Source organism: Phyllopteryx taeniolatus, chromosome 9 (assembly GCF_024500385.1).
Source record: "Phyllopteryx taeniolatus isolate TA_2022b chromosome 9, UOR_Ptae_1.2, whole genome shotgun sequence".
Taxonomy (NCBI): domain Eukaryota; kingdom Metazoa; phylum Chordata; class Actinopteri; order Syngnathiformes; family Syngnathidae; genus Phyllopteryx; species Phyllopteryx taeniolatus.
The window spans coordinates 12,511,121-12,572,068 of record NC_084510.1 but is presented as its reverse complement, the minus strand read 5'-3'; the positions used below and the strand labels follow the sequence as shown (position 1 = coordinate 12,572,068).

The 60,948-nt window shown below is 40.7% G+C and overlaps 3 protein-coding genes across 16 annotated transcripts; all 3 read left to right on the top strand.

The window, feature by feature from the left end:
* The first annotated feature begins 1,192 nt into the window (after nt 1-1,192).
* fam219aa (family with sequence similarity 219 member Aa) lies at nt 1,193-12,994 on the top strand. Of its 3 annotated transcripts, none has more exons than XM_061784351.1 (6): nt 1,193-1,479; nt 4,658-4,754; nt 4,991-5,084; nt 8,399-8,479; nt 9,987-10,185; nt 10,452-12,994. In XM_061784351.1, exons 1-6 carry the CDS (start codon nt 1,420-1,422, stop codon nt 10,608-10,610), a joined length of 690 nt encoding a protein of 229 aa, XP_061640335.1. In that variant the 5' UTR covers nt 1,193-1,419; the 3' UTR covers nt 10,611-12,994. The 3 variants fall into 3 exon arrangements, with proteins under 3 accessions (XP_061640335.1, XP_061640336.1, XP_061640337.1); XM_061784352.1 differs by having other exon boundaries at nt 1,196-1,479; nt 9,987-10,062; XM_061784353.1 differs by having other exon boundaries at nt 1,198-1,479; nt 9,987-10,041.
* Nucleotides 12,995-13,128: 134 nt separating this feature from the next.
* On the top strand, nt 13,129-25,694 carry zgc:109965 (Nicalin-1-like). 12 transcript variants are annotated; one of them, XM_061784341.1, is made up of 16 exons: nt 13,129-13,725; nt 13,983-14,145; nt 14,747-14,826; nt 15,660-15,804; nt 15,886-15,983; nt 16,121-16,198; nt 17,927-18,030; nt 18,105-18,193; nt 18,304-18,443; nt 21,255-21,433; nt 22,201-22,300; nt 23,012-23,050; nt 23,197-23,369; nt 23,436-23,489; nt 23,562-23,640; nt 23,978-25,694. In XM_061784341.1, exons 1-16 carry the CDS (start codon nt 13,627-13,629, stop codon nt 24,032-24,034), a joined length of 1,677 nt encoding a protein of 558 aa, XP_061640325.1. In that variant the 5' UTR covers nt 13,129-13,626; the 3' UTR covers nt 24,035-25,694. The 12 variants fall into 12 exon arrangements, with proteins under 12 accessions (XP_061640325.1, XP_061640324.1, XP_061640321.1 ...); XM_061784340.1 differs by having other exon boundaries at nt 14,747-14,937; nt 22,204-22,288; XM_061784337.1 differs by having other exon boundaries at nt 14,747-14,937; nt 22,204-22,300.
* Nucleotides 24,457-37,931, top strand: myorg (myogenesis regulating glycosidase (putative)). Its single transcript, XM_061784335.1, has 3 exons — nt 24,457-24,596; nt 27,479-27,840; nt 31,395-37,931. The coding sequence occupies exons 2-3, from the start codon at nt 27,578-27,580 to the stop codon at nt 33,184-33,186; spliced, it is 2,055 nt and encodes a 684-aa protein (XP_061640319.1). The 5' UTR covers nt 24,457-24,596; nt 27,479-27,577; the 3' UTR covers nt 33,187-37,931.
* Nucleotides 37,932-60,948: the final 23,017 nt, after the last annotated feature.

Sequence of the window (60,948 nt, the reverse complement as noted above, 5' to 3'; positions counted from 1 at the left end):
ATTTATCTGCTGTTAGGAGTTCTGGAGCTATCTGATTCAGGAGCGTGGGGGTTGTGAGCTTGTCAACCACAGAAAAACAGAGTGCGAGTATTGTTGAAGTTCTTACTGATGAATTCAGAAAAGTGTGGCTGTCTAGGCCTGACTAACTCTTGGTTAAAATTACAAAGACTTTGTCTGTAGAGGTCATAGTCAATTTGGAGTTTAGTTTTTCTCCACTTCCGTTCTGCTTTCCTACACTTTGATTTAGAGGTCTTTACCATCATTGTGCTCCTCCACGGTGTTCTAGGTCGCCTCAAGATTGTCTTAGTTTTAATAGGAGCGACAGCATTCATGACATTTGAAATTTTCCAGGTGAAATTATCCAAAAGTTCATCAACTGTCTCAGCATTCACAGTTTGTGGCACAGCTATGGTCTCCATAAACTTAGTGGCAGTACTCTCATTTATGTAAGTTTTCTTAATAGACATAGAGGTTGTCTGATTTTTTTGAAGAATCTCTAATGCAAATAATACACAAAAATGGTCAGCAGTAGCCATATCCTTAATGTCAAATGATATAATTTCAACATCCTTAGAGATGACCAGTTCTAAGATGTGACCTTGAGTGTGGGTTGGACTCTTAATATGTTGAGAGAGATCAAATGTTTCTTTAGATTTCTTTTCCATGTTATTGTCAACATGAATGTTAAAGTCTTCCCTTATGACAAAATAGTCGTAGTCAGTACAAATAACTGACAGCGGTTCTGAAAAATACTCCATAAATTTTCTGTTGTATCTTGGAGGTCTATAAATTATTAAAACAATATCCTTTGGGTCACCTTTAACTAAAAAAACTGAGATATTCAAAAGAGCTAAAGTCACCCCGTATAATTTCTTTACACTGAAATAATGACTTAAAAATAACAGCAGCAGCATAAAGCAGTATTTCATCTGAGAGTCATACGCAAAGCATTTGTATTAAAAAGTTTTGAGGTCCATCAAAAATGTGTTCCTAATTGTTTTCATCTGTCAAAGCAATTTCCCAAGCTCTATTTCCAAGTTTGCAAATAATAGATGTGAATGCAGTATATCAATATTACAGAATACATATTGGATTGATGTCCCTTACGGTGCACGTAAGAGTGGCTTTGTGTCAATTGCATATGTAAATGTGAATAAACAGTGAGCCAAGCCATGCACTTGCTTCACTGCGCACTTGCCGGTGATGTTCTCTGTGATAGGGTGGGCTCCTCATGAATATTGATTTGCTTTTCCCGGAAGTGAGGCGGTGCTGCTGTTTTGCTGTCGAGTCACCTCTGTCGGGATGGAGGAAAACGAGCCGCTATAATGCCGCAACGGAGCATCTCAAATCGGGACACTTAGACGCAAACCGTAGTTTATCGTCAATACTGCCCCGTTACCATAACGTTTGGTCAAAAAAATGATGGAAGAAATCGACAGGTTCCAAGTCCCTCCAGTCAACGGAGAGACGCAACCTTTGGTAAGCGAGCAAGCACACATCTTTATGCTAATCGACCCATTGACTGCGATTGGAAACGTAGTTGTCCGGTGTGTGCCTTTTGCGTCATATCTCAGCTAACCTGTGATTCCCCCGTGACCATTGCATCTTATCTCTGGTTGTATTCGGGATGGGAGAAACGATAACGTCAGCTCGATACACGAATAAGAGCATCGCTGCCAAGCCTCGCCCCACCTTGGATGAAAACGAGCTAGTGAACAACGCATTAGCCTAGCGAATGGTTAAACGTGGCATAAATGACGTCTTTGCAAACTGCGCTAGTATTATCAGTGTTGACATTCAACGCAGCTTGCGCCCACCACGATCACATTTGGTGACGCGCTACTTGCGTGCGAGCCCACAGGATGAAGAGGAGCTCTGTTCGAGACTGATGGCTGCTCCGCTCTTCACGTTTCCATTTTGCCAAAATGTCATATGACAACTCACACTTTGTAACATCAAGTCACAAGAATCTGCGCCTTATTCTGTAGGGCAGTGTTCTCAACCTTTACTGAGGCAAGGCACTTTACACATTACTACATTAATATAATCTTAAAGTACACTACCGAAATATGGTACCTACACAGGTCAATTATGTACCTTCTCAGATCTAGTGGAAGATAATTTTATTGTTCTGTCTGTCACTATATATCTCTGCCATAGATAGATGCATAAAGATAAATTATTTGTGGTAAACAAATACTCATTTTGGACCAATGATGTGAAGTTGATGATGAGTTCTCATGGCATACTAACAGGTTGGGACTCGCTGGTGTTAGCGCACTGCATTTAACAAAACTCATATCATGTATAAATACAAGCCACAGTGTAATGAACGATCTCGATCACGGCAAACAAATTGTGCTCCTCCCTATATTAGTTGTAGTACAGTGAAACCCCGCATAGTCGCGGTTTGGGATTTGCCAAATTCTGGATATTTTGTTTTTGGGGGGGGGGATTTATCCTTTGGTATTTGCTGAAAAACTGACCTATACACTTTTTTTGGTGGCGTGTCTGTACCAAGGAAACAATTTGAAGTGAGTTAAGGAGTTTCATTTAGACAACAGTAGTCCTTTGTCACCACCTTGTGGCATCCATAGGCAATTACAAACCCTTTTAGGGAGGCGTCAATGCTCACATCTTCACTATTCACAGCAGGGCAGTAATATAGACTGCGACAATCCTACCTAAATTATAATTAAACACTAGCAGTAGTTTTTTACTCTTCAAACTAAGCATCAGTGTTTTTGGTCATCTTATTAGTGTAGTCACTCACTTTACATTTCTACACTATCTTATTGCTTTCGTGGCACATATGGCAGGGCCTTTGTAATGCTAACCACTTACCTCATTGTCATTCCGAATGAATTAACTTGGCACCTGCTAACACCCACAAACAGGCGCACGCGCGCACACACACACACACACACACACACACACACACACACACACACACTGAGTGTATTTTCTGCGTATGTCGATGTTAAGACAATCCATTATGGATTTTATTAAATTCCTGCCAGTGGAGAAACCAGATTTATATTTTGGGCCTTGAGTTTAAAAATTGTGGTGAAACCTTGCTCTAACACATAAATGGGGAAAAAACATGTTGCTGGAGTTCAGATCCAATTATGATAGATTGCTGTGTTTGTTGTTGCGGTGTAATGCAGAACAGTCGCTATTGTCATTCATGGTCACCAGATTAGTCAGGCCTCACAGCTATTGGCCGCTAGGAGAAGCCATGATGTGTAATCCTCCTTCAATCTCTGTGGACTCCGTGATGTGTCAGCAGCCTAGTGGTGCTGGTGTCGTCAGAGAAGGCAGTAAAGGAGGATCAGGGTAATGAAAAATGAAATACATACATAGAGTGATTGTTTCATTTCTGTGTCAAAGTAGGTGCGTCAATATAATGATACAATATGCAGTATGTGAAAGGCAAGGGCAGCAGGCCATGTTTTATTTTTGATACCATCTAAAAATAGCATTGGCTGATCCTGAATGTCATAGGTCTTAAATACTATATTTCTAGTGGTGGCATGCACATGATCTTTCAAAGCAGTATGGTTTGATTATTGTATTGTGCAGGTCTATGATGCCAGTATAAACTACTTTTAATAAACCACAGAGCTGTCAGTTTCCCAAAAAGATCTCTTTTACCATTTAGGACAAATAGCAATTGATCCTGTATTCCTAAATTTTCAGAGGCTAAAGAGTATTTGGCTGAAGTGCCATACAAGTAACTGTATAATATATGGTTTTGTTTGATCATCCTATTTTTGTAACTTTACCAGTTTTGCACCTTGTTGCAAACTTTCAGTATTTACTCTGATGAAGGTCTCTCATGATTGTAATTTTTGACAGTGATATTCCTATATAATATGTATACCTATTTAATTTTCTTGACTTTGTGCTTGTTAGTTTTTTTATTTATTTATTTTTTTTTTTTTTTCTTCACCAAGGCAATGATTCTGCTTCCATCCGATGTAGTTGCCTTCTGTGGTCTTCCAGGCCTTTTTTTAATGAGTTCACCAGTCTTTTTTCCCCCTTTTTTTCTTAGGTTTTGGGATTTTTTTTGTTTTTCCACTCCTTTGCTTTTGTATTTGATCTTATTGGATTATGCAGGTCAATTTACTGTTGATTTAGCACAGATTAAACTCTCATTATTTCATTCATTGGAGCATCCATCAATCACCATGGTAAATGTTGGGTATTTGCTTGCCAACTGCCTGACGGACTCCACCCATGTGCCCCGTGGAGTCCCTCCTGTTGCAACAGTGGAGGGCTTTAGAATAAACATAATGTGCAACTTAGCGGGGGTTAGCAGGGAAAGCCAAGCATGACCCTACTCCTCTCTCTCAATCTGTTGACGCCCCAGCTAAAACAGGAGCCCCCCTGTTCTCCCACAGCGTCCTCTCCATGCCATCAGCGCTCACACAGAAAAAACTAGAGCCAGGAGTGTATAGGCAGAACACTCGGGCCTATTGATGCTGCACACCACACAGCCATAGTTGTCCTCGGGCAATTAGTGCTGGGGTGTTGGACACGAATCCCATCTAAAGAGATTGTGGCAATGTTTGTGTTAAGGGTGCATCAGAATGTGATAAAATGTGTCTGCTGGTACAATAAAGAGGAAAGCTTTACTCTCCCGTCATTTTTCTAGGATCCAGCAGCCTCCTCCAACTCAGAAGGTGACCCTGATGCCAAAGGAGAGACAGTGGCTATAAATTACAAGCCCTCACCACTCCAAGTCCAAATAGGTATCACCACCTTCACAGTGCAAATCACCACATGAAATCATTACGGCACTGAGATCTGATAAGTAAGCAGTTTTCAAGAAGAATTAAAAGAAAATTGTATCCAGTTAAAAAGGTGCCAAAAGTTGTCGAAAAGTGTTTTATTATTATTATGATAGATTTAACCCGTTCATTACAATCAATCATGTTGTCGTTAATTGTCATGTTTACTGATGACCTCACATCCTGTGGTTGCCCAGAGAAACAGAGGGATCTTGCCAGGAAGGGATCAGTGAAGAATGGCACTGTGGGTAGTCCTGTCAATCAACAACCTAAGAAGAATGCTAGGACAAGGTAATGAGTTCCTTTCCGTAGTGGTGCTGGTCTCCATTCAGTACAGAATGCAACGTCTGCATTGCAATTTGATGCACAAACACATAATAGATTTTCATCAGCATTTTGAGGGATGTCATTTGACTTTGTAATGGTACAAAGAAATTAAAATAACAAAGATGTGGGTTTGTTTGTGTTCTGTGTGAGTAAATGGCAAGCACAAGTCAGCGCATAAAGCTGGTGTAACCCACAGTATTGGCAACTGGCTCTGTCTAATTCCACTCCCTGGTGGATTAGTGGAAATATATGAAAGCCAAGGCTACCGAATGGCTTGATGCCAAATACTCTGAAGCAGATTGATAATCTTGAAGTCTTGCAGTCTGAGAGTTCCAGATTTACCCCGTTTTTCCTAACTTTTGTGGACTTATGGAATAGCCAGATATATAAAATGAACATTCTCTCACACCTTCTATGAGTAGCTGTTTAGAAATACAATATAATGCCTTTACATTCAATCTATACTCAGCATGTTCTCGTTTGTGTTCTGCTTCTCCTGTATGGCATGCAAGTTGTATTCATAATAGCAAACGATTTACAGGAAATTATAGCGTTCATTCATTGAATGTTCCTCTGGCTTTCTTTGACTTTCTTAGCATGTTTTCCATCCATCCATCCATCCATTTTCTACCGCTTATCCAAGGTCGGGTCGCGAGGGCAGTAGCTTTAGCAGGGACGCCCGGACTTCCCTCTCCCCAGCCACTTTATCCAGCTCTTGCGGGGGGATCCCGAGGCGTTCTCAGGCCATCGAAGGATGTAGTCTCTCCAGCGTGTCCTGGGTTGTCCCCGGGGTCTCCTCCCGGTGGGACGTGCCCGGAACACCTCCCCAGGGAGGCGTCCGAGAGGTATCCAAATCATATGCCGCAGCCACCTCATCTGGCTCCTCTCGATGTGGAGGAGCAGCGGCTCTACTCTGAGATCCTCCCGGATGACCGAGCTTCTCACCCTATCTCTAAGGGAGAGCCCGGACACCCTGCGGAGGAAACTCATTTCGGCCGATTGTATCCGGGATCTTGTTCTTTCGGTCACGACCCACAGCTCGTGACCATAGGTGAGGGTAGGAACGTAGATCGACCGGTAAATCGAGAGCTTCGCCTTTCGGTTTAGCTCCTTCTTTACCACAACTGATCGATACAAAGTCCGCATCACTGCAGACGCTGCACCGATCCGCCTGTCAATCTCCCGTTCCATTCTTCCCTCACTCGTGAACAAGATCCCAAGATACTTGAACTCCTCCACTTCTCATCTTAGGATCTCATCCCCAACCTGGAGAGGGCACGCCACCCTTTTCCGACTGAGGACCATGGTCTCAGATTTGGAGGTTCTGATTCTCATCCCAGCCGCTTCACACTCAGCTGCGAACTGCTCCAGTGAGAGTTGGATTCTGCTTGATGAAGCCAACAGAATCACATCATCTGCAAAAAGCGGAGATGCAATACTGAGGCCACCAAACCGGACCCCCTCTACGCCTCGGCTGCGCCTTGAAATTCTGTCCATAAATGTTATGAACAGAATCGGTGACAAAGGTCAGCCATGGCGGAGTCTAACCCTCACCAGAAACTAGTCTGACTTATTGCCGGATATGCGGACCAAACTCTGACTCCGGTTGTACAGGGACCGAGCAGCCCGTATCAGGGGGTTCGGTACCCCATACTACCGAAGCACCCCCCACAGGACCCCCCGAGGGACACGGTCGAACGCCTTCTCCAAGTCCACTAAACACAGGTAGACTGGTTGGGCGAACTCCCATGCACCCTCGAGGACCCTGCCAAGGGTGTAGAGCTGGTCCACTGTTCCACGGCCAGGACGAAAACCACACTGCTCCTCCTGAATCTGAGATTCAACTTCCCGACGGACCCTCCTCTCCAGCACCCCTGAATATACCCTACCAGGGAGGCTGAGGAGTGTGATCCCCCTGTAGTTGGGGGACAAATAAAATGACAAATAAAGCCGCACTGAGGTCCAAAAAGACCCTCACAATACGTGTTGGCCTGCTACGTCGGACCGGCATTTTCCCCCACCATCGGAGCCAACTCACCACAGTTGATCAGTTGACAGCTCCGCCCCTCTCTTCACCCGAGTGTCCAAGACATGTAACCACAAGTCCGATGACACGACCACAAAATCGATCATCGAACTGCAACCTAGGGTGTCCTGGTGCCAAGTGCACGTGTGGACACCCTTATGCTTGAACATGGTGTTTTTATGGACAAGCCGTGATGAGCACAGAAGTCCAATAACAGAACACCGCTCGGGTTCTGATCGGGGGTGCTGTTCTTCCCAATCACGCCCTTGCCCACGTGCGCATTGAAGTCCCCCAGCAGAACGATTGAGTCCCCAGCGCGAGCGCTCTCCAGCACCCCCTCCAAGGACTAGAAAAAGGGTGGGTACTCTGAACTGCTGTTTGGTGCATAGGCACAAACAACAGTCAGGACCCATACCCCCACCCGAAGGCGGAGGGAGGCTACCTTCTCGTCCACCGGGGTGAACCCCAACGTACAGGTGCTGAGCCGGGGAGCAATAAGTATACCCACACCTGCTCGGCGCCTCTCACCGTGGGCAACTCCAGAGTGGAAGAGAGTCCAACCCCTCTCGAGAGGACTGGTACCAAAGCCCAAGCTGTGTGCATGGAGGCGAGTCCGACTATATCTAGTCGGAACTTCTCGACCTCACACACCAGCTCGGATCAAGATCAGATCGCCAAGGTCCCCGCCTTCGGCCACCGCCTTCGGCGTCCGCCCAGCTCGCACTGCACCCGACCCCTATGGCCCCTCCCACAGGTGGTGAGCCCATGGGAAGGGGGACCCACGTTACCCTTTCGGCCTGTGCCCGGCCGGGTCCCATTGGTGCAGGCCCGGCCACCAGGCGCTCGCCTTCGAGACCCACCTCCAGGCCTGGCTCCTGGCTCCAGAGGGGGATCCTGCTGACCCGTGTCCGGGCAAGGGAAACCTGAGTCCATTTTATGTCATCATCATAAAGGGTCTTTGAGCCGTGCTTTGTCTGGTCCCTCACCTAGGACCCGTTTGCCATGGGTGACCCTTCCAGGGGGATAAAGCCCCAGACAACATATTTCCTAGGATCATTGGGACACACAAACCCCTCCACCACAATAAGGTGACGGCTGAAGGAGGGGTGTTTTCCATATATTCTTAAGCCTCTTGTGACATTGAAAACAAAACTATGAAAACAGTCAGTTGAATACTTAATATGGGATTATCAGCTATCAACAAACTTAAAATGGGGTTCTAATTAGGAAACATGATGCTGTCTTTCTTTAGGTTGGTTGTGCCAAATAAAGGCTACTCCTCTTTAGACCAGAGCCCAGATGAGAAGCCCCTTGTAGCACTGGACACAGACAGGTATGCACAGATTACTCACTTCACCTTCTAACACACAGTTTCACACTTCAAAATACGAAACTTGTCAGTAACAAAATGCCTGACCTAAAACGGGAGTGATGGATTTGTTGTGTTGTTGGTCTCACCATTTTAAATTAATCCATGAAGCCACTTGAGAGAGTTGGAACAGTAAGGATCCAAAAATGGGGCAAAGCCTCTCCCAGGTTGCAGGATTAGAGGATAGTGGGGTGAGGATTTGGAGAGGGAAAAGCAGCTCAGAGGGAGCGTCTGCTTCCACCCTGTGCTGGACTGGTTTGTGTTGGATAAAGATGAGTCCTACCCTTTGTCCTCTCGCTTTGGTCTAATCTGAGGGAAAAATTACTGTATATTAAGGCATGTCAGAAAAGCTCCATGACTGGTGTCACAAAAGATATATTTCTAACAATGAACATTATACAGCACCAGGATATGTGTTAAATGTTGCCCACTGAGCATCCATTGCAGCCTGGTCCTCCTAGAAGGGGGACCAATGAGCTGATTGTCCATATTCTAGATCCACATGCACACATAAACCCCTTTTCCACTGTACCGGTTCGACCCCCAACCATCGTGGTTCCGCCCTGTGTGGTCGCTTTTACATTACCCTTTTTCAAGGTTGGGCAGTGACAATGGAACCATTCCTCAGAACCTCCTCCGACCTGGATCTAAAGCTCAGGCTGAAGAGGGCTGTGACGTCACTGTCATCTGATTGGCCGGCAGATGTAGGCGTTTCTTTAAGCGTGGTGACTTGTCACTTTCACAATCTTGGCGTCTAAAGGCTGTTTCACACTGAGCGATGCCGCCAAACCCGACTGAACTGTCGCACAGTGTGCATGGTTTGGCGACTGTTTTCATGAGCGGCCGACTGTTTTCACGAGTGGCCGAAAAAAAACAACATGATTTGAAATACTACAAATTGCAAATATTTTGGTTTTAAATGTCTTAATATCACAGTATCACAAGAAAATGTCTGGTCAGTGCATAAAAATTAACATGGTCTCACAAAAATTGCATGAAAATTAAAAAAAAAAAGAAAAAAAAACTTTTCACTTTATCATCAGAATCTTAAAATATATGTAATCTAAATAATTATTTAATAATGAACAATGATTTCTAAATACAGTATACTGTATGCTTTGCTGGGACCAATGCATTTATAAAATGCTTATCAGCCCAGATGTACTGGGCTTTACCAAACAGGTTTTATGTTAGCTGAAAATACCTTCCAGCTACCTAAAGTTTAAATGTAATGTATAGCATTAAGTACCTCTTACAACATGGAATATAGAACTTCATTGAAAGGGTTTGCATTATTTTTATTTGTCCACTTCACAATGCAATAGCAGATAACATGAAGCCTACAGTAGTATGCTTTCGGATCCACATGTGAATCATTCATTCAGTCATGAGCAACCAAACAGCTGACTATCCCTGTGGATGAACAGTGGAAAAGAGCATCCTCTAACTTTTGTCGGTCTATGTTTTGTAGTGATGATGACTTCGACATGTCCAGGTACTCGTCATCAGGATACTCCTCAGCCGAGGTGAGATGTCTGAGGGACCAGGTATCTATACACACATTATATCTAAGTTCATGTAGTGTCACTCTGTTAGCCATATCATTTGGCGAAAGCACAAACATCACCATCTGGTCATCGAACTCCATCGTTACTTCAATCCTTTACCAGGTACACTCTCAACACTGACCCTACTAGTTGTTTGCCAAATGGCTGGGGTTGGGGCAGGGGTGGGATACATTGTGTTTGTCTACCAATGTTTTTTTCTAGTTATCAGTTCCTCTAACCTCACTTCATTACCTTAAAATTTATCATTCTACTGTTCATTTTTTTTTGTAAATAAACCAAATTACTTTGCCCCTTTGATAAACGTACACCCATTTTTCAGTAATTTCTTCCTAAGGTCATGGTTAAAGTCCTACTTCTCTGTACTGCAGCAAATCAATCAGGACCTCAACATCCAGCTCCTGAAGGATGGCTACCGACTGGATGAGATCCCAGATGATGAGGACCTAGATCTGATCCCCCCTAAAGCGGTCAACCCCACCTGCATGTGCTGCCAAGCTGCTCCCTCCACAGCGTGTCAGATCCAGTAGCACCACCCTCCTCTTTACAAAATAAAAAATACAGGGGCCACAAAAAGAGTGGATTAAACAGTTTGCACACCTTTAGAAGAAGAAGGAAAAAAAGGGTCTGTAAATGTCTGAGTCAGCGACTGAGGTAGGCTACACCAATGGATCTTGTGCACGTTCCTCCTATGGTTGGATGTGTGCACCTTCTGCATTGTATGGTGAACTAGGACTGCAATGAAGGCACAAACATCAGCTTGAAGGAAAACCTATTACTTCTTCCCTGACCTTTCTTCATTACAGTAGATTTCATTTCGCTCACATGGACCATTCAGGACTGTTGATTAGAAACAACATTGGACGAAAGACCAGACACCTCTGATGGAGATAAGGAATCATTTGAATTATTTCATCTGCTTCTGGTAAAATATCGGAATTTGAGTGGATCCTCACTGCCAGTCTGCTTTGTCTTCATGTGTGTGTCCAACATAAAGATAATGTGAATGTGTGAGTAGTACCCAGAGAATTAGCCCTCAACCATCAAGCTTCTCACCATAAACACTTAAGGTAGTTAAAATCTTAGTTTTCTAATTCATGTAATGTCTGTTTCATTATTGCGGTAAAAATAAATAAATAAATAAAAGTGAAAACAAATAGCTTTGCATGTTGCCTGTTAAAACTGTCAAATGGCCGACTTGTGCAGATGATTGCTCACTCTTATTGACCCCTTAATCATACTGTCAGACATCATTCACGATACTATTTTTTTGAGAAGCTATTTTTTGGAAATGGTGGCAGAGCACTTTCTCAGCTAATGTCTACCCATGCATCAATATGAAGGGAACATCTTGTCTTGCGAATTTAGCAGGAGTGGTACAAAATATATTATAACCTTAGAAACATAAGCATTACTGCATGTGAGCTCTGTGTGCATGCAACAACGGCCACAAAACTCAGAAAACTTGTATATCACACATTGAAAATTGGCAATATTTTCATAAATGAATATGATTTCAAAGCTGTTATGACATTTTATTTTAATACATTTTTAAAAAAGCTAGTCGAGAGAAACCGATCATATGCAAGGTTTCTACTAGTTGCAATGCATTACTTTTTGTACCAAATCCTACTAATTTCTTGTGAGAACCTGCTGTTTTGTGCCATTTTTTTTGTACCTGCTGTGAATTTTGACATAATTTAACGTAACTTCAGTGGCCACATTTTTATTTCTTTTTTTTAATTTGAGCTTTCCTGTTTAAGAAAGGTGTAAAATACTTTTAAGTTCTTCAGTTTTATTTAAATTGTGATTTTGTTGTTGTTATGTACATATCCAACCTGATATATATGTTTTGGACAAATATCCATAATACCTGCAACAGCTTTGAGTTTTCACTGCCAATGGCCTTTTCTCACACAGTCGCTTTTTGTTTACTACACTGGTATGTGCTAGCACTATTGTGTGAATTTGTTCTGATAAAGGTGACCCTAAAAGACAAAGGCTGTACCCCACCCCGCCCCCAAACATGTCATTTTGTTATACTTCCTGTGTGCCAACTTTGACCAGTTGGCTGATATAACTAAACCATCACAAGCTGAGCTGTGCTTTATAACTTGGATACAACTTAGGCGTGTGTGTGGTTAACACTAATGGAAGTTACGCAACATTCAGAATATTTTCACGACTTGCACAATGGAAATTATTTAATTTTATTTTCATATATTACAATATTTGGGGAAACCTTGTGTTCATGCTTCATAACTCACCTTGGGTCTCATACTGTATGTTTATAGTTTTTTAAAATGGAGAAATACTACATTGAGATGTAGTATATCTAAATATTTTTTGTTAGGTTATTTTTGCAGTTCAAGTACTGTATATGAGGTCATGTTTTGGTCCCCTCAATGGAACAAATTGTAGTAAATGTAATGAATGGACAAACAAATCCCATATTAATCACAATATAAGCCAATTATGGATAAGTTTTCCCCTTTGACTAAAACCACACAAGGTGCCAACATTGATGGTTAAATTGGTGGCATTATGTTAAAACGAAGTCTGTTTTGTTACTTAGCTTCTGTTTATAGTAAACATTTACACCGACCCGGTAAAAGATACTAAGGTGTGTCAGTCCTCTTATAACTAACACTGTTTCTGAATAGTATCATTTGATTTAGCTGTAGCTTCACTTACCATATTTTGTCCATAATGACGCATTAAACAATACATTTATTTGCAGTTGTAACATTTTAAATTATTTTCCAGTTTTATGTAAAAAATTATTTCAACCAATGTTTTGTTTTGTCAGACACTTATGATGACTAAAATGGTTCCATTTACACTAGACAGTGTTCAAGTTTTGTGTATAGTGCAAAATGTCCCACAAAAATAAAATAGCTATCTGAAACCCAAATTGTTTTGTCAGTTATTAATTGCATAATAAAAATATATTAAGATGCACACCTACACATTTTTTTGGCCACTACACTAGATATGTTTTTCCCTCCAAATAACATCTCTGAGTCTGTATGCTGCCGTGCAGTTCTACGACAAGAAACAGCAACTACAATAAACATACAATATTTGCAAATTATTACCTTTTTGATCTCTGTGAAGGCTGAATCTACACCCTATGTACTTTATCGGAATATTAGATTAGATGTGGTGGTGTACCTGCTAATTTGGGTAGTGAGCCAACAAGATGCGCCACCTTTGGAGGTCCTTAGCCCAGTGCGTTTCAATAAAAGAACATAAAAACAAACTCGTCCAATTTCATCAAACTTAGGTGTCGGATAATTTTTTTTTCACTTTTCAATCAATATATAAACAAATGTTCTCATTTTTTGTTTTCCTTATGAGTGAAGAAATGAAGTAATATGCATCCTTTCTGCATCCATCAAATAATCTGATTGGGATAGGCCATCCTATGGTGAAGTGGGAGAGATGGATGAGTAACAGTATACTGTAGTGCGTGTCCATGTTAGGCGGGGGGGTTGGGTTTTTTTGTGATTAGCTTGGAGCTGATCCCTTGGGAGCAGATGGTGAATGGTGGCTTACCTTAGACGCCTGGAGTCTGAGGAGATAGTTTGTACTGAGCAGGACTATGTTGCTGTCTTGGAAGACCTTAACAATTTCATGAGACAGGTGAGGAGGGACTGAGTGTTATGTTGCATCTTTAAAGCGATCAATGTGCTCTGTAGTGTCTTACTATTATCCAAAGATATGCTGTGATGCTGTCTCGTATGTATAATTGCTGTATTTTTGAACATTATATTTTATATAATATTATATATTACATCCTACCAGGTCATGAAAATGTATTTTTAGTATGTTTGTATGAATGCACATTTCAGTATTGGCCTTGTTTAAAGCCCATGTCTGCTGTCTTTTATAAAGAACAGCAGGCCGCCCATGGCATCATGCTCCTGCAAGACTTATGGTTTGCTGTCATAGTGCTGCTGCTCTGTGTCCACTCTCTGCATGGCTCCCTTCTCTCTGCTGCATCATCTTATGAGTTCACTGCCTACAGGATGCAACAATACAATCTGGCAAAGCAGAATCACGGTAAATTTACAGCTTCACATGCCTATTCCCTGTCTCCTACTCTCTGTGCTGTCACAGGTTATTGCAATGCATTCAAATTGAGTGCAAAAGCATGTAAGCATCCATACCATTCTTCTATGCTCTGTACCGCTTACCCTCACTACTGTCGCAGGTGTACTGGAGCCTAATCCCAGGTGAGGGCAGATACAGTATATACAAACAACCATTTACATTCACACCTACGGACAATTTAGAGTACTCAATTAACCTACCATGCATGTTTTTGGTACATGGGAGGAAACTAGAGTACCTGGAGAGAAACCCACACAGGCACAGAGAGTTTATGTTCTCCCTGTGCTTGCGTGAGTTTTCTCCGGGTACTGCAGCTTCCTCCCACATTCCAAATACTTTTGCATGTTAGGTTCAGTGAAGACTATAAATTGTCCTTAGGTGTGAATGTGATTGACTTGTTCTTTGTCTATATGTGCCCTGCCATTGCCTGGCGATCAGCCCAGCGTTCACCTCGCCTCTTGCCCCCAAGTCATCTGGACCTAATGAGGATAAGTGGTATAGAGAATGGATGGATGGATATATTGTCACGGTACCTTTCCTGGATGTTTAGGTTGCCGTGGCGCCATCGTGGTGGCAGAGGCCCGGTCCCCTGACGAACCAGTGCTGACCCGCCGCTGTGTCATCATGAAGGTTGCGGACTTCACCACCAAAACATACACTGAGGCTCAGAGACAAAATGCTGCTGCCATTCTGATTCTGCTCCCCAAAAATATGTCAAGTATTTTACCCGAAGCAATACAGGTAGAAGTTTTACCTAGATTAACTACTCACAAAAGATTATGGGAATTTGACTTTCGAATGAAATTTCTGAGTGAACCTAAATGCACTATAACCTTTACAGGTGAATTTAATTTGACCTTCTCTAAACTTTTGAATTTGTCCAACTGTGCAGTGTTGCAGTCCTTCTGCACAACTTACTATTGTCTAACAAAGAAGCTGAGTGGCAAAATTCACAACAGATGTTTGTTCCATCAATTAACTGATACATTTCATGTTCAATCATTTTTTTGTTTTTACTTAAACAGTCCCCTTGCTGTTCACATTGTGACATCATAAGACCAAGATGATGCCGAACAATTGATCAACAGCACCTCGCCGTTGCGAGACTTCAAACAGGATTTTCTCACTTAAGAGTATCACAGAGTGTCATCGACAGGTTGTGGCAGAAAAATGGGAAGAGTCTCAGAAAGGCATATAAGTAGACATCCTTTGAAAAATACCACTTATTTTGAATTTTGCTGTTCAGATCATTGTTTTTAAATTATGCAAACATTATTGAATGTGCATTCAAAAGTTTAGAGAAGGTCAAATAAAGTTCAGCTGTTGAGGTTATAGGTTTTATACTGAAATATCACCCCAAATCTGTATACCCCTAATTTTTTTGTAAGTATAGTATTTTACATTTGTTGTCCTTCTTCTCTTAAGATATGTACAGCAAACTGTAATTATTTTGTGTCTTCTAGTCCTTCATGATGAGCGAGAGTCAAGCCTTGATGAAAGAGACTCTCATGCCAGTATATGTGGCCCCTGAGGATGAACAGATGCTGTACATGTATGAAGAGGTGAAGAAGGCTGCATCCGCACGGACTTCATATATATTCATTCGAGGTGAAAGGGTGACATAGTGAAAACAAACCCAACACCCTAGTATAGGGCACTTTTAAACCGCTATGTTTTGATCTGTGACAGTCTTTCGAAGTATGGTAACAGCAACAGCCTTTCAGATCTTAGTGAGCAACAATGTCCCCATCAAGGCCATTACAGACACCACACTGGTCACACTCGAAGTAAGTATATATATATATATATATATATATATATATTTTATCCCCAATTATTCAAATCTGATTATTTTGAGATTTACCCTTTAACCTGTGTTGTACTGTTTCTAATACATTAAAAAAAATTTAACTGTGCATTTGAGGGAGTGCTTCCTGGAGCCGGTGAGGACATACCGACTATTGTGATCACTGCCCACTATGATTCATATGGACTGGCACCGGTGAGTTAACTACAGTTACTACTGCTACTGCTACTGCTACTGCTACTGCTACTGCTACTGCTACTACTACTACTACTACTAATAATAATAATAATAGGTGGATGACTGGTTAGCACATCTGCGTCACATTTATAAGGACCCTGGTTCAAATCCCAGCCCCGCCTGTGTGGAGTTTGTATGTTCCCCGAACTGTATTTACTGACATTGGTTTTCTGAAGTGTTCCTGAGCCCATGTGGTGATATCCTTTACACATTGATGTCGATTTTTGATGCAGTGGCGCCTGAGGGATCGACAGTCACGGGCATTCAATGTTGGTTTTCGGCCTTGCCGCTTACATTCAGTGATTTCTCCAGATTCTCTGAACCTTTTGATGAAATTATGGACCGCAGATGATGAAATCCCTAAATTCCTTGCAATTGTACGTTCAGGAACATTGTACTTAAACTATTTTCTCACGCACTTGTTCACAAAGAGGTGAACCTCGCCCCATCTTTGCTTGTGAATGACTGAGCAATTCAGGGAAGCTCCTTTTCTACCCAATTATGGCACCCACCTGTTCCCAATTACCCTGTTCACCTGTGGGATATTCCAAACAGGTGTTTGATGATCATTCCTCAACTTTCTCAGTCTTTTTTGCCACCTGTCCCAGCTTTTTTGGAACATATTACAACCATAAAATTCTAAGTTAATGATTATTTGCTAAAAACAATAACGTTTATCAGTTCGAACATTAAATATCTTCTCTTTGTATTGTATTCAATTAAATATAGGTTGAACATGATTTGCAAATCACACAACGTCCCAAATTCATTGGAATTGGGGTTGTACATTATTGCATTACAGCAAAAAAAGCCCAATATACAAAACACTCCTGAAAAATACTTAAATATGGTGGCACAAATATAAGTACTTTGCTTTTAATAATTGCAACATTTAACTACAGAGGCTTTGTGGTACCGTATGCTAACATGTAGGTACATAACACTGCAGCCTAGGGTTTAAGATAATGGCATGCAAAAAATAAATATTTCTACTGTATGTACATGTTTACTAAATAAGACTAAAGAATGAAAATCAGCAGTAAATGTGGGAACATACAGTAAATGTAATAAGAATTATATACCGTCACTTCCTATGTTCAACTTTGGTCAATTTCAGATTTCTTTTTTTACTAATTAAATCAGTACTATTAGTCAGTCCCCTCGTTGTTGTTGTTATTTTTACAAATGACTGACCGACTGACTGAAAGTATTGAAAATGACTTTCTTTCTTTGTCAATGCAATGTTAATGGCACGGCAAACATGATCTTTTTTTGGTTTTCCTGAAAAGTCATGGTTTTGGAAATGTGACCGAAAAACAGATGAATCATTATACACATGCTGTAGGGAAGTAAACATGAAAAGCAGCAGGAATAGTCACTAGCATTTTAGGTTGCGAAAACTATACATGCATCAAAAAATGTCAATACATAAGCAGTAGATAAATATCAGCAATGTTAACGTGGCTTAAACATTAACTTGGTATTATCCGCATTTGAATGAGACCTATACATGACTAAGCAATTTGTAAGCAGAATACTATACTATACCAAATAGGCAAAGTAAATGTGAACAAAAAGCAGCAAGAATAGGCAGCGGCATTGTACATTATGTGACGAGCCAAGATACATGGACCAACAATAGTGTGCAAGGTCACTGTCTTCATCCACTCTGTTTGTATCACACAGTGGTTGTCCTATGGAGCCGACTCTAATGGAAGCGGCGTCACCATCTTGCTCGAATTGGCACGTCTTTTCCAGCTGCTTTATAGTAGCCCGAGCACCAGACCACGGTTAGTCACAGTTCAAAACACTATAGTTGCAACGTTTTTGAATGCAACAACTTTTTTAATGTCTGGTCATTTAGGTATCATTTAATGTTCTCTCTCACTGGAGGAGGAAAACACAATTTCATAGGTACAAAGAAATGGATTGAAGAAAACCTGGACCATGCTGGTGAGTTCTGGTGAACTTTGAACCCTCTACTGTGCCCACAAGGACTGTCGTCTTCACTAAAAGAACACAGTCTAGTGTTGATTTTATTTTAAACCTATTTTATTCACCAGAATCAAGCCTCCTTCATGACAATGTGGCATTTGTGTTGTGTTTGGATACACTGGCCAATGGTGATGAGCTGTACATGCATGTGTCCCGCCCACCGAAATCAGATACTCCCATGTACACATTCATTCAACATTTGGACGAGGTAAGTAACAGTAACGTCCCCCTGGTTGGGTCCCCTGTTGGACGGGCTCGCTACTCCCCCCACCTCTCCACTCCCCCCCTTGTGGGTGGGTGGGGCGGGCTCACCCTTCCTCGATGTGCCGGCTCTGCAACTCCGTACACCAGTTGACTAACATGCATATGTGATATGGTGTTCATTCACTAATAAGTTCGATAGAAACACTGTAGACTTTACTTACTTGTGCTGGGATCACTAATAACAACAAAAATAAGTTATACTACCATATCAACTCACAGGTTCTTACATGTGTTTAAACACACACATAAAAAAGAATCCCACCGCACCACTCGACAGTAGCACTACCTTGCTCATTTTGGTTTAAAAAAATAAGTAACAACCTAATACCAACTTTAGCTTACCATATATTTTATACCATTTATCATACCATATATATGTGTGTCTCTGCTCGCAAGACGTTCGGAACGGGCACGTTGTGCCCCCCAGGGTGAGCTCAGGCCCCCAAAAAGGGTAGCTCGGAGCGCTTGCAGGATGCTCAGCAGTCGGGGATGGTGCGATGTGTCCTCGCCACCTTGTGGTGAGGTGGGCGTCCTGCCTGGGCCAGTCATCGGCAAGTTGATCGGGTGAGACAAGAGCTGACACAGAGAGCATAGGGGTGGTCCAAATGCTTCTCTCCCACCACCTTCGGGGCCACCATGGAAGCTGGACCCCCATGAGTGTTACTTTTCATTTTAGGATTACTTTGTGGTTTAAAACCAGTGGAATAAAATATTAATGATTGGATTTTAAGATTTTTGCATTGCTTTGCACACGTTTCAAGTGATATGTGATTTGGTGAGAACACTGTAGTAGTTGCAAGGTGGCATTTGTGTGGTGTGGAGTGAAACATCTCATCTGGTTCAGTTGACAACAGATTCGACATCAGACATTCAAGTTTGCAGAAATACAGTCACTAGTGGCGTTCATGTAAAGTTCTTAAAATATTAAATCCCAGCCAAGTCCGGTAAAGACTGTGGTTAATGAACCCACGTCTGCAGTGATGTTCCGTCGCCTGCGGGTGTCGCGAGCAACTTGACTAGCTAAGTGTCACCTGCGCAGCAGTGAGGCGATGCCTTCGTTGGTGAGGGTCTGTGGGCTGGCTGGTGGTGGAGGTTAATTAGTTTAGCGTCCTGTTGCAAACTAGGTATCCTTTGTCTCCGCTTTGATGCTCCGGGTGCTGGTAATTCACTTAGCATCGGCGTGCAACAGCAGATGTCTGTGGCTTGCTTTTGATGATCCCGGCTTGTGATTCATTTAGCGTCTGTATGTGAAGTTGAGTCTCGCCACTCCGTGGTTGTCTATCTCGACGGGAAGAGCGGTGGTCGCCGGAGACTGGGGCGCTGAGTGTCATCTTTTCATGGCGTGTCCACTACATTGGCAAGAGCGCTCACAAGGGTTTGATTTGAAGATAAAGAAAGAAAAGAAGAGAAAAAGATGCACTTCAGGTGCAGGATGGCCGGAGTGCTTGCAGTGGCGTTGTTCACCACGCGGTCATGGAAAACTAACGGAGCTTTGTCCATAAACTGCCCCACACCCAAAAGGGTAGCTTAGGGGAGTTGGCAGGTGCTTCCTGCGGTCCATGCTTGGCGGCGCGGCGGGGAAGTTCGGTGCACCTCAGCCACCTCGTGGTGAGAGGTGGGGCTCCCGGGCTGAGCCAGATCCTCGGCAGCTTGAACAACGAGAGAGTGCAAGAGGGCGTGAGAGCCAGAGCAAAAGACAAAGGAGCTTCAGCCTTTTATGCGCCTCAGAGAGCGACGGAAAGTTAGCTTAGCTGGTTTAAAACGGAAGGCAGACTGCGCCTCTAGAATCAAATTTCATTTTAAGATGATTTGTGGTTTAAAACCAGCAGAATAAAGTAACATTAATTCCCAGCTAATGCACTGTTTACACGCACTGTTTAATCTATGCAATGAGTGTTTTAACCTTATCTTATGCTAATAACACTCACTCTTTGTTTGTATAACATTTCTGTGTTTTGAGATAAACACAAGCATATTCGGTTGGCAAACAAATTTAACCAGCAGACATCCAAATTCGGGGAAATACTATCACTCGTGACATTGCTGTGGTGGTAGACACTTTGGGCATTCATGCATGGTTCTTAAAATACTAACGCAGAAACATTCATGTTGCAGTATCTCTCAACAGTCAGTGGGTGTCGCTTGTGCTCCATCAACTGTCCCAGAACAGACGGGCCAAATGGCCCCTCAGAGAAAAGACTTTGTGGGTGAGCCCTGTTGGACCTGCCGGACCTGCTGTGGGTGAAAGTTAATTCGTCTCAGTGAGAAACCAGTTGTCCTGTGTCCCTCTGATGATGAAAGTCTTCAGTTCAGACTTGTTCGACAAGGCGGCAGAGGCCCGTATGCAGGACAGTCAGCAAAAAAAGCAACGTTTAGCAAAACATCCTGGGAGTAGCAAGGCTTTCGTCTTCGTTACAGCATATATTGTTTTCATATTGCTGCAGTTCACAGCATCAATTCATAATTATTTTGAGTAAGTTTGAACTTAATTCACCATGTGAAAACACAGAAGTAGGAAAATGGTGCTGACTCGTCTCTCTCAAACTGAAGTGTAGGTGCAAAGGTGGCGCTTAATTAAATACATCTCTGAAGAATTAATCTAACACCATGTGATCAACTTGGTGAAATAACCCCTTCTCTGGACACCATTTAAATCTGAACAATTGTTAAATGTTAAAATTACACTATGGGAGTTAAAATCACCTCCCAAAAAATGTAACCCTGAAATTGTAACACCCCAACTTTTGCTATGCAGGTGGTTTCCTCCAGATTCCCATGGATGAAGACAGAACTGGTCCATAAAAAGATCAACCTCGTGGAATCCACAGTCGCCTGGGAGCACGAGCGCTACAGCCTGCGCAGGATACCAGCATTCACTCTGTCTCACCTGGAAGACCCCAAATCCGAGCTACGGGGCTCCTTGCTCGACACTGTGTAGGTTCTTACTTCTGTCTATGTTAATTTTGAACAGATGTATCATATTTGTGCAAAGTGAGACAATGCACCATCAAGAATTGGGGGACATGAGTCAATTTGTGTCCCTCAGACTCTTATCGGGTGGGTCCAGCAGAGGACTTCTGGGGAGGCACAGCAGCTTGAGAAAAATAAAGAAAAATCCTTCTTTTAAACCAGCTAAGCTAACTTTCAGCTGTATTGACGGGAAAATTACAAGATTTTTGGTTGTGACTAGGGGCGGCGAACAGGAGGGAAAAGGGGAACAGCTGCCCCAAAGCCCTGAGGAACTGTACATGGTGCACAGTGATGCAGTATTGTGCATTGTGTCGTACCCAGTCCCCACTGTGAGAAAATTCTCTTACTTGAGATTAACACATGATTTGTTTATTAATATGAAGTCATTTTAGTAGGGCTATTTTTTTCCCTTTAATTTGCAACAGGATGGTGACCAAATTGTTAGCATCATAGTTCTGAGGTTCTGGGTTCTAATATTGGCTATGGCCTTACTGTGTGAAATTTGAATGTTCTCCCCGTAGGTTTTACTGAAAATTCTGTTTTGTCCATTGGTGTTTAATGTCTATGTGAACGCTTTATGCAGTATGTGCCCTGTAATTGGCTGGCAACCAGTCCAGGTTGACCTCCCGCCCAAGGTCAGCTGGGATACGCTCCAGCTCACCCATGAAAGATTATAAGAATAGCATCGAGTGTCTTTTCATATTACTGATTATTCAAATGTGTCCCAACAGTAGCCAAGTGGACTTAAAGAAAATTAAGCGGAATGGTATTATCATTGCAGAGGCGCTGGCACGGTACATGTACCATTTATCAGACAAGGTGAGGAAAAAGGTAGGCCATAATTATGGATCACCGTTTGAGTATTTAGTCGATATTCTTGGTATCCAGCTTAAGGTCCATGTTATGTACTATGACATTTTCTGTCCTCACTTGTAAAACAATTCAGCACACTAGTAGAATGACTAGGCCCCACTTGTAGCACAAATAACTTTTTTTTCCACTGTTGCCTTCCACTACTGTATGACATTTCTGCACACTAGTAGGACAACTTGGGCCTACTCCGAAAACAACTACAGGTTACTAGTGAAGCAAAAATACTTTTGGTGTTACTAGTAGGGTCCAGGAGGCTAATAGTATGTGACACATGCCTACTAGTTGGGCCTTGTAGTGTTCCCGGTGCAGTAAATTAGTTTTACTAGTAAGGTTTAATTGTACACTGTTAGGCCAGAAATGGCAGTATCGGGGGTGGGGTGGAGGGGGGGGGGATGTTACTAGTAAAACAAAGGCGTTCTACTAGTGCACCCTGGTCATTCGACTAGTGTGCTGAATTGTCTTACTGGTGTGTACTAGTACATGGACCCTAAGTTGGATATCAAAGATATACTGTAACGTATAAACACTCAAACGGCTTTTCCTACGAAAGTATTTTTTTCAATCATTGTCTCTTGGTTAAAGACTGGCCATCAAAATATAATTAAAACAAATTATCATATAATATCGTCCATAACAAATATTAATATGTTATTCTTGTCTTATTTTAAGAGTTCACCAAAAGATGTTCAGCTCTTCAAAGGCCGGTTGGTAAGCGTCTCATTGACAATATGAATAAAATGGCGGCCTCTGGTGTTCATGTGCCGACATTACATTCATTTTGTGTTCACAGGGACAACTTTTAGTGCTTGATTAGTGCACAGTATTTTTACAACGTTTTAATTTTGCGACTGCAGGACTTCCATGACAGTCGAATATCCAGTCTCATGTCCTTCCTGACTTCAGTCCCTCGGGCCACGCAGCTGATGGATAAAGAGCCTGCTCACATCCTGCTTGTCAACTCGCTGGAGCATGAATTGAAACATTACTTACAGCAAGTCCACAGGCACACTTTTAGACAGGACAAAAGGTAACATTTTCTTAAGTGCTCACTTCTGCTCAAACTTACATTTGACTCACAAACCTTTCCATGCAGGGACCCTGATATTACATTTTTTGATCAAATGAGCCAGCCAGTAGTGATGTACAGGTACATACCTTTTTTTCTACCAAAAAAACAAAACAAAAAAACATAAAAAAACCTAGTACTTGTATATTACAGGGTGAAACCAGCTGCTTTTGATCTCTTCCTGGGGGGCTGCATCACAGCATATTTGGGCATTGTTTACTACGCAGTCGAGGTATGTTCACATTTTTGTTGTAATAATAATATAATGTGTATGTAAACATAACACTTAATACACTCACCAGCCACAACATAAAGTAGTGCTCAATCTAATAAGATTTGATACAAGAACTGCATTAAATGTTCTGCCTTGACAAATATCTACAGTTCTGATTATTGCTTAAAACTTGCTATTTGAGAATTTCAATAAAATGTGAGCATTAATATCTTTATACAGACTGAATTTTTTATGTAGCTCTATTGTTTTGTGCAGGGGCACCTAATTGATGTGGGTATTGAATGTACAGTATGTGTATGTAGCCTTGTAATCTTCTTTCTCTTCTCTCTTGCAGAACTTTGACAATGTCTACACAAAACTAAAGGCAGCAGTAAAACCCAAGCACCACTAAAAAGACCCAGACTATTTCAGAATCCGTTTTGACTTTACTGGCCATGCACTGAAACGATTCAACACAACACAAGGCAATTGAGGAAAAAAGTGTATTTATTTTTTTTTTTACCTTGGACTTGTGTGAAATGTTTCAATCATCATTATGAAAAAAAAGCAACATTTTTTGTTTATCCTTTTAACAGCTACATAATTTGCTGTATTCATACATTACACAAACAAATAAAGGGTCTGTTAGAGTCTTATTTCAATGCATTCAATATAATTTTTTGTTTTATTATTATTCAATGAGGCATTATTATCATCAAAAGAAATATACAAATACCACTTCTCATTGGATTCTTATTCATATTTAATAAATGCCAAAATATGATAAAGTACTAAGTACTTACTTGTATGTAGTGGACTACGTCTCCCATGATTCAGTGCGTGCGGACAAGGCGGATTCGCAACATGTCTTGAAACTTTTCTGTTTTTTTTTGTTTTTGTTTTTTTCTTTTCTTAATGTGACTTCGAGTTGTGTGGCAAAGCAAGTCGATCCTGGTTCGCTTCTTCATGGTTCGGTAGGGAAAAAATATGATTATTTTGAAGCATATTAATACGCTGGAATTGTCGGTGTCTACTTGCAGGGGATTTAATGTTATTTTGCTACCGTTAAGTTTGGCACAGTGCCCTCAAAACATGCACACTCAAATAACGACTGCGTGACTTACTGCGCTGAGAAGTCGTACATGTGCTGTATGTATCGCTTTGTTCGCCATCTGTGTCCTATTTTAATCATGATAAAAAAAGGGGTTTAATTATCTCGATGACGTACGCGTAATTGTCCACGTCCAGTGATTTCTCTCAAGCTCGCGTTGTGACTCTATCAGCATGTTTTCATGTGTTTATTGTCACTGTCACAATCGATGGGAATGCAGATCTTGATCTTTCTCACACAACATGACTAATAAAGAAGAGGACAAATGTCCTTTGCCAATGTCAGTGACTGACCAGAGGGAATAATAATGACACCAATGGCTATGGAAATAATATTCAGCAGCAAAATGGATCATTTGAGTGCAAAATAATACCAGCATGCAAAGATATGGCGAAGCACGTTAGTTTCAAGAGCTTCGTAAACCGAAGTTTGACATATGACTACTTTTGAGTAATTGAATCATTGATTGACAGATTTTTGTTTGTTTGTTTGCTGATTGAACATTGATTATTGACAATGTTGAGAAATTGTGATAGTGAACAATGAATAATCAATGAACCCCCGAAAATGATAACCCGATGTGCATTTATTTACGCATCAAATGAGATGTTTTCAAAACCGTACAGATTCCTGCAAAATATACTCCAAATGCCATCGTAGGCATGCCATGTCAATAATTGGCAATGTAATCATGCACAGTACAACACGACACTCGTGTACTAACTGCTTTTTCAAAAGGACATTTAGGATACCCTTTGTCAGCATATACACATGGACAAAATTGTTGGTGCGCTTCTGTTACAGAAAGAAAAAAAACTCACAATGGTCACTGAAATAACTCGAAACTGACAAAAGTACCAATAAATGGAACATGAGTGAAAAATAATAATGAAATTATTATTATTATTATTATTTTTGTGATCCAAGCAAATACTTTGAAATAAACTAGTCTGATAACTGATTTTCTTTGTTTTTGTTTTTTGCACAACCTATTGAGACGTACTGCAATCAAACAATTTCTGCGTCTTACAGTGAAAGCGGCACTCCTTTCGTCCGGTCTTTTGGCCGACTCATCGAGCAATCTGGTCCACCTACTGTATCTCTAGACTGCATCTATTAGATATTCAATAATATTTAGATCAGGGCTCTTCAGAATAGTCCAATGTTTTGTTCTTAGCAATTCTTGGTGGTTATTAGTTGTGTGTTTGAGGTCTTTATCCTGTAATATATGACCCATGACCTTCACTGAGACCAAGCTTTCTGACACTAGGTGGTACATTTCTCTCCAGAATGACTTAATAGTCTTTAAATTTAAGTGTACCCTGCACAGATTCAAGACACCCTGTGCCAGATTTTTCAATGCAGCCCCAGAACATACAGTAACCGAGCCTCCTCCATTTTTCACAGTAAATGTTTTGTTTTTCATTGTATGTTTCATTTTTTTCTGTAAACATAAAGCTGATGTGACTTGCTCCAGTTTATTTTCGTCTATCCAAAGGACACGTAATTCCACTAACGTCAGTCAAGTTATTTCAATGACCATCGTTTGTTTTTCTTTTGCCCATGTGTGTGTAAAGTGGGACATACGTTGGACATATTTAAAAGTAACCTGATTTGACTTGGATATCTGCATAATATGCCTAAGTCTGTCCAGGCCACTTCAATGTAAGGTTAATATTTTTATGATTTAATTATTATTGTACTTCTGTGTTGTTGCAGCCCAATGTTAACACTTGGGTGGTTGTTTACCTGCATGTTGTGCATGTTCACATGTGGGTTGTGCAGGTGTTCAGTACATGTAAACACTGATATCAGATATGGGTTGGAAAGCTGATATAAGTGCTAATCGTATTTGGGCACTGACACCTACACAAAATGGCCAAAACCACACAGTTCGTCCCCTCCAGCCTTCCTCTTTTTCCTGTTTGTCTTCTGAGAGGAACCGGCTTTCAGCACTAGGTTAATTAATGATGGCTTTATCTTATTACTTCTGTTGCTTGGGGAAAATCCATACTGAGGGTGGTTGAACACAGAACCAGTGATTCCGATTGGTAATTAATAGTAAGGGGAATTATAGAGCACTGGCTTACCTTTTATCTGATGTGAATTGTAATCCGCAGTTAATACAATCTGCAGCTACAACGTTAGGAAGTACTGTACACATTCAAAATGCAGATGTGTCTCTGTGTGTTTATTGTTCTGTATTCTTCTAAGTATTTAAATTGGCCAAAAGCAGTCAGTATACTTTCACCTTATTTGGTTTTGTTTTGCATGATGAAGCACAAGGTTTAGTATGCGTTCTTCTGCCCCTTTCGACTGGCACAGCTCTAAAGGCCAAACCCCCCTCTCTGCCTCTACTTCCTCACATACAAATGACTTAAGTTGAACTTGTATGTTTAAAATTCAGCAGGGAAAGTCCAATTCATCATCTTGTGGGCAATTGGGAGTAGATTTGTTGTTTAATTCTGAAACATTCTTTTTAATTTTACATCTTTTGCTGTGAAATCACTTGATGTATCAATGCAGATTATGCTGTTGAGAATATACTGCAACAGAGGCTTTGAACTTACAAAAGTACTCCAAAGAAATAGGTTGCAAGAATGTATGTGTACCCTCTTGCTTTAATGTACTGTATTTATTAAGAAGGTGATGTTGTGTACAAAGGCAAATGCATTGTTATCATAAAACACATCAGTGTTAAAATAATGTAGCCCTGACGTCAAATCTCTCTCTTATCACAAACAGACAACTGTACCGGAGAGCAACAAAGAGGACTCGCTTGAGAAGAATTCCATGATCTATTGAGTGTCAAGTCAAGGATTTGTCCATTGTACAGCACAAGTCATGTACCAGGTTGTACCCGGGGGAGTGGGTGGCACAATAACAGATGTTATCCCCAAGCAGAAACACAGCAAGGACACCAGACCCTTAGTTGGAGCAGGAGTTCTTGGCCTGGTGTTGGTGATTGCAGCAGTGTCTGCATGGTCTTATTACATTGCTTCGCTCCGAAAAGCTGAGCTGCTAAAGACTCAGCTGCTGGATTTAAATAAAGATGGCTACATTATCCGCAATCAGGGAGGAGCTATTGTTTTCAGAATGGATTTTAGGTGAGTAGCTTTTGGTCGATTTCTGAGCCATACAATCAAGACCAAAATGATTCATACTCTGGCCTCTATTTGAGTTTAAGTGAAATGTCTGTTGTTGCAGTAACTGAATTTTGACACTTTTCTTAACTCAGTAAAAGAACCAGTTACCGTAATTTCTCGTGTATAATGCACACTCCCACCCCCCCCCCCCCCCAAATTTTTTTTTGTCAAAAGTCAATCGTGTGCATTATACATAGGTATAGGGGCAAATGGAATAAACTTTCACATTTTATAAATGTATGCCGCCTTCCAGTGGTTATAAAAATGCTCTACACTTTCATTCCAAAACGCCCCCGCCCCCTAGAGGTTATGAGAAAGGTGTACACTTTCATTCTAATATGCCACCGCCACCTACTGGTTATAAAAAAGGTAACCTGCACTTTAAAAAGGTAGCCTACACTTTAATTCCAATATGAGAGGGGTACGTATGAATGCATATATGTACAGTTATTATGGTTATGTTTTGTTTAATGATAATGCTTTACTGAAATGCTTGACCATTTAATTTGAATATCATTAACATAAAATTAAATGTATTTCGCCTGGTCCTTCATTTTTTCTTTAAAGAATTCTACCCATATTACAAATTCTGCCTGGGTAATCAAATATATGAGCAAAACTGTGTCTTCTAATTTACTAAATAAAAGTCAGGCTGTGAATTTCAAAATAAGAGCAAGTAAATTCAAAAAAGGATTACGTGTTCAAATAAAGTGCTTAACTTCTGAATAATTATTTGAAAAAAACTAACAAAATACAGATGGTACTTCATGTTTTGATCATATGGGTAGAAGCAAAATCATGCATTGTAAAAATGCATTATACATGGGTAGAAGGGTTTTCTAGAATTTTGAGGTCAACTTTGGGGGTGCGCATTATACACGAGAAATTATGGCATCTATTTCTCTGTGCAAATACTGACCAGATATCACATGTTCAGATACTTTTTCCATAAAAAGATCAAAGTCAAGAAAATGGAAAAGCAATTTTACAATGATGCCAAGGCATGACTAGTGTGAAGTTGTAAAGAAATACCAACATGGTAAATGTTCTTTGGAAATTTTAATTACTGATTTTCAGTACATAGTAGAAACATAAACATATTTTAATGAAGTGCTTAAGAAGCAAAGGTGGTGAAACATGATTTGAGTCACTGCCAAAACAGCAATTTTTTGGCATTTCTATTATAATGAGCCCCAAAATATCCAATGTTTTTTTTTTTCAATGCTCTTGAGCAAGGGTATCATTTTCAGTAATAGGGTACAATTTGCTTATGAATGGTGGCACTTTAAACACTGCTCTCAATTGATTGATGGAAAGAAAGTTGTTACTTTCGTATTGTAAAAAGAATAGAATAGAATGGATGTCACTGTATTTATAAATGATGCACGAATCGCCATCCACTTACTGTACCATTTTGAAGCAAAATGACCTGTAAAGTTTGGTAGCTGAGCATCCAAAATGTTGAGATGTCATAGGGTTGATGCTGTATACTGTATGGATGGTATCTTGGTGTTTGTGTTGGTCCCTTGTTATGTGTTAACTAGCATTTTCACTCACAATTGTTTTATTTCTCTGGCCATTTATCAGGGGGTTACAGTCAGTAATTAGTAGTTTGTTTAATATATATTTTTTAAATATAGTGCAATAGGTGAAAGACCCTCTGTTTTGTATTGAGTAGACTAATGCTGCCCAAAGGAGTTGTGGCATAGTACAAGTCTATGTGGATATAGCGTAACTTCCCATGGGTTGGTCTTCTTTCGAGTCAACTGTGCCTCTATTGGTTGCAGCCAAGTATCGAAGTTTTTTCTCAATTGCTCCAACACACAGTTAATCTCAATTCGCTAAGGGCCATATGTTCCAGTGGGTGCGTAAATCAGTATTTTACGCGCCTTGCTTGTGCATTTTCAAGATCCACTGATTCTCCCATAATGACTTCTGACACACCCCTTGCGCGTACCCGGCCAGTTTGCGCCTAAGGGCTTGAGGGCCATGACTCATTGAAGTGTGCAGGTGGGTAGAATTCCCGGAATGTGGAGTTTACCTGAAACTTGTGAATGCCATTGAAATCCATTTGGGAAATATGTCACACTTTTATTGTGAAATTAACCCTTGTGCGGATATACGGAAGTTGGCGTCTGTCCAGTGAGACGTGGGCACCACTCGTCGAACAGGCTACTTTAAAGGAGTATGTGTTTTTGTATTCTCTCTCTATACCTACTCTATTAAATAAATACTGCACTATATTATATCTCATTTAATTGACGTTTGGAAGGGCATCAATAAAGCGAGTGGCCAGCTGTTGATCAGCATTGCCCAGCAACTATACCGGCGCCACACATGCCGGCGTGTCACTTAAATGGATTTTACGACCGACAATGAGATCAAATTTGCACAAAATTATTCAAAATCTAACACACCGTGCCATTAAGATGACTGCAGTTGTGCAGCACTTTTAGACAAACTCCTGAGCTGCCATGCATTATGTTTGAAATGAAAATGCCGCTCACAGCTCGAACATGAAAATAATTTAATTAATATCACATAATATTTCGACATTCTGCTGTTGATCGGCGTAATGTGGCAGGGACACATTATGGGCATTGGGCAGTCGGTGAGCGTATATGGGCCAGGTGTCCGTCAGTATGCAACGTCAGTTGCCGCGCCGCCACCAGCAGCCGGAGGCTTGGTGCACGCAAGTGAATCAAAATGTGCAATATGATGTTTCACCTACCTGGGGCGCTAGACTTACTGCAGCCTCTGTAGTGTGCAAGTGGAAATCCGCTTAAGTCTTTGGAAGAGTACGCGCAAGGCCAGATATAAGAGGGAACGCCCACATCTTAGCGTTACTCCACCCAAAGTGCGCACAGGACTAGAAGACATGCAAGTGATAGACTTAAGTGGACGGCAGAACGGGCGCAGAGGGAAAAGCGCGGAGCTGCGCGCCTTTTCTGACTTACGGGAGAATATACCCCTATATGCAGAACGTCACATGACCAATGCGGAAAAAGGGATAGCTAACTTCCTGTGTATGCTATGTTAACGGGGATAACTAGGTTTGACGACATGATTGTTTGAAGCCGAACTTGCTAATGTTTTTTCTTTATGGCTGTTGTCTTCAGAAAAAAAGTTAAATACATGTATATAATTTATTTATTCAAATAGGATATGAAACACAAATGAAGACTAAACTAAGACTAACTTTTAGCATTGGCTATTGTTATCGTTGGTGGCTCAGTGGTGACATCTTGTGTTTAAAAAAAAGCCTGTAGATGTTTAAAGTTCCCATGGGTGCTATATTACGGTCCCCTTCGACATTCACCCAAGCGAGGAGGAAGTACTTTTACCCGTTTTGCCAAATGTGGAAGTGGGTTGCGCATACACTGGATTGACAATCAGTTTTAATGCCCCTTCCTAGTTGCGATTTGTACTTTTGTTGAGTGTTAATTGCTTAATTATTGAAGAACTCAGGAACACGGTGCCCTGTATAAACATAAAACGTGTCTAAATGTCTGCAGGTCAGGGACATTGGATTTGGACTCTTGCACCAAAGAAGGCGAGCTTCTTAGCTGTGGACGCACGACTGATAGAAGCCTCAACTTCTTCATTGAGACGGTTCGGCCTAAAGACACGGTGCAGTGCTACCGTGTGCGTTGGGAGGAGCTGGTTCCCGACGTTTCTGTCGCACACGCAATGACATACAAGTTTGCCCACTGGTATGGTGGTGCGGTGTCAGCTATTCAACATTGGCCTATTTCCATCTCCGGACAACAGTCCCCCAAACCCTTTGTTACTAGTGACATCTACTCCAATCGCAATGAGTTTGGAGGAATCTTGGAGAGCTATTGGCTTTCATCGAATGCTACCGCCATCAAAATTAATAATTCAGTGCCGTTCCACTTGGGCTGGAATGACACAGAGAAAACCATGTACTTCCAAGCAAGATACAACGACAGTCCCTTCAAGCCAAACCCAGGGGAGGCTCCATGTGCTGAACTTAGCTACAGAGTATGTGTTGGTTTGGATGTGACATCCATTCACAAGTACATGGTTCGTCGATACTTCAACAAACCAAATAAAGTGCCTGCCAAAGCCATGTTTCAGCATCCTATCTGGTCCACTTGGGCACTTCATAAGACAGACATTGATCAAGAAAAGCTTTTAACGTATGCTGCCAACATCCGGAAATATAACTTTAACTGCAGCCACCTGGAATTAGATGACCGTTACACACCCCGCTATGGAGAATTTGAGTTTGACCGAATAAAGTTCCCCAATGCCTCATCCATGTTTCAAAAGCTTAAATCTGATGGATTTCTTGTGTCTCTCTGGATTCACCCTTTTGTGAACTACAACTCAGAGAACTTCCATACTTGTGTGGAGAGAGGCCTGTTTGTCCGGGAGCCTACAGGTCAGCTGCCAGCTTTAGTCCGCTGGTGGAATGGAATTGGTGGAATTGTGGACTTCACACACCCAGAGGCTCGTGATTGGTTTGCCTCCCAGCTGCGTTCCCTTCGCTCTAAATATGGGGTGTCTTCTTTCAAGTTTGATGCAGGTGAGACCAACTACTTGCCATGGAAGTTTAGCACCAGAACCCCCATTCGGGATCCAAGTTTTTTCACAAGACGTTACACAGAGATGGCCATTCCCTACAATGACAGAGCAGAGCTACGGAGTGGCTACCAGTCTCAGAACATATCTTGTTTCTTTAGGCCTATTGATAGGGACTCTGTGTGGGGCTATGAGTTGGGACTCAAGTCTCTTATCCCCACTGTGCTCACCATCAGCATTCTGGGTTATCAGTTCATTCTACCCGACATGATAGGAGGAAATGCCTATCTGAACCGCACTGATGGAAATCGGGCATTACCTGACCGAGAACTCTATATCCGTTGGCTGGAGTTGTCAGCATTCATGCCCTCCATGCAGTTTTCTATCCCACCATGGGCCTATGACAATGAGGTTGTTGAAATTGCTCGCAAATACACCGCTCTCCATCAGAGTATTGTAGCACCGCGGGTCTTGGAGCTGGCTGGTGAGGTGCTGGACACCGGAGACCCTATTATACGACCGTTGTGGTGGATTGCCACAGGTGATGAAACCGCCTATAAAATAGACTCTCAATTTCTGATTGGAGATGATCTCATGGTAGCACCTGTTTTAGAACCTGGAAAGCAAGAGCGTGATATTTATCTCCCTGCTGGTCGGTGGAAAAGCTATAAAGGGGAGAGGTTTGATATCAAAGAGCCACTGCACCTCACAGATTATCCTATAGATTTGGATGAAATTGCTTACTTTGTCTGGGTGTAGAAAGAAGGGATTTCAAAGTTAAAGAACTTGGTTAGAAAATTTATTTTTATTTATTTTTTATTTTTCAGGCTTGTCATGAAACAGGTCTCAGTTCAAATTTAAATAGTCTCTCATATAGCCTCAAAATCTCACCCAAGAGCCTTAAATTTTAAGAGTTCATGTTTGTCCAACAATTTGAGTGAAAGATAGAAAGATAATTTTATGTATAGTCAGTAGGTTGTCAATATGTCTTCAAATGAAATGTACTTACTGTGAATCAAGACATAACTCTGCAATTATATATAGAAGATGAGGGGAAAGGTGCCATTACCTGTACGCATGAGATTAGATTACTGTAACTAATTTTCTTAGTGTACTGACAGGTATACAATTGCTCTCAAAATTATTAAACCCCCTCTGCATATTTTATTTATTTGTAGAGTTTACAAACGTGCAGTAGTTTTCAATGAAAAAACTATTTCAGTAAACACAACTAATATAATGTATCTAATACTGATCACTTGAAATTTTATACATTTTAAAAATGTAATCTAAAATTGGGGTTGAATAATTTTCACTGCAAATATAATTGCACATTTTGCTTTAAGCTTTTTGTAAAGCATTGATCTTCATAATATTTTGTATTGTTCAACAGACAATTATAGCACAGACAATAACTGTGAAAACTTCTAAAAAGTTAGTTGCTGGGTAGTAAACATTTGATACTCTTTCTCAGGTACAGTAAGCCCTTTACTCAGGCTCAGTTTGAAGTGACTGGTAACAGATTTATTTGTCTTTTGTGACGCAAAGGCTGCACGATTATGGACAAAAATAATAATCAAGATTATTTTTGATCAGTGTTGTAATCACGATTATTAATCACAATTATTCCTCATGTTAGGGAAAATCTTAATTTTTATTGCACTACTTTTTAACAAACAATATGTAGTAGTTTTCAGTTCAGAATGAATCTTTAAATAAGAATACATGATAATAATTGAAAAAATAAATGTACCCCAAATTCTACTTTAGCAAGGGCTAAATAAATAAATGTGCTAAAATGTGATCGAATTGCAACTTAATGGAAGCAAATACAGTTAATGCATGGAAGGCAATAACATTAGGCTGTAAGCATTGTCAAGGATGGTACGGCTCCATTGTTCTGCTTGACCATTGGTCAGTCATGAGCGGTCAGAAACTGCAAAGAGCTCGACAGTTGTGATTTCTCTCTCTATTTACTCCAGGGTTTTTTCATTGCGGTGAAGCCACCCGAAAAGTTGAAGTCAAGGCAGCAACAATTGTTATTGTCTTACTACATGCTGTGCTACATTTATTCCAGATGTAACGAGACGCACACCTTCCAAAAAGCTCAACTGTTATCTTGTGAGTCGATATAATTAATATTCTCCTAAAAGTCTTGGGACTCATTCAGTTTTTTTTTTTTTTTGCAAAAGTAAGACGAGCGTTTATGTTCTTTTTGGTCAACACTGGGTTTCGCCTTGGAACTCTGCCATGGATGCCATTTTTGCCATCTCTTCCTTATTATTGTGCCATGAACACTGACCTTTCCATGCCGCCTCTCCACCAACGTGCCGAGAGAGCCAAATTCAATTTTATTACATTGGACATCAATGCCATTTTAGGGTTTTATTTTGAAGTTGGCAACAGAGCGCAGTGCCAGAGCTTAATGAATCCTTAACCATGCATTCACCCCGTGGTGGCTAGCTGACTAGGTTGCAGGCACTGCTGCAAATGAAGCCCTTTTCATATGCAGCAGTGCCAGCATTTTAAATGTAAAAAAATCGCCGACAATCAGGCTCATTTAATCGTGGCAGCCATAATCGCGATCACAAATAAAATTTGATTAATTGTGCAGGCCTAATATATATATATATATATATATATATATATATATATATATATACATACATACATACATACATTTTCTGAGCCACTTCTCCTCACTAGGGTCGCGGGCATACTGGAGCCTATCCCAGCTGTCATCGGGCAGGAGGCGGGGTACACCCTGAACTGGTTGCCAGCCAATCGCAGGGCACATAGAAACAAACAACCATTCGCACTCACAGTCATGCCTACGGGCAATTTAGAGTCTCCAATTAATGCATGTTTTTTGGGATGTGGGAGGAAACCTGAGTGCCCGGAGAAAACCCACGCAGGCACAGGGAGAACATGCAAACTCCACACAGGCGGGGCCAGGGATTGAACCCGGGTTCTCAGAACTGTGAGGCTGACGCTCTAACCAGTCGTCCACCGTGCCGCCTATATACATACAGTGGCGTGAAAAGTATCAGCTCCCTCAAATTCTAATGTTTTTACATAGGTTCTCCACTTTAATGTTTAAAATCATTAAACAAATATAAATGATTTCATTCATGAAGGAAAGAAAAAATATTCAGTTACCCGGCCCTGTGTGAAAAGGTAATGGCCTCCTAAACCTACTAACTGGTTGGGCCATCCTCAGCGGCAACAACTGAGGATGGCGTTTTCTATAACTGGCAATGAGTCTTTCACATCTCCGTGGAGATACTTTGGTCCACTCTTCCTTGCAGAATTGTTCTAATTCAGCAAAAATGGAGGGTTTTCGTGGATGAACTGCCTTTTTAAGGACATGCCACTGCATTTCAATCGGATTCAAGTCTGGACTTTGACAAGGCCACTTCAAAACCTTCATTTTATTTTTTAAGCCATTCAGAAGTTTACTTGCTGGTGTGTTTTGGATCGTTATGCTGCTGCAGAACCCAAATACGCTTCAGCTTGAGGTCACACACTGATGGCTGAGCGTTTCTCCCTCAGGATTTTTTGTTAAATAAAATTAATGGTTCCATCAATCACAGCAAGTTGTCCAGGTCCTGAAGGAGCCGAGCAACCCAAGACCATCACACTACCACCACCATGTTTGACTGTTGGCATGATGTTCTTTTTATGAAATGCTGTGCTACATTTACGCCAGATGTAATGAGACACACACCTTCTAAAAAGGTCAACCTTCATCTCGTCAGTCAGTCAGTCAATATTCACTCAAAAGTCTTGGGAATCATTTATGTTTTTTTTTTCTTTGCAAAAGTAAGATGAGCCTTTATGTTCTTTTTTGTCAGCAGTGGTTTTTGCCTTGGAGCTCTGCCATGGATGCCATTTTTGCCCAGTCTCTTCCTTATTGTTGTCTCATTAACACTGACCTTAACTGAGGCAAGGGATGCCTGCAGTTCTTTTGAAGTTGTCCTGAGTTCCTTTGTGTCCTCCTGGATGAGTCATTGCTGTTCTCTAGGGGTAATCTTTGTACGCTGACCACTCCTGGGAATGTTCACCACTGTTCCATGTTTTCTCCATGTGAGGATAATGGTGCTCTCTATGGTTCTCCGGAATCCGAAATCTTTAGAAATGGCTTTTGTAACCCTTTCCAGGCTAATGGATGTCAATTACTTTATTTCTCGACTGTTCTGGAATTTGTATGGATCGTGTCATTTTGTTACAGGTTGTTTTTCTTTGTCCAACTTGATTTTGTCGGGACAGATTCTGTTTAAATGATTTCTTGACGGAACAGGTTTGGAGGTAATCAGGCTTTTTGGTGTGATCGTTGAAAATTAACCAAAAATTGTGATTAGCTACAATTAATTCATGATTTAGTAATTACCTTTTCACAAAGGGCCAGGTAACTTTGAATATTTTTTTTCCCTTAATAAACGAAATCACCATTTAAAAACAGCATTTTAACTTCACTTGGGTTATATTTGTCTGATATTCAAATTTGTTTGATGATCTTAAACATTATAGTGGGGAAAATATGCAAAAACTAAATAATTTGAGAAGGTGGTCAAAACCTTTTCACGGCACTGTATATTCCATCAGGACATAATGGAGGATGACTTTATTTCTCTGAGTGAATTATGCACCGTGGATCCTTAAATATACTGTAGTTTAGGGTGTTTTCTTATCCTACAAAAAGCTTGCCCCCACCAAGATTATGATTCATTTGTTAAGAAACAATAGTAAATCTTACCTTGCTTGGGAAAATAATGTTACATGTGTATTTAGATTTAAAAAAATAGGAATATTTTTCAGCTGTGATATTATGAAGTGGCATATATTCATTTGTACTGCTTTTCATGAATGGTATTGCTCTCATTTTATTGTTTTGGCTTACTTCTTAATGCAAAACACAGTCAAAACACCCTTAACAGCCACAGAAACGCTTCAGACCTAATATTTTCCCCATTTTCCAAAGCTGCACAATGTGTAAAGCTTTATCCCTTTAAAACTTTTGTTATATTGTAGACTTTTTAAATATTTATTATGATGTGTAAAGCATGCAATGGTGTTCAAGTTTAATTTTATTTTATTTTACGTCAAAGGAATTGTTTTTCCCTAAAGTGTGTCTAAGTTGGACCAGGCTACCTCCACGAATGGTTTTATTTTCCCATAAAGAATTTTTCTTTTTACAGTGTGTGTCTTCTACTAATACGTACTGTGGACTTTGACATGTAGCTTACACATTAACCTCTGTGGGATCTGTGTATACCGCTGACATACTTTCAGCCTAGCAGTACTGCCTATATATAGCAGTTCTCACTCAGTTGCTATTTCTGTCACAGACACTCTTGCCTTATGACAAGAACTATCTGGGACTGAACTTTGCTTTGCTTATTGTTTTTTTGATCACTTATTTGTTAGCAACAGATAGTAAGATTGTGGTATTTGTTTGTTACTGTGTTGTTATTTTGTTTGCAATTAAAGTAAACAGTTTTTAACTGTGGTCTGTCCTGCAAAGTTTATTTTCATAAAATACAGAGTATCTTCACATGTAATACAATAAGGCATTTTGCCCATGTTTAGAATTTTAAAAAATCAGTTTCAGACTTGGAGAAAAAAAGTTAAAAGAACCAAATTTAGGTGAATCAAAAGGCCATGCAATAAATGAGCCAATAAAAATTGCAACATTTCTAGGTCTGCAATGTATGAAAAATAATATGCATTTCAATATAGCATTGAAAGATTAGCCCTTGAGGGACTTTTCAAACTTTGTGACACCGGACTCATCGTGGGTTGATAATGGTGATGCGATGAAACAATTACGCAGGTTCTATGGAGAATGTTCAGATCAATAAATCATCTGGTAGTTCATTGTGTGAGGGCAGAGAGTAAAAGTCTAAGGCTAGATACTGAGATTTAAAAAAAAAAAAAAAATGAGATTTGTTTACTGATTTTTACACTTCTTACTGCTACTGTACTTTGTGTTTCATTTGTTTTTGTATTTCATTTAATTACACAACATTGAGATATGTTTCAAAATTATTTTACTTGAGTTACTGATGCCTCATCTTTCTTTAAATTGATCTTGTCATGAAGCCTGTGTGGGGAGGATATATATCCATTGACTAGCTGTCCGTGTCTCGTTGAGATCAATAATATTTTTTGGGTTTGGCTGCAATCATATTGTTTGTACCTAAGGCTGGAGAGATAATTTATGCCGGGCCTATTGGAGGAAATTCCTGTATGGAAAGGAAGAAAACAACACAGTTTGGGAATCTTCCTCATACATGTATTTCTGAATAGGATCACAAAAGTTTGTTCTGTCTAAAACTTTTCAAAAAACTGACACCCAAATGTAAGTGTATTTTTGTTCTGGCCGTGTAGTGCTGCAAACATCCAAGAGGGTGCAGTGTAGCTTCATTGATCAGTTATCTGACATGTCTGTGGAGTACGTCCAGATGTGATGAGAGGACACACAAACTGCATCAACACCACACAAGTAATGCATGAGCAAACAAAACTGGCAGGGCTCTCCCCCTTCTTTCCCCACCTGTGATCCCACCTGTGTGTCCATCTGCGAATGAGTACAGCACTTGAGCCAGTGTCTCTGAAGTACCTTCAAATATCCTCTTTGGTAATGGTAATGCATTGGTGCTGGCAAGAAAAAAGCACTTTGAAATTGTTGTTAATAATGACGGTTTTTAGTTTGAATTTCTGAGGTTGAGAGCAGTAACGGCACTAATTTTAATGGCACCCTGGTGCGACACCCCTCGTTTATGGCCCCCTCGGACTATTGTCGACGTGGAGAGGGTTGGGGGGTGATTACCGACCAAAACCAGTTCAATAACAACGTAGGTGGCCGTCTGAACATTCAAAATCTATTTGTCAAAGGATGGGTGTGCAGGGGTGTGCCGTCCCGCCCCTCGCAGATCACCCTGGGGAACTGCTCATGTCACCTAAAAAAATAAATAAAACTGCCACTGGTTGTGAATGAATGCTGATGTGAACCTACGCGAATGGTAATCTATGTGACGAACAGGTGATCAGTCCAGGAAAATATCCTGACTCTTACCCAATTCGTTTGAATGAGGGTAAAAGGAATGCATCATTTTTCATCTGCCTATTCAATGCATCAAATCTGATCAATAGCTATGGAGTTAACCAGGCACCAGCCTTTATAAACTTTTGTAAAAATTAAGAATGTCAGTACAGTGAAAAAATAGGTTCAAATCAGTAGAAGCAGTTATTTCAACATACAGTATATTATATCCATGGTGAAATGGACTAAAGTACGTAATGGGCAAGACACTTTCACTCTGCTTTTGGGCAAGAGGTTGACCAAGAAGTCAAGATACATAGGAAAACATTACACTTTGGCATGTTTGATTGATACCATTTTCGCTAACTCTTGTTTCTTCATGCTCACAGGGGTTACCTGAGGAGAAACAAAGGAGGGGAAGGGTTCCTGGGTTGCTCATCTGGGTTTCGAAGGAAAATTGGTGTCATCCATCAAATACTGCATTTAAGAGAAGCTCACGCAGGTCTGGTCAACAAAGGCTGAATAAAAAGGCATACAGTGAAGGTTGAACATGTGAGGGGCAGGTACCGGTGAGGGTCAATCAATCAGCCAGTCGGGTCCTTTATTTTACAAGCGAGGACCACAGATCCCAAAGGCCACACTCCATATTCTGGCTGGTTGAGCTTGCTGTCTTTTCTTGTAGAAGGAAGGAAAGGGGAAGGAGTCGAGAGAGGGGGTGGTGAGAGAAGAGGATTGCGCTTGGGCTTGGTGATGGAGGTGCAGAAAGGTTTGGCCTGTGTCCCCTGGCATGCTGTTGTGCTTCATCTTCTCAGTGCAAGGGCCTGGAACTGGTGCTTGATAGGATTTTCAGCCCCGTGGCCTGCGCTGTCCCAGCATCTATCTGGAGAGCTGCACAGCAGAGAGCCAACCTCTCAGCGACACAGCCATAAAGAATAACCCGTAGGCGGGCCAATGCCAGTGAGCTGAGGCTCGCGGCTCTGTTCAGTGGACAGGCCAACACTCAGTAACACATTCCTGTCAGGGACACGGGCTGATCCCCTGAGCTATCGTGTGCTCAGTGGAACATACTGCATGCTCGCTAACGCAGCCCCCATCCAACAACTGACCGCTTCAAAGGTTCAGAAATTGGAACAGAACTTCTTGGACTTCACTATTCAGCACATTTAATGGCGGATTATTTTTTTTATCTCTGTGCATTACAAAATGTAAAACTGTACTGCACTTGCATTTTAAATTCAATATCGGATCAAGTAGACAGGGTGGCACAGTAGCACAGCAAGGTTTTGTGTTTAAATCTCAACTCAGATGTAAGATGTTCAGTATGGAGTTTGCATGTTTGCCCTTTGTGTGGTTTCCCTCCAGGTGCTCCAAAAGTAATGTGTGTTTGTGTTTGGTTGATTCAAGACTCTTAAGAGGTCCGTAGGTGAGTGTCAATGGTCGTCTGCCTCTGTGTCAGTCGTGTGATAGATAGGTTAGCCCGCCTCTCGCCCTAAATCCGCTCAAATAAGGGTTCCAAAATGTTCCATATTTAACACTTGGCAAGAGAGTGAATGGGAGTGAAGGGAATTTGTGAGTTTACAAGAACCAGGAGTATGGCAATTTTTAAAAATGTTATGTTTGTCGATAAGGAAACTTGAATTTTGTGGAAAAACAAACAAACATATAAATTGGTTCCCAAACCCGGCTTATGGGTCGCAGGTCAAATGTTATAGGGTTGAAGGGTAAAATGCTTTATTAATTTTCTAGCATACAATCTATATATTGGTCTTTTGTGGTCTTTGTCTTTTAATGATCACATGACTTATGTAGACATTTCTTATTTGGATCTTGGATTGAAAAACCTTTGAGAAATCTTCAAGCCGGCTTTAATATAAAAAAAGAAATCTAAATCAATGAATGAGTCAACAGTGACACCAAATATGAAGACGACTCACATTTGTTTTTAGTATGTTCGTTTAGTATGTCTTTACTGTATATATAAGGAATGTAAAAAAATAAAATAAAATAAACTTCACTATATTCAGTTCATTCCCATTCTTTTTAGCTAAAATTTTTATGGAATGTTTCCTGAAAGTTGATCGAAATTGAACAGAAATGTTTTGCACCTTTTGTCATCCATGACCCTGAACAGCATAAGTGGTGGGAAATAGATTGATGCATTTTAGGCCAGCATTAGATTTAAATAACCAATGCCGCACTAGAAAGTTGGTCATCCTGCTTGACAACAATACAGTACTGTACTTCCTTTGCATGTTCATTCCATTACTACAGAGGAGAGCAATTTAATGGCACAGTATCCAGAACAATAATATCAGAAATATATAATTGAAAATCAGGACCAAATATGCAAAGACAATCATTACTGCATCTCATTATTGGATCCAATTTGTGCACGCCCCAGGAGACAGAGTAGCAAGTAATAGATGTGGGTACTATAGAGAGCAATACTGGCACTGAATGCGAAGAAGATTCAGCCTGATAAAAACTGATATGACCATGGAAAGTTTGGATCGAAAAAGGCTTTTGCTTCTCCTCAGAGATGTGCAGCGTTATTAGCATATATTTTTCTCCTCGCCTGCCGACTGTAAATTCAGTAAATGTAGCCCTGTGGTGGTAAGGTGGGCAGACGGCAGACTGTATAAATAAACAGAGTCTGTCTGAGGGCAGCACAGTGGCCCCCACCTGCCCGACATCAATCAGTATTACAGCAGCCAGTGGCAGACCAATCGCCGTTTTATAGGCTTGTGAAATGATCAAACATCTGCTCATAACCATGCTTCATGTATACATGTTTCAAACATACAGTATCAAATCCTGCACAACAATTTGTAATATGTGAGAAAACTATAATTAAGCTATAAGTCTGCAGTGAGATCACGTTGTTGTTTGTTGTGTACAATCAGCATTTAGGCAGGACACATTCATTACAGGATCAACAATGGACTTTTTAAAAGTCCCAAAGCAACATCTACAGGAGTGCTATTTGAGTTGGCATTTAAAAAAAAATGCTTTCTATAAAAATGGCACTGAGGAAGGACGCAATTCATATATTGATTGATGCAAGTAATCGCAAGAAAATGGATGTTAGCTGTTTGGAGAGAGTGGAATTTGTGGGGCAGTTAAGACAACAACCTCAAGTCGCTTTTAACTCTGGAGGTCATCGATCTTTTTCAGAGCCAAATAAAAGGAAGAGCTCTCTTCTGAATTCTTGTTGCTTTTGTCAAAGGTCATTCCTGGAAGCTTCAACATTCGCCATCAACTGATTTTGAAGAATCAAAAGGATGTTTTTTCAAATAAGACCATTATTGTAAAATTTGTTGAAACTTGATTTTTATCCCAAGTCTGTGTTGGTGTTGAGATCCATCCATCCATCCATTTTCTGAGCAGCTTCTCCTCACTAGGGTCGCAGGCGTGCTGGAGCCTATCCCAGCTGTCATCGGGCAGGAGGCGGGGTACACCCTGAACTGGTTGCCAGCCAATCGCAGGGCACATCAAAACAAACAACCATTCGCACTCACAGTCATGCCTACGGGCAATTTAGAGTCTCCAATTAATGCATGTTTTTGGGATGTGGGAGGAAACCGGAGTAAACCCACGCAGGCACGCGGAGAACATGCAAACTCCACACAGGCGGGGACGGGGATTGAACCCTGCACCTCAGAACTGTGAGGCTGACGCTCTAACCAGTCGGCCACCGTGCCGCCCGGTGTTGAGATAAAAACCACAATTTGACATGCTCCAGAAAATTACAAATTATTATATCATTTAACATATTACGCCACATAAAAAGCGGCAGTTGGTCTTTAGAGAAATATTCGATTTACTATTAAATTAAATATTATATTAGATACTATTACTATTATAGTTTGATTCCTCTCAGTAAATCATATTTTTTTTTCTGCATAGCTTGTATGTATTGTATTCATTTCAATCGAGTTTCTCAAACATAAACATCCATTCATACATGAAGCAACGACCCAAGGTAATAAAAACACTTGAACATCTTTTTTTTTTATTATTATTATTTTTTTTAACGAACATGGATGACAGTTGGCAGTTTGTCATTTAGTTCAGGGGATCAGGCGGAATGCATTTTGTAGTTTCCTGATATCATCATTGGGAAACTTGCAATATCATATTGTAAGTTGCTCCACAACTCCCAAAAGGACAAAAAAAAGTGAGCATATGCTCCTCTCTCGGCAAGGTCAAATGATGAAGCAGAAAAATTTACGCATTTGCCATTAATTCAGGATGTTTCCTCACAATAGAAACGATCAGAACATATTCAGGAGAACGCGCAGTCAAAACATGAATGTTTTATTTTTTTTAAAGTGATAATAGGGGCTTTCACACCAGAGGAACCTTTGCAGGAACTTCCCTAGCTACCCTGGTAGCTTGAGTTCCCCCTGTGTCACCACCCAAAAAAAACTACCAGGGTACGGAAGGTTCCCCCTGATTTATTTGGTTCCTCCTGGCAGGTACGGTCGTCCGAGAGCTACCAGAAAGTCTTTGTGGGGGCGGGCTGTGCTGACCCATGCTGATTGGTTGACAGACCTCTGTAGGCCGCCATTACTGGATGCGGCATTATGCAAAACTAAAAATAAGAGGATTAAAATATATCAAAAAGCAAAACTTCCATACACCGATCTTTACGTTTTCCCGCTGAGCTGCACTTGGTGGACAAGGAGCAGGTTGGACAAACTCTGTACTCGCCGATTTTACATTGCCGGGTTCAGCTGCGAGATCTGGCGCTCGGTCCAACTAAAGAGCGGAGTTCAGAGCTCAAGTTGGCTTGTGCGTCTTCCTCAGCTGGACCAGAGGAGATGAACACCCATGTGAGTTTGGCAGGCGGGGACGTTCTGATGGCCCAACCCAGTCAGTCGCAGGCGGGGGGGGAAATAAAACAACCTTCCCAGGCAGGAGCTCCTCCAGCCTGCGGAAAAATGCCGCGTTTGCCATAGTGCAAGACAAGGAAATGAAGCCCGTATTTTTCTCTGTGTTTGTACGTTCACAATTAAATATTTGCAATGTACAGTCTGTTTTTGTTATTTATCATGCAAACAGATTTTCAGGTATCCAATACTTCACACTGCTGTATTTAAAAACTGACTAAGAGGCATGCATTTTTTATTTATTCATCGAACCTTATATAGGTTAGGTATTTGCAATGCCAACCTGGCTGCAGACATCAGAGTAAAACAAAGCAAAATAGAATGCATATACAAACTGTACAATGTGAAATAGAAAAAATTCAAATATTACATTACATCGTAGATGTAAAAGGTCCATAAAAGGCATGTGAGCGGATCTTTGTATAATAAGCACGTCTGCCTCACAGTTCTGAGGACCTGGGTTCAAATCGGACCTCGCCTGTGTGGAGTTTGCATGCTCTCCCCGCGACTGCATGGGTTTTCTCCGGGTACTCTGGTTTCCTCCCACATCCCAAAAACATGCATGGTAGGTTAACTGAAGACTCTTAATTGCCTATAGGTGTCATTGGGAATGCAAAGATAGCTGGGATAGGCTCCAGCACTCCCTAGTGAGGAGAAGCGGCTCAGAAAATGGATGGATATACATACAGGACATCAATTTGAAAGCTTGAAATACCATCATTTTTTAGATACAGTAGGTGTCTGTATTGAGCAACATCAGCCTCATTTGCTTAAGCTACCCTGAAATAATAAATATGACGGAAACACACAGGAACCTTTTGCTACCAGGAACTCCTGCTACCAGGAACTCAAAGGTCCTGGGCTGGTTGGTGAAAAAAGCCCCCCTTGTGTCTCAGTTTACCCCAGGTTTGTAGAAAATTGAGACAGACCAGAGAACTCAAGGGTGTAAACCTTTCCCACTTTAAAACTAATCGCTTGTTTTTCCAAATTCTTGAAAGTAACTCTGATAAATATAGATCAATCAAATACAACATAATGTAATTCTCAATGTTTTAATTAACATTAAAATGACAGATGGAATCAGTTAAATTAAAACTCATTCAGGCCGTCAGTACACAGGACTCTTAGAGCTCGTCAGTACAGAGCATGGGGGTCAAAAGATAGGAGAATAATAAGAGCCAGCTAATAAATTCTGGAGCTCAGAACATAGGACCATCATAACCAACTAAAAAGCCTGTCACTAAGAACAGGACTAGACCCACCTCGATTAGAAAGTCAGCCCACAGTTATACATACAACTAGGCCTACTCCACATTCCACCACTGAAGGTTACAGGGAAAGCTGAAGAGTTGCTCTCTTTGTGCGGTTCCTCCTGGCCTTTTAGGTGGAGGTAACTTCTTCACCACATCACGTTTAGGGACATCTGCAACATCATTATCAACTACTACATCCCCCTTGAATGCAAACATGGGTTTCTTGCACGCTTTCATGTTTTCCCAGATTCTTCAGAGAAATTGCACGCTTATATCATTATCATTATTTTTCTCAAACATGCCAATGTGATACACAATCCTGTGTTTCGTTAGAAAATTGACCATTAGAAAATCACCAAGCTCTGTGTTTCGTGGTTCACTTATCTCATCCTCAGAACTCTCTTTGTCAGCTACATCATGAAGTGCAACAGGGACATCGCTCTGAGGTAGCTGCTCTTCTTCTTTTCAGTTTTCCCTTTTCTTTGTACTGTCTCACTTTACCCTACAGCCACCATTTTAGAAAAAAAACCAAAAAAACTTTTCACTTCCATCAGTCATATGGTTTTACACACTGGTCATTCATCAACATGCATCAAGGAAGTTTTTCTGCCAGAATTAATTAGCTTTGATACAAACGATGATTAGGTTGAAAGCAAGAGAACTTACTTTTACATGCAAAAAAACATATTTTTGGGAAGAATACATACCACAGCAGAATGAGGTCCTCTTCTTCATGGCTAAGGTGAAATGGGATGGGCTTGAAAAGATTGTGATCACGTGACCACAAATGTGTTCTATTGGCTCGATACAGGGCGTCTCTCACATTACACAATGTCTCACACTGCCCCATTCTCCCGATATGGTTCCCTTATCCTCTGTGCCTTGACTTGTGGTGACAACTAAGAAAGAGACAAATGGGGGTTCTGAAGTCCCTTATTTACAAACCCCCTCACTCCTTGATGCTTTGCCCACAACCGGCCGCCATATTATTGAGTACTGCAAATATCCCACGTGCTGGCTACTACAGAGGAAACAGTAGTGAATCCTTTGCAGAGGTCTTTGTGGTTTCCTCGATATCACAATGTAATTTCTGGTGCGAGGAGATGACATGTAAACAGAGGATTGAGGCTTGAAGACAGAGAAGCCTGCAAATAAAAAGAGAAAAACCCTCAGGGGCAGATACATGATTACATGATTTTAGCATGCTGTTCATCAACTTTGCTCAGGTGTAGTGAGAAAAACAGCTCAGCGTTCAGGGACTATAATCTGAGCTTCAACTGTGCAAGACCATTGTTGCAGCTAATCATCCATCCATCCATCCATCCATCCACTCCCTGTACCACTTATCCTCACGAGGGTCGCGGGGACACTGGAGCCTATCCCAGCTATCCTCGGACAAGAGGCGGGGTACACCCTGAAATGGTCGCTAGCCAATTGCTGGGCATGCAGCTAATCAAATATCTGAAATTCAATGGTTTTATCACCACTCGATAGCTGACAATGGCTCATTGTTTCTACCTGTACACTTACTGCACAACGAATGACGCCTGACCCGTCTTGAAATTTGAAACCAATTCAAAAGTGAGGTGTTGGACTCTGAATCACGCTTGAAACTAGGCATAAAATGGGCTTATTTGCATCGTGTTTTCCCAGCTTTAGAATCATGCGTACACTACATTGCTGTATTTCCTCATTGAGTGCTGGAAGTTCAACAAACCCGACAAAAGTTGAGGCGAGTAACTAGCTTGGCAGCTGTAGTTGACAAAAGTAGCAAAGGCCCTGTCCATAGAGGAAGGAAATGAATCCAAATGGTCCAAGGTTAATGGTGGCTTAGAACAAAATGGATTCAGTGCCATGGGTGTGCTGACAGGTGATTTGACAAGAGTGAAGGCGGTCCATCAATCTCATGTTGGCCTCTCTGACCCTTACCCGCCCAGCCATAGTAGCTAGGGGGCGCCAGGTGTCACAGTGCCCTGACCTGGACAGGTCTCCAGACAACCCACCTGCTGTCAGCCAAAAGTTCCTCCATGGCCAGAGGAGACACCATCACTTCATGCTCGACTGACATAATGAAACTGTGATTGGAAGATAGTGAACTGTGACAGGCGGGGCTAGGCCCAAATTCGTCTAGCCAAAATCACACAGCTCGCTTCAGGTGTCCTTTTTACTGCCTGATTTTCCTTTAAAATGGCCTGACAATTTAATGGCGCAAAAAGGATGATCTGCCAGCCAAGCTCTAAAAGGCATTCATACTGCACACGGTCTCGTCTACAGTAAGGAATCCGATAAGTCATTCAAACTGAGAACAAATACAGTATCAGGCAAAGTGTGCATTATGAGTGTCATTATGTGCACATGGATCTTCCTATGTGCACTTGCTCTTCCTTCCAACCAGCAAAGTAGCCCCTGGGAGGCTTGGCTTCACGTTTAAACCTGACATAAATTCCCTGTCACAAATCCCTGGGGCAACCAGGCCTGGAGGCACAAACGCAAATATTTCTGTTCCTGATCATGGCCATTCCCTTTTAACATCCTCACCCCTTTGCACCCTACTCTGAACCTATCCTAGCATCACAAGCCAGCCATTTGTCACAAAGTAATTATAGAATTATCGATTGGCAAGCAATTAATACCTTTCTTCTCTTCTTCCACCATCAACGCAGAGCCCACCCTCGCTCCACCCCATACTTTAATTTGAACTTGGAGAGAGAAAGGAAAAGGGGGGTTTGGATGTGGGAGTAACACATCTAATACTGCTGGCCTTTCCTAGTTCTCCTCAAATTAATAGGGCGACAGGGACAAAATGGCTTTTCTTTTTCTGCCTGTTTTTCCCTCTCCTTGTCTTGCCTGCTGATCGTTCTTTGACAGACGGGGAGCAGCTTCCACTACAGGTATTCTATATGGCCTGAAATCTACTTTCAAAAATTACACCGAACATGCTTCAGAATGCACCTTCGTATGATCACTGTTTTGTTTTGTTTTCAAGGCTTTATATATAGGCTCGTCTTTCAGTTTTTGACCCACCTTCGATGGATAGCTATCATGGAACATCACCTTAGGAACATATGGATGGGCTGGACACGCATGCTGATTTCCCTTCTGGTATCTTGATAATAACACATCGCTTTCTCTGAGCATCACTTCTGATGCTCATATGCGCTTATCTGTGCCTCTGTTATCAACAGAGAGATATTAGTGAGATAATTATTTTTACATTTGAATTTGTACACACCGTATGCTGTTTTTCTCTGATCTGAGAATGAGCATACAGTATGTATTCTTAAACTGTGATTCAGATCCCAAAATTGGGTCACGGCGCCGCTTTGAGTGTGTTCCCACAAAGTAACGTATCAATAAATATTAATGAGTCAGTATCCCAGGATGAGAGACTAAATTTCTAATTTGGGCCTTGCACTAAAAAAGAATCGTGGTGTTACAAAGATTTTATTTTGTTCTGCTTTCTCAAGTCAGAGGCACTTTAAATTATAATTCTTCTCAGATGAGACGGAGCCAATGATGCCACCTACAACATTCATTTTAACAAAAATGATTCATTTTGATCATGCAAATGATGTAACTTCAATTAGTGCCATCATCATGACATGAACTGGTTTTGAATGGTTATCTTTAAAGTTAATGGGTCTCAATTTAAACTTGCACAGTATATACAATTTAATGAAAATGTCAACAGGGCCCTTAGTTCAAATGAAGAACCACTAGCAAATGGATCACATTCAATTTCACAGCTTCCTCTCCCCAAATGATAAGACGTTTATGTGAGTGGACCTTATTTTGCTGAAATTGAGGGACAATTTGAGGTCATTGAGGAGCCTTTTTCTTCCATGCTGAAATGTTGATCAATAAGTCCTCTTGGAGTTTCATTCAAACAAACATACAGCAATACCACTGCTTGAAAAACATTGTGGTATTGACCTGTTTTTCTTTCTCTGCAGCTCTTTTTTATTTTCTCAAAGAAGGGGTAACCCAGGAGAGAGTCATTGCTTTGACTTTTATGGCTCCGAACAGTGCATCAAAGTCTGCTTGCACTTTTGCAATGCATTTTCTGTAGTTGACATCTAAAATAGAGATATCACAGGATGATTTTCATGGATTTAAGCTTGTCTGTTGATCTGCATTTTTGATGTTTGAAATGTTTTATGTAGGATCAGTGGGAGTCCTCTGCAACCCCCAATCAAACGATACTTATTTCGGATTGTAGACTGCATGAAATATGTCTGACTTATTTCAAAGCTAACCATTACAGACAATGGAAAAGTTACTTTGTCTATAGTTGTCCAAGAGTAGTTGAGTGACACACGATACTGGTGCTAGCTTTCATGTATCGGCATACTCAGCGATTGCTTGAGGTAGCACTTTGGCAAGGGTGCCAAAATGTGAGCTGCGCAAACAATATATCGCTGCGGAAAGTGTCAGCCTCTCGTCCCTGACTTTGATGAGCCATTGCTGCATTAAGACCTTTTATCACACTGCCCATTTTAGTTGCTCCTTGAAAAAGTGTAATGGTGTTGGTGTAGCTATCTTTCTCTCACTGACCAAGCCATTATCATCTTTCATCTCATACTATGTGCTCATCCAATCCACGTTTTGTCATTCTGTCATGAAACACCACCCAGTCCAATGCATGGTTCTTGCAAGAAACAATTTTCAGAAAAAGGTTGTTCAGGGCCGGCACGGTGGATGACTGGTTAGCACATCCACCTCATAGTTCTGCGGACCGGGGTTCAAATCCCGGCCCCACCTGTGTGGAGTTTGCATGTTCTCCCCGTGCCTGGGGGGGTTTTCTCCGGGCACTCCGGTTTCCTCCCACATCCCAAGAACATGCGTGGTAGGATTGGATTGATTGGAGACTCTAAATGACCCATAGGTGTTATTGTGAGTGCGAATGGTTGTGTGTTTCGTGTGCCCAGCGATTGACTGGCGGCCAGTTCAGGGTGTACCCCGCCTCTCGCCCGAAGATAGCTGGGATAGGCCCGAGCACGCCCGCGACCCTAGTGAGGATAAGCGGTAAAGGAAAGGGATGGATGGAGGTTGTTCAGGTTTTCTATTCATGTTGCCATGCATTATATTGAACAAATATATTGTTCAAATAAAAGGTGAGTCTGCAGTTTTTAAGACTTTGTAAATGCAGACCACATTAAATCAATTCAATGTTATTATTAATTACAACAATTATTTCACTTAATTTTTTTTATATAATGTCGACGAAACCAATTCATTGCAATCAGTGCAAACAGTGCAGTGTTTTCATTCTGTTTGTCTAATTTGATGTTTGAGCTTGCAGGTAGTGAGGTACAGAGGGATACAATCGTATTTTCATGTTTGGGTAATGTCATTTTGCTAGCATTAGGATCAAGTTACTTCTACTTTTAGAGTACTACACTACTCAGTTGAGGTAGGGTCTACAGACTCTCTTGAATAATTGACTTACAAGATACTGTACATCCTCATTATACAAAATAGTATCTATCAATTTAATATCTATATAGTACAGTACATCCAGTATTAGTGGTTAGTGTCATGAGACAATTGAGCTACCAACTACATTTTTAGTAAAGGGTACAACACAATCTATTTTTGAATCTTTTCTGTGCAAATTCGACCCATTCTACTGGGTTTTATGTTGTCCACTCCAAATTACTCTCCTCAGAGGAGTGCAACTCAGCTCAAAGCATCTAAAGCTCTAATTTGTCCAAACTAGGATTTCAAATGAAAGTGGCAAAGGTTACGAAAGAGTTGTTTGTTCAAATATCAGTTATCTGTGGGCCAGTGGAGAAAAACCAAGCTTGATCTGAAAACAGCCATGGATTAAATTGGAGCTTTCCACTATAAATCAATGCACTATCCGAGTCCCTTCGCCTGGTGAATGATGCATCTAATTCCAACTGCGGATCCTACTTCTGAACTGAATTGCATTTGTTTTTGAGGAATCCAATCATCACAATGTTGTAACATGCTTGATGTATAGCAGTCAAATGGAAATGTCATCTGTTTCCTGTAGACTCTGACAAGCCACACACAGAGTTACATGACCTGAACCTTTTTTCATGAACCTTCTTTTTAAATACTTCATATCACCAGGTAAACCCTGGTGGTACAGTACATTGGTTGTCAGTCGACTGTGTCCACCACCACAGAGATTTCTTTTGGGTGCAAAAGCAAACATATTTGGATCCTTTGTTGATCAGTTGTGAAGTAACAGTACTGGATATCTCATGGGTTTAAAACAAAGGATCTATTACTTGAAATATTGATGTAATTTTTATTTTAATTTTTTTCAAGTAGATTGCCCTAACCCTAACCAAGTAAATAAAGGCTACCTTATGTTTCTTGCTAAATGGATGTGTTCCTTTCATTTTGGTAGCTAATTTGCAAATATTCTAGTAGTATTTAGTTGTCACTGTTTTCCCAGACTTCAGATTTCAAATTCAATTTTGTTTTTTTAAAGACCCTGTAAAGTGATTTTAGTACTTTTTTTCTGAATAGATGAAATGTGTTTGAAGATAAATGCTGAAAACATGTGCGAAGACTGAAAAAAATGAATTGAGGAGATATGGTGTTAAACTTTTTCCCCATTTCAGTTGTCCAGATTTTTTGGACGAGGCTAAAAACAAGTCCAAGCACGCACGTGGACTTTCTCCCATGGGTCCGCCCACCCGCCACTATAAAAGTACAAAGCGCCGTCAATCAGCACAATTGCTAGTTAGCCATCAATCTATGCCAACAACCTTTAAAAAAAAGCATCTTCCCTCAACTGTTATGTCTTTGTGTTTTTTCGGCAATAGTGTCTCTGCTAAGTGGAGCCACGTGCAGTGCACGGAGTGAGCAATGGCGAATTGGACGGCCCAACCGGTACGCAAGCCACCTAGCGGGTAGTACCTAGTAGCCAGTAGCGGGCTCACGGACTGACAGACCGACGTTGGGGGTGTCCAGTTGTTCACAGCATTGTTCCGTGCACCGAAGGTGGCGCCACACAACAGAAACACTTTAGGAAAAGTTAACTATTTATTACGTTCGCTAACACGCAAGCTAACAAGCTAACGAGCTATCGAGCTCACTAGACTGTCAGCGGGGTCGTCTAATACATCTCCGCCTGTCTTGGTGCTGTGTCAGTGAGTGGGTCCATATAACAACTGTTTAGCTGTTTATTAAACAAAGCGCCACATGTTATTCAGGTCAGCCTGTGGTTCACATTGTGTGTGGCCGTGTAAGCCATTGGCACATATTTGATTGACACGTGAAGATCGAGCACGGCATGTTTTCAGTGCGTTCAGCAGACACGCCCAGCTGGGGGAAGGTCTTTATTTTTCATGGTTTTGGAGCCTCGTTTTATATACTTGCCGATTTTTTTTCAATTCATTCAAATGTGGCAGGCTTTTGAACAACAATTTACCAGACATTTTTATTTTCACATTACAGGGCCTTTAAAAGATATAACAATCAAATGCAGGGCCTAATGTGTGCATGTAATAAAATGATGAGGTGAATAACGGGCCCCTGAGAGAACCCATAACTGCAATCTACCCCTAGATGGTCTAGTTAAGCAACTTTTAGTGTATATTTACAGCATCAAACAATTGTAGGATTCCTGGTTGGATACGCCATATTGCGGTATATCGATGAAATATAAGGAAATATGTATACACTATACTATAGTAATATATATTTTTTAATGGGATATTCACTAGGCTGTGCAAAAGTTAGCTATATGAACTATTATGCTACCAATAGGTCCGTTTTAAATTTTTTCAACACCACAATATTGAAATTGATGGATGATGTATTCTTTGGAAATGTTGTTTATCTGTGCAACAGTAAGTGTAGCTACAACATGAGCATGTGACTGTGTTTTAGTATTAGCCAATCATTGTCCCCACTGTAGTCAGTGTGGCTACGCTACATATAGTTACATTAAAGCACTTGATCATATCTGCTTTTTATGTGACAGTGACAAATCTGTAAGTTTAGAAGCAATTAGTTGCAATGTGATGTTTAAACCTCAGTGGTGCTGATCAGTCTGCCACCTCTATAGGCTGCTGCGTTGGCTTTGTACAGTATAATTCCAACCCCTTTACATAATTGACAAATGGGGAATACTAGATTACATTGACCAGACAGGTAGGTCAGAATATCATTTATCCTCTTTATAGCATCATAATGACTTAATGAATTAATGTCTTGAGAAACTGCTAAATGAGGTTGAGAAGGGGCCGGTGGAAACTCATCTTGGCCGGCCTTCCCGAGTGGGTGTGACAAAATACAGACTAGAGTTGTGGGCTTTCTGGGTGGCGAAGGGGGCTTGCTGGCACAACATGGTGGAACATAGTGCTGCTCTTGTTCCCAGCTGAGGTGGGACCTGTGAGCAAAATCACGAGCCCCCTTGCCCAACCCTACACTTGCCTTCCAAGCTCTCATTTTCCACATGATTAGCTTGCCACCTGTCCTCCGACTGGCCCTTGGCCTCCAGGTCATTCACGTCACAGTAGCCATTAGCACTGGCAACGTTTTCTCTGAGATGTGCTTAATCACTGCGGAACCTTTTGAAATAACTTGTTTATGGTGTAAAACGTAAGAGATTACTTATGAATACGAAAATGCCTCAACATCAAACTCAAAATACATTTTGATGATACTGGACTATTTACTTAGACCAATGATTCATCAGGAGTGCCAGAGGAAATAATCAAAATTTCCCTAATTAATCCAAAAATCATTTACTTACTACAACTAATGTAATGTTGTTCAACTAGCTATGCTAGTTATTTTTACACCAAGTATGAAATAAAAAAAATACAATAACTTAGTAGGCCTAAATGTTCCTCAAAAATAAGGCAGAGGTTGTATTCCCAGAAGTATATATTTATTATCAACCCTCTACTTTAATTATAGGAAAAGAAAAACTGTAGTTAAATAATGATTCAATAAAAATGTATTGCACATAAAAGTTAAATAAAAATTGCATTTAAATAAATGTTTAAAAAACATCCTTAAAGATTGAATGCAAACATATTGTACTGTACGTAAAAGCTAAATTTAATTGAACTGTATTTAAAAATGCCCTGTACTTAAAAAGTAAGACATCAACTTTAAACAGGCTACAGAGCATAGAGCTTCATTCTAGTATGTGTGATTTTAGTGCATTTTCAATGTTGAAAATTTTATTTGCATTTATTTCAGTGGTTCTTTTGAGTACCACCTGAGATCGCCTACGTACCAGTAGTTGTAGTCATACCACGCTGAGAGTCACTCAGCTATGCCAACAATGTACAGTAACAGGAAGAACAATTAAATACTGTTCCGCTAGATGGCAGAAGGGACATCATTAAGCTGTGTGTCCACTTTTTTTTTGCATTTTTGTTTGTTTGATGTAAAATATGTGCCTTGGTTCAATAAAGGTTGGGAAACACTTAGGCGGTAATGCCAGTGTAGTTCTTGTATAAATCAGTGGAAGGCACTGTTTACTACCGAATAGCTCCAAAGCTTTGCTGACTGCTGCACTGATATGAAATGAGTGGATTCTATGACAATATCAATCGATGTAACATATTAAGAATTCATACGCATTGGACTGCAGAGCAAGAACTGGAAATACATTAACATCACAAGATTATAGATGCAGCAAGACATTGACAGTCTTCAACATTTTTTTCAAGTTTCTTTTTTTTTTTTCGACAAAAGGTTTGCGAGCCATACTTGTTTGCATAATGGAAAAATTGTATCTAGATATGTCCAGATTGTGTAGTGTTGTATTCAGAGAAAATACCTTGTTCAAAACCTGCTTTTTATTCTCCTTCTATACATTTTCCACCTGTTTGAACCTGTTGTGTGATACACAATGGCACCATGTGACACGCCACATTATCCTTTGGTAGCAATGCATGCTGGTGATACATTTGCGCTCCGTCAGAGCAAAGGATTGGCTCTGACCCATGTTGGCCACACTTCTGATGTTAGTAGCTTTGGACAGCAGGGAAAAGCAGAGGGTTACTAAAGAGAGATGGAGGTCACAGTGTTGAAAGAAAAAACCCCTCCTCCATTTAAAATGATGACAGCCTTCGATGTCCATGTTCATTTTCACACTTGCATGAGTCTACATTATGACACAATGAAATTTCATTAGAACAGTTTGGGTTACCTGAGTGATCTTTATGAATATGTGATGAAGTTACTTCTGGTTTGCCTTTTTAAAGGTTACAAACTTGTTGGAGCGAATTGTGTGACAAAGACTGATAGCTCAACTAATGAGTCGGTGGATGCTCAGTAAAACCTTGTATTGTGAGTGTATGTGTGTATGTTGTCATCATTGGACATTAGTTTGTCAATGTAGTTATTACCAACCCAGATGCTTTTTGGTTTTTAAGGTCATGCTGCCAGGTCTGAATCATTTGTGAGGAGAATGCTTGAACATCAGCTTGCTCAATACAAATTCAGGCATAATTGAGCACAGATTGGAGTTTTGTCTCGAAGGGAGCGTGAGAGGGCGAGGGGGGGGGAGGGAAGAGGAGTGCGTCAGACTGAGTAAAGTTTTTCAGGTCTTTGTCCCTCCTCAATTTGCATGCCTAATGAAGCTGAGCAGGAGTTAATAGTGGGTGTAATGACTTCTGACTGGCTAGGTTGCGGGCTGCAGGGACAGGATAGGGCCTCCGAATTCTTAACTGTGGGGCAATGTGGGCAAAGGACACATTGGGAGGAGGCAGTTGGACGGCAAAACTGGGTTTCCCTTTCAAACCTAAAGGGACCCACCATTCCATATACAGCATGTGTTTAAACAGATTTTGTTCCACTGAACTGGAAAAGATTCTTCTTCTTTGCAAAATTACCAAGTCCGGTCAAATATTCTGGCTTCACTCATCCAAACAGGCTGTCAAATACCCCACATTAACTGCACTGATGATTTGTCCCCATTGTAAGAATACGTTAACCCATTGAGGCTCCTTTTTTAAACAAATGACTACATTTTGACCACATACATCTTCAAACGGTGTTTATAATTCAGTAGCTCGATAGTTCTGAAGAAATTATAATTGTCAGTTTAAAAGCACAAGAAACTGAAAATATGCAGAGGTCGATAGTAACGCGCTACATTTACTCTGTTACATTTACGCAAATAACATTTTCAATAAACTGTACTTGTCAGAGTACTTTAAATGCACCCTACATTTTACTTTTACTTGAGTATTTATGTGAAGAAGGATCGATACTTTTACACCGTTATAATGATTGACATGCCGTTCGCTTCTTTTATTTATCCATTCTTATGTGTGCGCGTCTATTTTTAGACTCCATCTTCGACTTCCGCAGAGGGCGCCAATTGTGCCAATCACTAATGTCATTTGACTCCAATTCACCAATTAGACAACACAAGGCGGTCACATGACCACGCACGTAGCCTTTGCGAGCCAATCAAAATGAGTCATTTTGGGAAACAAACATAAAAAACAGCAGCGCGAGCGCATTTACTTTGCAGACAAAAAACAACAGCTTTGTCATGCAGCTCTTCAGTTGTGACTGCCTAAGCTTGGATATTTTAAAATATAAAATAGAACATGTTTCTTCATTTCATTACTGTATCGTTACTGCCAAACAAATCATGCGAGTAACTTGCTGTTGTTAGGGTTGTGCATAGAGAATCGAGAACGGGACTAATGTTCCGGTTCTCCCGGAATCGTTCAAATAAAAAAAAATCTTGTTCCCAGTTTCGATGCCTAGTCTGCTGGCCGAAGAAGAAGTGGCGAAAACCAATGAAGAAGCAGCGAAAACCAGCAAAGAAGAACGCGCACGAAGACATTGTGCCAAACAGCGGCGGTGGCGAATAAAAGTGTGTCTTAACTTTGTTAAAATGAATGACCAGTTGCCTCAGTGCAACACTTGGAGTAAGATTATATTAGGCTTTCACGATGTGTAGAAGTCTGATGCGCTAACCCCTCAACCCCCGCTCCGAGCCTTCGCCTACACCGCGCGGAACTTCAGTGAACTCAACTCTCAGTCAATTGGGTGAGTGAAACAATAAAATATATATATAAGCCAACACTGAGACAGCTAACAAGGTAAACGGTTGGTTGCACTTTTGCACTGATGTTTTTAGCACTTATTTTAGTCTTCAAACCAACGTAAGAGCCGATGACAAAAAAAAAAAAAAAAAAAAAAAAGCTTAACATTGAGCTAAAACACAATGAAGTGGGACAAAATTTCACAAACATTGTCTCACAGTATCACAAACACTAACTTTGTGCCTTATCGGTGGGTAAGGAGAGGAATCAATGTTTTATAGCATTTGGTTCCATCTAAAAAAACTAAATTAAAAAATAAATATCACCGGTGCCGTGTGAAGTTACTTTTCGTGCCAAAATGCTCCAGTTCCAAGGCGTACCCTTCAAAATAAAACACTACAGACTTAAAACAGGAAGTCAAATTAAACTTGCACATATAAACCATTTGACGTGATAAAACATTCCCAAATAACGATTTTAACAATGCTATATTTAACTTTTAGCTGAAACATTAACTAATGAATATTATGTCAATTAGGTTAGTTCCACACACATTGCGTTTTAGTTCATAGGTTTGATATTGATACTGCTTCTAAAGAACCCCGAGTCAAATGTTCATTTTCGTCTATGCTGCGGGCTGCTAAGAAAATGGATGTTCATAATTTGGACACCCTTTATTTAAACCATGCAAACTTTTTTGACCCAGCCCCCTAAAAGAATCGGAATCGAGAATCGTTTGGTACCGGAATCAAAATAAGGAATCGCTCAAATTCAAACAATGCCCAATCCTAGCTGTTGTGACACCTAATAAGAAAAACCAAAAATAGCAACAACTTGACCTCTCTTTCTCCCATTGTCCCCTTTTTTTCATATTCCCTGTGTTCTAAACGTCTTTGGTCATTTTGACATTTCCAGAGTTCTCTGGTCACACCAATAAATTTGCTCCTACTCCAACAGAGAGCGAGCAGTATACCAAACAGCCAGAGGAGGGAGTATTTGCTATTATCATTTGTAGTAATAATAGTTGGGCATTTCTTTAAATTTGAATCTAAGTATGTTGTCTATGTTTTCCATGTTAAAAGTTAGTTGTCAAGTTATTGCAAATACTTGCTTCCTCACTTGAAAGAGATTGATTCAGCAATGGAAGATGTCATCTGGATTTTACTCAATGACCAAGCAACATTTTCCTTTGATCTGATTTTATTTTAGCATCCAGTAGTTTGACAGTTCATCAAGAAGTTTCATATCTTACATTTTTCTCTAGCACTAAGGTGCTTTCAGTGCATTGGCATCTGCATTTTATTTATATTTAGGATTTTGAGAAATATCTACAAAAATAACAAGAGAAAATATGTTATTGTGAATAAGTGTAAGTAGTAAGAGAGAACTCTCCATCCATCCATTTTCTGAACCGCTTCTCCTCACTAGGGTCGCGGGCATGCTGGAGCCTATCACAGCGAGAGGCAGGGTACACCCTGAACTGACCGCCAGCCAATCGCAGGGCACATAGAAACAAACAGCCATTCGCACTCACATTCACACCTATGGGAAATTTAGAGTCTTCAATCAAACTCCCACGCAAGTTTTTGGGATGTAGGAGGAAACCACAGTATCCGGAGAAACCCCACACAGGAACGGGGAGAGCATGCAAACTTCACAGGCGAGGCCGGGATTTGAAAACCCGGTCCTTAGAACTGTGAGGTAGATGTGCTAACCAGTCGCCCACCGTGCCGCCATATAAGTAAGTAAGTAAGTAAGTAAAAGTATAGAAGTATACTCAAATTCTTATATTTTTGCAGTTTCCCCACTTCTTTAAGATCATCAGACAAATGTAAATAGACAAATATAACCCAAGTGAACTTAAAATGTTGTTTTTAAACGATGATTTCATTTATTAAAGAAAAAAAAACAACTCTTCAGTTATCTGGCCCTGTGTGAAAAAGTAATTGCCTCCTAAACCTAATGGATGGATTGGGCCATCCTCAGCAGCAACAACTAAAATCAAGCGTTTTCTATAACTGGGAAGGAGTCTTTCACATCTCTGCGGAGATATTTTGGCCCACTCCCAATAGATTTCATATTGAGTAAACAGAGGAATACTAAAAACTTTTGAATTGGCTGAAGTTTGACAGTCCAGACAGCAAACATTTCCACAGCTGGCTGTCACCTTCTTTTGCATCCTCAAGCTGATGTGTTTTGCAGCAGTTTTGGCGCATCTCACAGAGAATTAAAGTTGGCACCATCACACACACTCGGTACACAGTGCCAACATTTCTGCTGACCGTAGGACACACACACATGCATGCACACACAGACACACACGTACAGACACATACGCACACACACACAGTCCTCATGGCTACAGATGTAGCCTCCACCAGGTGTTGCTTTATAGCCATGTCACTTTGAGCCTGACTCCATCTGCCGCACTTAGTGGGGGAAACAAAAAAAGTGCTTTCAATACTCTTTGTGCGTGGTCATGTATGTAGATGTAGACTTTGTCATAGTTGTGCTGTTTTGGCCATATTTGAAAACGACAAAAGTGCAATACTTACAACGTAGAATTCATCAATTGTAGCATTTCAATTTACCACTACTTCGCTTTCCATCATTTAGAATTTCCTGTCGGGCAATAAAATTGTAATCTATGTATCTATATATCATCTGTCTATATATAATTTTTAAATGTCTCTCTTGTAACTCTATATTTTCAGCTCTATTTCATTTTACAGCTGAAAAAAATTCCAACCCATGTTTGTTATTATTGTTGAATCACTAATTGTTGTTCAGATTAAAACATCATTTTTCACAAATTAAATAAGTCTGAAAGGCAATATATTTGGGTGGTTTCTCTTATTTGTTGTAATACAGATTCAAGACAAAAGTGCTCTCTGAGATGTTTTAATAGCATTGCTGTTTTATGATCATTCTACTATAATCAGACTTAATAACACGCTTCTGTATCGCCGTCATGTTGTTTACCTGCAAACCCAAACCTGGGATCTGAATTGCAGGCTTCCAATCTAATAGCATAGTTTAAGTTTAGCGATCCGTCATCCCACCAACAGGTAATAAGATAGTAGAGGAAACAGGCAGCGCAATTAGATTGGTGTTGAACAGTAGGGTGTGTTGTTCTTCACCACATGCTTGGATATTTAATCACAGTTCTATTTCGAAAGTAAAACACCAGCGTCGTGTTGAAGTTCCACAGTCTGCAGCGGTGCAAAACGTCAAGCCCTAAAGATTATTCAATGAAAATATGAATCATTGACTCATACATATTTATAGTATACTTTATTTAACTATATGTAATGTGTGTCATT

Excerpts from the sequence above, each read along its gene's own strand:
- zgc:109965 (XM_061784336.1), top strand. The coding sequence starts at position 13,627 with ATGGTGGCTTACCTTAGACGCCTGGAGTCTGAGGAGATAGTTTGTACT. Across the intron at positions 15,805-15,885 it reads TTCATATATATTCATTCGAG|TCTTTCGAAGTATGGTAACA; the intron begins GTGAAAGGGTGA and ends GATCTGTGACAG. Across the intron at positions 22,301-23,011 it reads CAGACAAGGTGAGGAAAAAG|AGTTCACCAAAAGATGTTCA; the intron begins GTAGGCCATAAT and ends TCTTATTTTAAG.
- myorg (XM_061784335.1), top strand. The coding sequence starts at position 27,578 with ATGTACCAGGTTGTACCCGGGGGAGTGGGTGGCACAATAACAGATGTT. Across the intron at positions 27,841-31,394 it reads GTTTTCAGAATGGATTTTAG|GTCAGGGACATTGGATTTGG; the intron begins GTGAGTAGCTTT and ends AAATGTCTGCAG.
- fam219aa (XM_061784351.1), top strand. The coding sequence starts at position 1,420 with ATGATGGAAGAAATCGACAGGTTCCAAGTCCCTCCAGTCAACGGAGAG. Across the intron at positions 5,085-8,398 it reads AAGAAGAATGCTAGGACAAG|GTTGGTTGTGCCAAATAAAG; the intron begins GTAATGAGTTCC and ends GTCTTTCTTTAG. Across the intron at positions 10,186-10,451 it reads TTACTTCAATCCTTTACCAG|CAAATCAATCAGGACCTCAA; the intron begins GTACACTCTCAA and ends TCTGTACTGCAG.